The sequence below is a fragment of the Telmatherina bonti genome (assembly GCF_933228915.1).
Source record: "Telmatherina bonti genome assembly, chromosome: 21".
NCBI lineage: Eukaryota > Metazoa > Chordata > Actinopteri > Atheriniformes > Telmatherinidae > Telmatherina > Telmatherina bonti.
In genome coordinates this window covers 22689433-22761521 of record NC_136630.1, presented here as the reverse complement: position 1 = coordinate 22761521, position 72089 = coordinate 22689433, and the positions used below count along the sequence as shown (strand labels likewise).

The window sequence follows — 72089 nt, the reverse complement described above, 5'->3', positions numbered from 1 at the left end:
GGCGAACTGGTCAGCTGATATTTTTGCATATTCTATAAAAGGTTTCAAGGGACATGTGATCAGGGTTCAGACTGCAGACCGCCTGAGCTGACCCACTTCTGTCTGCAACAGGGAGAAAAATTCTGAACCCAGGTCTGCATTTTTACAAGTTATTTCTTAACCTGTAATAAATATATTCAAACTTAAAGACGCGTGTGTGGCTATAAATTTCCAAAGCAAAAGACATTGCTGAGAATTGACCAAAACGAAGGCAATTTCGCAACACAGTATGCATGTACACAATTTTGAAGAGGTTACATGTGTCAAGGTGGCAGTGAAGGTGTGGACCCAAATGCAGAGATAATGGAACAGGGATGCGGGTTTAAGACTGATTTTAATTTAAACAGAGGAACTCAGGGGACTAACCCACACAAAATGATCCAGCACCTGGGAACTGAAACCAGGAGTATATATACAGACAACATAATGAGACACAGGTGCAATGACTTAGCTGAGGACTAGGTGATCTAATGAACTGAAACAAAGGTTAAACAAAAAGCAAAACAAGTGAACTAAACAGGAAAACTACAAAATAAAACAGGAAACCAGGAACGAAGACACACAAAGAGTCCAAACCTTGACAATGTGTAGTAAAGCCATTGCTGAAGCTGTGGCCACTGGAGCCATTCACAGTTAAAAATATGGATATATGTGGAGAAGAATTTTGGCCACTGATGGACACCATCCATTCACAGCGGTGCTTGGTCATTTCTTCAAGTAATTTATTTGCCCATCTTAAAGGGGTACTATTGTGGTATTTGGAGTTTTCTGAGCTTTCTACAGTGTTACAGTGTTGAATCCTCATCAGACATGTGAATGACACTGTTTTTTATCACCTAAACGCATGTTTGAGTTTGAGTTCCAGCACTCTCTCCATTCGGTTTCCATGGCGACGAAAAATGCGTCGTTTTAGAGAGTTTTTTTTCTACTTGGAAATCCTTGTGACGTCCCGGGGGATATGGTTCGGTGATTGGTTACCTTCTCCTGGTTAACAAGGGCATGTACAAATACATCAGGCGGTGGAAAACGTGGGATAAAGTTATTTCCAACGATGGCTGGTGAGTTTCCCAAAGAGAGACATCCTGCTGCATTCGTTGCTGTGGGTTGCTGTTTTCCACTTCGTTTTCAGGGTCTGATTCAGGTTCCAACATGTAGGGCTGTATGCTATGTGTTGACATTGTATTTTGTTTTTTTATTGAGTTCATATTAGCCTAATCCTTCTGTTTATGAGATGTTACAATGACGGTGAAAGCAGGTGCGGTGCGCGCTCCCGATGTAGTGCAGTGGCGGGAGGCGGGGCTTAATGCGGAAGAGTCTCAATCCACTCGTTTTGCCCGCAAGCTGATCTGACAGCCTACGGAGAGGGTCGGTCTGAAGTAAATAAAGCGATTTGTGACAATAACGCGATCAATCCCAGCCCTTCTGGGCTCAGAAATAAAAATAAATGAGCCTGAAATGCACATAATAGTTCCACTTTAGCATATCGTCCAACTATGACAAAAATATCAGGACCTGAGAAATGTGTCTGAACCATCACCTGACCAATGTCTGGATCAGCTGAGTTCAGGTCTGCAGAGGGCCAAATGATACAAACCACTGATGGCCCTGCGAAATGATACACTTCAGATCATTTGCTTGTTTTTTTTTAACATGAATCTTTTTGGTTCTTGAGACAATGGTAAGGCAAGTTTATTTGTACAGCACCATTCAAAAACAGGGCAATTCAAAGTGCTTCACAGAGACACTTTAAGCTTTTTAATTGTTTCTCTACGGCTCCAACGACAATCACCTCAGTTTTGTTTTTAACTGAAGAAAGTTTATGCAAATCCAGTCATTAACCTCCTCAATGCATGTACCAAGATCCTGTACAGGACCTTGGTCTCGTACTGTAATATAAATCTCTACTATGTATTTTTCTATCCACTCCGCTTCTGCTGGTTGAAATATAACCTGCTGACTACAAATGTCTGGACACTGATCATCCGGCCAGGTGTTAACCACATCTTCGCTCCCTCCTTTCATCCTTCTGCTACCAATTTACACTCTGTTGGCGTCCATTACCGGCACCAGCATGGCTGAACATGCTGGCTTTGGGTTATTTGCTGCTGTCAACACTCTGGTTGCTCCTGTAAGTATTGCTTTTCATCTGAAAAGATGTAAGTTTGTAAAAGGTTTGTAAACAGGAGCTCCTTTTTTTTTTTTTTTTTTTTGCTTTTATCCAAAGAGTAACTTGGAGTTCAGAAAAACAGTCAAATCTTAGCAACAAAAAAGTAGACTAAATAAAAAACAGAGCGCTCTGGCTCTATCACTTTAACAACTGTGTACACACACACACACACACACACATGCAGGACTACATGGTCACAAAGGCAGGCTGGTGTGTTTGCACCAAAAACATTTGCACACACGTACGTAAAACGCAGGTGGTCGACCATGATAACAACCGGCGTAATAAAGAACAGGTGAAAGCTATAAGACACTTTCTACCACAAATATGGGACAAACTGAGAGGAAACAAGAATGCTTTAGCGATTAGGAATATCATGTAAACCACAATGATTTGCCAGATGAAGTAGCGTCTGGCCGACTTAATGACAGAAAGGTGAGGTCGCCATGGTGAACAGAGGGAAACGGGATGTAGGAGTTAAAAGAAAAAATGGCTTGTGCACCTGGAGCCAAGAATAAATGTTTTCCATGTTCTTCCAAATTATGAGTTGAAAGATTGGACTCAGATATTGGATAAGTCCGCTTGAGAACAGAAGGTTAAAACGTGTGTAGTCACAACGCCACAAGCATCTCAGGTTTTCACATTTCAAAGGAAAGACTTGCACACTTACACGAGCACATCGACAACATTAGTCTCCACGTAAATGATGTGGGAAGGATTTAGAGACTTGCCTGACCTAAAGAGCCTGGTTGATTTTTACCAAATGATGTGAATTCCCTGCTTGTGGGAAACTGCAGCTTCAGTGAGCAGAAGATGGTGTTCAGTGTTGTATTCTTGCCATCCCGACTCCCTTTGCTGCAGCATCTTTACAGACTATCATGACCTCCAGCTGTAAACGCAGATTCTGTTTCTGAACATCCAAACAGAGCGTCAGAAGTTGCTTCGTTGTGAGTTGAGCTGTTGAGTCGTCTGCATGTTTCCTCTCTGACTGGGTATGCTGGAGTTGTAGCATTTCAGCGGTGTGATATTTCCTGCTGTTGTGCATGAATGATTCAGGAGTACTCCGATTTTTCATCTACTGTGGTCCAATTTTGGTGAGTCTGTAGATGTGTTTCCAGTACATTTTTGTTTGCAAAATAAAAGAGATATTTGTAAGTTTTGACAAACATCAACTGCGATTTGCGGGTGTTTCCATTGAACAGTGTTTAAGAGATAAGCCTCTAGTCTCGCAAGATTTTACGAGAATTGCGGCTTGAGCAAAGTAGCAACATAACATTATTTTGGGGTTTTCTACTTGCTGCAGAAAATTTGCAGCAGCTTTTCGAAGCTTTTCTCCCTTACTTTAATTTCTAAACCTCTGAAATTCACTGTGCCGCACCGCGCCATCTTTACCGGAAATGAACTGGTCACGACCCCCCCCCCCACATCAAGTCCGGGGACACGTAAATGCGAAAAAAGTGTTTCTATGTCAAAACATCTGAAAAACCACATCATGAGAGCGTACAAAACCTAACCAAATATAAAACAATATATAAACCAAATTAAATAACTGTACAAATATAAAATAGTGAATAAACCAAAACAAAAACAACAAATAAACCAAAACCTTAGCTGTAATGTTGCTCCATTAGCGGTTTTTATCGTAATATCTAGTTTTTGCACAATTCTAGGTGTAATGGAAAAACGCAGTTTGTGTGAACTGTCGCCTCAGTTTAATGTTCTCAGCTGACAGGAGTGGAATCTGTTATGGTCTGTAGCCCATCTGCTTCAAGGCGAATGTGTTGTATGTTCAGACATGATCTGCATACTTGGGTTGGAACCAGTTTTAATTTGAGTTCCTGTTACCTTTCCATCGTCTCCAACCAGTCTGCCCATTCTCTTCTGACCTCTTGCATCAACAAGACGTTTAGGTCTAGACGACTGCTCCTCACAGGACATTTTCTCTTTTTGAGACCAGTTTCTGTCAACTCTAAAGATGGTTGTGTGTGAAAATCCCAGTAGATGTGTAACCATGTCACACTGAAAAATCCCTTTAAACACCTTACATTGCTCCAAACTAGTTTTCATCTGCATGCCATGCTATCAGGTCCTGGCTTTCAGGGAAAAAAATACACAAAAGGAACTATTTATAGTTTTTTAACAGATGTTTGTTGTTTTGTTTTTGTTTTTTATTTTAATTTTGCTACCATTTACCTAATATCCTCACAATTTCAGCTTTTCTTTGCTCCACAGTGCATCAAAACTGTCTTCCTGACTTTATTCCACCACAGAAGACCATTGTTTGTTCTTTTCTGATAGTTATAGAACTTTCTGTTTGCTCCTGATTGGCTGTTGAGCATTTAAGCTGATTGGTGGAAAGTTTGACAGGAAGTGACATCATCATCTCATTGTTAGGCCATTGATCCACCTCATGATAATTTTTTTTATTTAAAATGTGATAAACAATGGTGCTATCATGGATCACTCATTATGGTTTACTATATAGTCGAGGAATAAACACTACATTTTGTGGCTGGACTGAAAACTCAGAAGGGATATGAATAATGAGTTCACCTCAAAGAGTTACAAACGACTGTTCCTAAGAAGTAAGTAAGTAAAAAGTGTATAGTGTACATCAACACAGTTTGTCTTATTTGTGATCAGATTTTGGCACAGCGAAACGGAATACAATGTTAAAACTGTCTCTTTGGATCAGGTTTCTGTAGACATGATGTGACATCACTGCATTTGTTCTGATTAGCCATGAAGTCATACTTTGAATTGTGCACCAAAAGAGAAGCCAACTCTTCACGAATAGTAAGATGAGACAGAAACCAAGTCTCGACCAGCACACACACTCTTATTCCCATCCGCTCTATTAAAGCTGAGTTGGATATCCTTTAGTCTTCCTAATGGCTCCTGTGAGTATTCTCCAGTCTCAGTAACGGTGATGGAGGCTAAAAGAAATCTGGCCAATTTAGTCTGTCTTCAGATTTCTCCCTTTTGCTCATTTTTTTCTGTCTTTGCCTTCACTTTTCCTTCTATCCTTTCTTTCCTTTGTAGTTTTAATGTCTTTCTTTCAACCCTCATCTTGCCACTAAGTGCTGTTAAACTACATTTTGATGTTTTCATAAAGCAGAGATGTTTTTTCACCTGGAAGGAAGTAAAAAGAGAAAAAAAACAAAAAACAAAAGTGAAAGCAAAACATTTGAGTCAAGTATCTTTAAATATGCAGTTTCACCTGCAGTTTGATAAGACATTGGTCCATAAAATGACTGCAAAAGAAAAATCTGAATGTCTGTAGAATTTTTTCTGTCATTTATTCATAAAACTTGGGTTTAAGATGATCAAGAAGTACAAAGATTCTGTTCTCAAACTCTGTAAAGTTACTGATAGTTTTAAAAATGGTTTAATGATCAGATTTTCAAAATGTTTTGTATATGAAACCATCTATAATTAAGGTTCGGGAGAGTTTAAAGTATACATAAGCCATGAATTCAGCTGATGTAATGCCACATAAGCAGCTTTCATTTCTTACAAAAAGCCTCGTTTCTACCAACAGGTGCGGAGCGATCTACTGTACAGCAATAACATGTTTACCACAATGGCTTCGTGGTTGGACTGCTTGTCATCTGATGACTTATCTTTCTGGATACATTTCAAAGGCAATTAATTTTTCTGCTGCACTACTCTGGGAAATGTTTCCTTATTATTGTGCCTCCTATTCATGCAGCCTGTTTGCAAAACAGACTTTCTGTTATTTTTAGTTTCTGTAGTTTTAAGATCTGAACAGTAACTGACTTAGTTTATTGTAAACACTGGGGACAGATCTTTGGCTTTTGTCAATATATAGACAATATTTAAATGTTAAATGTTCAAAATAGATACATTTGTTTGGCTGACCAGCTGTATTAATATATTTGTTGCATGATGAGAACTAGAAATCGCTTTGTTTACTGTGGTTCTGACTAAACAAAACATTTTTTAATTTGTTTTAAACTTGAGAGCCCCACCAGGATGAGCCCTCCACAGTTTAGAGGCACCCTTTATTTTCTATAACCTCTACAGCAGTGACTCCCAAACTGGGAGACTTGCCCCTCTAGGAGGACCCAGAGGAATTGCGGGGAAAACAGATACAGAAAAAGCCTTTAAAGAAAACTGGCTGATGGAAAAACTTAAACAGAATTAAGTGATTCTTGAAACATGAACAGCGTGCGGTATAATCCATATAAGCAACATTCTTGAAACCTTTGAATTTTTGTGAATAAAAAGACTTTTTAGGTTTTGTGTTCAATAATCAGATTATTTTAAGGTCCATTAGAATGAGCAGCAAACTTTTTATTGTTGTTTTGGTTTTAGTCACAGTATAAATGTATTCATTTTGCTTTGTTTTTCCTAAAAATGGACTGTGATGCGTAAGATTTCAGGTGCAGAAAAACACACTGGATTCCAGTCAGAAGGGACCGCATCAATAGGAATCCTGCTGATCATGATGTGGATAAATTATAATGGCCAAATGTCCCATTTGGGCTTATAACCTAATAATATGGATTGACTCCAGTTGGACTACCACATCAGAAGTCTACTATATATTTGTTCTTCCATGATTGTTCAGCGTCTGACTGTGCATTTTTTGTTTTTACCAAGCGGTGAATTTATAAAGTGAAGGATAAATTAGATTTCGGTAACGTAAATCAAACAATCCAAGTGTCAGTAGGTCACACAACTCAACATTAAACAGGTTGCAGAGAACAAAACATTCATAATGTGTGCTAGGTAATTCTGTAAAATTATGATTAACATATTAAAAAGGTTTTTTTGGTTTTCTTTTTTTTTTTTTTTTTTTTTTTTTTTTGCATTTTCTGCCTTTTTTAAAATTTTATTTTGCAGAAATAAAAGTCCTGCAGACAGCACCACAGAGTGCCTTTAGTGACTTGGACATCAGCTGGCTGCAAATTTTGTCAGCTGATTATCCTTGCATTGTTTGTGTATAAAATCAAACAAACGATTGGTGAGCATGTCTGACTAACCAATAAAATATTTATACTATTCCTACTTTGGCTTTTTACTTAAGAAAGTAACTAATGTTTAAAATGAGTCAATAGACATATTGTTGATATTTTATAATTCTTTGTTTGCTGTTCTCAGTAATTACCATGTAATTAATCAAAGACTGGCGTTGCAAGTGCATGTAATATCGAACACAAAGGCATAGTCGAATATGCCAAAGATGATGTATCAGGTTGGTATGGGTGGGGAGTTCAATGAGTCATCTGATTGACAAGCTCTCTTAAGGGAAATGCTGCTTACTTCTGCTGAAAGGCAGAGTTTCATCAAAAATGAAAGTGTTTAATAGTGTCTGGTGCAGAAAGGCAAGATAACAAACAATTTATATACACAAATGTTTGATTTCTTAACATTAATCTGTTTGGTAATTTCATATTGTTTTGTTCATTGCTTTGTTTGGATTTCTTACAGAAATTTCTGTATAGTTCTTACAGGAAACCTTTTATTAAGAACTGACTAAAGCCCAGCCACCATAAAACATAAGCTGTGCACAAATGCATTGAACTCCTGAAATTTAAGTTAAACAGGTTTATATGGGCGTGCCAGTGTCATGTGACTCCCAGCTTTCTTCAACTAAGTCCTGCCGTCTGTTCCTGTTTGATAAAGAGATTCATCGAGGAGATATGTTAAAAACATCGATGCATGGTGGAAAACAAATTAACATTAGGTAAGAAATATTCTATTTCACTAAATATTTAATTTGTTTAAATTAATCTGTTTAGAAACTTTGTTACTTTACTTTACATAAATGTTACCAGTTTTTTTAGTGCTGTGATTGTAGTTTTCCTGCCAGCACTAGAAATACTCCGGTACAATAAAAACACTCCATTTGGCATGTTTAGATTATTCAGTACAGTACTTTTAATAGAAATTTAGTGTAAAACTCAATTCTTAGAGAATGACTGTGAAGTCATTGTGACTTATATTTCAGTCAGAAAAACACAGTATCTATGTAAACTCCTAAAAATTACTGTTGAACTTACGCTAAATAATCTTGTCAAACATTTTAATTATATTAAAGTTCTAAGTTCTAAAAAAAAAGATTCTGTCTTAATATCTGATATGCGCAAGTGTCCCTTCTCTGTGCAGACATGAAATACACCTACATATTTTGGTTATACTTCTTATTAAAGGTTATAATTACTGATGGACTTGTTCTCAAATTTCAGACTGACACTTCACAAATGCTCTGGATTGCAAATCCCTAAACATCTGGGACACTTTTGTCTTTAAAGGCCAATGGCTTTAACCTCCTGAAACTGATCAAAAACTGGTCAATTCTGCTTGAAGTGCAATGGCCAGAGAACGTCAAGCTAGGCTGCCTGCCTTAAATAACAGACTTCATGAAACTGCTAGATCATTCATCAAACATTTTAATCAAAATGATACAAGGATGAGAACTATTGTACGTGAGCTGAAGGATATATCTAGCAGAGTTGAAGAGATGGAGCGTGAATACATTCAAGGAAATCTCTTTGGGATTGGACTTGGAGGACTTGGTGTAGTAGTGGGTTTATGTGGAGCTGGAGCAGCGGCATTTGGGGATGTTGAAAAAAATGCTAAAATTTGCAGTGGGAAGTTCAGCAGTCCTCCTAACAAGTGCTTCAGCTGTTACAGGAACTGTAGCTACATTGGAAGCAAGTTCAAGGAAGTCAGAGGCCGAGAGGCAAATTCTGCGAACCATGCAACCGCTGGAGGATGAATTCAAGAACATTATTGAACAACAAAAGAATATATTGGAAGAAATGAACGAAGTGTTGAATGCACGGGAGGAAAGCTCACTTGGTTTACGCTCAACAGCTGCAGCACAAGCAAAAACAACCCTTTTAGAAATGAACAAGGTTCTGCATTTTGTACAACGAATGAATCGACTGACAGAGAGTGACAAGGCTTCATGTGTTATTCAGTTTGTAAAGCAGTGTGAGAAAACTGTTGATGAGCTTTCCAAACATAGGGGCAATCTCAGAGACTTTGAAGAGGGATAAAGCTGTGCTGAAAAAAGTCATTTTTCATAACTCAGGCTGGGTAGGCTCAAATTATAAAATGAACTGCATAATAATTGGTGTGATATTTTCAGTGGTGGAGTAAAATCTATGTTTAATTTAATCTAATAGAGACATCGGGATTGGGCCAACATACCTGAATAGAAAAATTATTGGTTTCATGGATAGTTTAAGTGAGATAACTCTTGTTTGAGCAGACAATTTGAACATCTTGTGGGATATGACAAACAGATTTAGGTCACCTGAGTTTACAGTCAGTCATGACTTTGCAGGATGCAGGAATGTGAGCTGCTAGCATCTGCGATAAGCTAGCTGGCTCTTTGGTTTTTGGCTGTGGATGGAAATCTGACGCCTAAACTTGCTGCCAAGTTCTGGAAGATATTTATTTCTGTCATGATGTGGTTTATGCTGTGCCTTAGTTTCGGGTTTCCCGTTTTATTTTGTATGGAGAGAAATTTGTGTCTTTATTATTCAATCAAAAAAGTTAGATTTGAGACCAAAAATAATTTTTGAGAGCAAAAAAAAAAAAAAAAAAAGGGAGGAATCAAATTTTTTTGTAGAGATAGAAACAGTTTAGGTTCCAATTAAAAAATATATATATTTGAGAAAACATACTTCTCCAACTTCAATCAAAACTAATGTTTTTAAATCAAAACTACAGTTTTCTTCAATCAATATTAATGTTTGTAAGTCAGAAATTACAACCACTGTGCATAAAAAATGTCCTTTTCTCTTTACAGTTACAAACATTTGGTCACAAGTTGTAAAGTTTTCTTTGCAAATCGGTTCTCTTTGCTTGCAACTTCTAAAGTTTTGGTTGCAAATTTAACTGCATTTGATGGGCGGGGCCTGCGTTGGTGACTGAGACCAGAGTTTCTATTGGTTGGCTTCACCTGGCTCCAGCGCCAGCTACACCTTCTGCATTTCACCCATTTCTCTCTTGATGTCCTGCTTGCAGGTAAAGTTGATAGCCTGTTGGCAGGGATGGTCTTTGCTATGGGCAAAGTGGGTGATCGCCCAGGGCGCGACCTTTTTGAGGGACACGCGAGCATCCTAAAAAAAATAAATAAATTAAAAAAATCAGCAGTTCTCCAGACTAATACCGTGCATTTCTACATCTAGTTAATAAGCGCTGCTATCATGTCAACTTGCTGCTGAGAGTCATGTAGGCATGTACAGGTTGTGTGTGTGTCAGAAGGAAAGGCAGGGGGGAGACGGGAGGGGGGATCAACTCGGAACTGCAGAGGTCTCACTCGCAGAGAAAATATTCCCATTACCCCCCCCCCCCACCCCCCATCCAAATATAAATATATTATATGTTTCATGATTGTATGATTGATGCTGATGATGGCAAGTTCAAAGAGACACTCCTGTGACGTATTGGACATATTTGACACATTTTCATGCAATGAATATAACATTATACACACGTGTTAATTTTATAAATGAAACATAAATATATTTATATTTGGATGTAGTAGTGTGTGTGGGACCTCCTCGGGAACCGAGTTCCCGAGGAGGTCCCAGGTCAGGACCCTCCTCCACCGTCCTCAGTGCCCGACAAGGAGGTCGCTCCTCCTCCATCATCCCCAGTGCCCGACAAGGAGGTCGCTCCTCCTCCACCGTCTCCAGTGCCCCACGAGGAGGTCGCTCCTCCTCCACCGTCTCCAGTGCCCCACGAGGAGGTCGCTCCTCCTCCACCGTCTCCAGTGCCCCACGAGGAGGTCGCTCCTCCTCCACCGTCTCCAGTCCCCCACGAGGAGGTCGCTCCTCCTCCACCGTCCCCAGTGCCCCACGAGGAGGTCGCTCCTCCTCCACCGTCTCCAGTGCCCCACGAGGAGGTCGCTCCTCCTCCACCGTCTCCAGTCCCCCATGAGGAGGTCGCTCCTCCTCCACCGTCTCCAGTCCCCCACGAGGAGGTCGCTCCTCCTCCACCGTCTCCAGTGCCCCACGAGGAGGTCGCTCCTCCTCCACCGTCTCCAGTGCCCCACGAGGAGGTCGCTCCTCCTCCACCGTCCCCAGCGTCAGCTCTTGTGTCCGAGGAGGTCGCTCCTTCTCCTCCGTCCCCAGTACCCAACGAGGAGGAACCAGAGCCAGGCCTGCCCCCATCATCCCGGCCGTCCCCCAGAGCCAAGTCAACCTTGTTCGTCTCTGCCTCCGGGCTGTTGTCCTGAGCTGGGCCCTTTGGACTCTTCCCCTGGCCCTGGCCCTGGACTTTGTTTTCCCCTTTAAAGAAATTTCTGTAAGTAAATAAAGATTTTTTTACATTTTTAATGGGAAGAAAGGGATATAGGTTATACACTCAGCAGACACATTATTAGGTGCACTTGCTTAATAACTGATTGGTAAAAATAGCACAGTGAAATATGGCACCAACTCAATGCATTCAGACATGTAGTCATGGTCAAGACCAAGGCCAGATTATCCAATGGGCATTATGGGCACGTGCCCAGGGGCCCACACCTATTGGGGACCCATGTAGGGCATATACCAGCAGTTTGGACATGAAACAAGTATATAAAAGCCAGATAGTTACACTACAGTGTCTAGTGTATTGCTACTGGTACCACTGGCTGAGAAATGTTAGAAATGTCGTGTCACAGTGTATCATTCACAATTTTTACAATGTTATGGTGTTGAACGGGCCCCTGTAACACTTTAGGCCCAGGGGCCTGTGCACTTTTAATTTGGCCCTGGTCAAGACAGTTTGCTAAAGTTCAAATTGAGCATCAGAGTGAGGAAGAAATGGGATCTAAGTGAATTTTGAATCTCCATCATGAAAGCAAGAATCCATCCTGCCTCGTATCAACAGCTCAGGCTGGTGTGATGGCGTGGAGAAGCTGATACACTGAGCTTCTTTCTCTCTCTCTTTATTTCTCTCTCTTAGCTATGGAATGTGGAACAAGAGACTCTCATCATGGATGTTCAGCAAGTGTCTGATGCTTCATGTCAATATGGAGTAAAGTAAGGCTGAAGACAAGGGGGTCGGGCAAGATACTAGAAGGTTGTACCTAATACCAGTGTGTGAAGAAATACTGGTCATTGATTCTATTTTCCTCAAGATAAAAATATTTGATTATATTTGTAATATTCAGACAAACAATTATAATCTATAAATAAGATGAGAAAATATTTTCGGAGTTACTTGTGAAAACATTCTGCACAGTACTGCACTCATATTATTGTCATATTTTTTGCATTTTTATCTTTTTTTAATGATTTTTTGTGTCCTCACATTTGTATCCTTGCATTGCACCTTTTCTTGCAGAATAAATCTTTGTGAGAGTGTTCAACCACCAATCAACAGTTTTGGGTGAGATGTACTTTGCAGAGCATTTTGTTTGAACATCATAATACAGAAAAGAAAGCAGACAAAAATCAGCAGATCTTCTACGTGTAAATGACACGATTAGTTCTGATCGTCCCTGTCTAATGATAGGATCAGGAAAATGGCCAAAATGGTAAAATGAACATTTCAGACACTGAAGAGGTCAGCTGACCCTGCTTCTTGCGGTCAGAACCCACAAGTACATTTTGTAAAAGAAAATCACGTTACATTGCGGCTGACTTCAACACCCTGCTCATGTGTTTCCACTTTCGCTGTGACTGTAAAGCTCTTCATTATTCATTCGAACGGAGCAGCAGTGGCCAGCACTTGGAGTAAATGCCTTCCATGTGTCTCTAATTACATCGGTAGAGGTATTTAACACAAGGTGAAGTCATTAACACATGGGCACAGTTGTCAGATGTGGAGCCAGGCAGCCCTGGGTGAAAAAGTAGATAACGAGACACAACATTAGCCATGCCTAAGCAAAGTTTTATGGATCAAGGTTAAACTAAAGTATTATAAATCCATTAGAAGAGGCGCTGAATGAGACAGATTATCTACTGTGACTTCATTCAAGACTCTGTTGGGTCGAAGAACCATTCAGACATGTATTAAAATACACACATCCTATATTAAAAGCATAATCACGTCACTACTAAATGCATGAAAAAGCCTGTTAAACAGCTAAGTGAACAATATTCATAGTCCATGTCAGGGATTCCCAATCCTGGTCTTCATGGACCGGCGTCCTGACCCTGTTGCAACACACCTGATTGAAATCTATGTGTATTTAACAGACGTGTGCAGAGCTTGTCTGAGTCTGAGTCAGGTGTGTTTAAGCAGGAACACTTGGAAAACCTGCAGGACGCCGATCCTTGAGGGTTGGGGATCCATGGTCCATGAAACCAGTTTGAAGAGACTGGTTTATTCTCATATGTAAGCCAACAGCTCCATCTGCTGTTCAACCCTGCAAACATCCAGTGAAACCAGGGAAAACACACCAGTCAGTCAAGTTATTGTCCAGTTCTAAGTAAAAGAATGTTTGATAGTTCAGAAAGGCTCCTTAGTGGGCTGGTTTCATGCTCATACACATGCCATCAGGTTACTTCAAACTGTTTTTTTGGCAGTTGTAAGTTGGAGGAAACCTTCAAACTCTTTCTTCCCAAGCAGTTCTGGTAGGGCTTATACTCTCCTGCTGGGGGGGCTGTTACTGCCGGGCAGTAGAAAAAACAAAGGTTTATTTATGTGTCAATCGTTAAAGTATCATCCAGGTGAATGTCAGGATGCAGGTTTTCCCAGCAGAATATTGGATTCAAACAACACAATCAGTGTTACACACTTTACCTGTGTGGTTTCTAACAAGGAAAACAGGAAAACAAAAAACACAATGGCTAATATTTGTATCGTTAGACAGAGTCCTTCCATAAAAGACATTTTGACTTTTTGATAAGCTGTTCATGTGATAAAGATGGGGACTCACATCTGGGAGACGTGTCCACATGCACAACAAATCACAAGAATAGCAGCACCAGTCAACATGTTTGCTGCTGAACACTGCTGTAACTTCATAAAACGGGACAAAGATAAAAGCTCTCATAAAATTCCAAGGCGATGGAGCCACCGCATCTTCCTTAAAACACATCTGGAGAGGTCAGTCACTGTAATATGACAGCTAAATGGTGTTTTAGCAACAAGCATTGTTCATTAGTTTCATCTATTTAGACTCCAGCTGCATTAAAAAAAAAAAAAAAAACACAAATATAAATAACGTTTTTAAGTGCACAACTGAATGCCTTCAAAATAAAGAATAAAAAATCAGACAACGCAGTTTCCATAAACTGTAGGTTTGCCATCATGATGTTAAGCTGGGACCAAACTGGGATCAGACCCACAGTAAACAACGTTTTTCATGGGCCTAAAAGTACATCTGTTGCTAATTTAGGAATGTCAGCAATATGCATTAGACCTGTTATTGTTTTAATTCAATTTGAAAAAGTTGTAAGTTCACATTTTCTGTAATTATCTCAGTTATTTCAAGCTCTTTAAAAAACAGCCTAGGTTTTCCTGATGCACTATTGCAGAATCACCTACTGTGGACTTGTTGAGTCACTGTCCAGCAGGTTTTTCATGTTTACCTGCAGGATTACAAAATTATCATGAGTCATTAAAAAGGTTGTACAGTTGTGTGTTGCTATGGAATTTTTTCCACACTACAAACCCTTGGGTAGGTTATGTTAAGAGCACTTTTACTGATCTGAATAGGTTGTGATGTTCTTCTACAGGTTTTCTGAATTCAGCAAAGCAACTGTCCAAAGAAGAGCGACAGAGCATTTGTCTGTTTAAGGTGAAAATCAGCTGTTACAAAATGCTGGTGCATGAAGGATGATTATGGATTTGTGTGGCAACCACAGACATTGGTAATGAGGCATGATGCTGCTACTCCACAACAAATAAAAACAGGAACGTCCAACTTTATCATGCATTTTGTTTATTGTTCTAACAAACTGTTCTTCATGTTAAAAAATTATATTCCGGTGTCTGAATAATACTTTCTTTACACATAAATCCCTGACAAAAAGCTAAATGTTTCCTAGTGTTTGAGAATAAGTCTCTGACTCAAACCAAGTTTCTCAGAATCTTCTTCAGCAGTGATTCTGTCGGAACGTCACGTCAGTCCATGAAAACTAAGCTGAAAAGCAAAGCTTTCACTTTACTGTGCTCCAGCTCTCATTTATGGTTTTGAGATTTGAGAAAGGAAGACATGAGCATATTCAGATTTACCTTAACTGTTTATGCCAATAAAATGATTTGCTTGTTTGTATCTTATTGTCTCATTTGTTTATCCATTTATTCATAATTTGCTGATCTACACTGGTTAAAATGCAAACATGTTTTAAACAGGTTTTAAACTGTAAGTTATTATTAGTACATGTACAAAAAGATAAATAATCTGCGTTTCTTGTATGAAACAGTCAGTAGCTAGCTAGTTAGCTTAGCTTAGCTTAGCATAGGAATGCTGGAAATATATAACAGAAGTCTTCCATCCTTACAAACATCAAATCTTACTTTTAAATGTGACAAAGATGTTTGAAGTTTAAAAAGCTGTGGTAAAAATAAAAAACATGTAATTTCGTGGTCTAAAAGTCTGGTCTGTAAGTGACTACTGCAGTTCACATAGTGACTTTCTGAATTTCATCTTTTTGCTCAGTTTTCATGGACTGAAGGTACCTAAAAGAATAAAAGAAGAAATCAAAGCCAAGTTACAAGCAGGACAGCCTTGATAAAACCCAGTCTGTCAGTTTCAGATGTTTGCTTTTCAACTGAAATATCCTTATAATATTCATGTTAACAGAGAACAGGACAGTTCAAGGTACTGTGACATGTTTTTGCTAGCTTATTTTGAACCTATAGCACACAAGCAGTAGCATCCATATCCAGTCCAGCCAACTGACTTTCCTTTGACTCATGGGGAGTTATTGAAACACATAATCATTCAGCCCAACCTGAAATCTCCAAATGTTCTGGGATGGAGAGGATCAAATCTCAGCAATAAAAACTTTTGAGGAGGTTTGTGATGTTCCAAATATCATTTTCACTGAGATGTTTCTGCTTGTTTCCCAGTGAATTTAATACACGGCTTTTATTTGGCTATATTATAAGGAATAACATTTGTTTTAGGTAAATGCAATGAACATTTTCAAGTTTGGCTTCTTGAAAAAGCTATGTAGAGCTCAGTTAGCTTCATATTTTATTGAACTAGCTGATGCTAACAGTTGTATCAATGCTCACATATCTGGGAGAACAAAAACATGGATGCAAGACACAGACACTTCCAGCTGAGGTTTAAACCAGGAGTTTTCTAGCCGTGAGGTTTCGATGGTAATGAATACACAAAACCATTTATAGAAATGCAGGTTGAATGTTGATGTAGGAGTAAAGTAGCTCAGTAAAATGCAGCAGTGATGTCCTGGATAAATATTCTCTTACATTATTTAGAAAAAAAACCCCACCTTATTCTTGTAGTTGTCCAACCAGCTTGGTGCTCCAGCTGTAACAAAACTGGTTAAAATGACCAAATCTGTTCCATTAGAAGTTTTTTATGAGACAACTCCGCGCATTACCGTGCTAAAGTTTTAACTGTAGATACACATGCAAAATGTGTTACTAGCTTCAGCATTGCTTGGTTAAGTTTACTGATCCCATGAAATCAGGGTGTCCAAAATAATGCCCCAACATTGTGTTTGTATGTGAATAAGAGTGAATGCAGAGCATCAGGGTGTACAGTCCGAAAATATCCATGGTGGGTGATAACTGGAAGCTTATATGGAAAGAAATGGGGTGGATCTATTGATAAAGTTTAAGATAAGCACGGAATAAATGCTGAATATTGATGTAATTAATGTCATATGACATTGCTGGTGTCATTAATCTCTATTCATATTCTTCTCTCTCTTCAGGTTTCCCTTGGAAAATGTTGTAGAACTTGTTGGCCTCTCTTTTTTTGTCCTCTCTACCTCCACTCCCTTCCATGTGCCGGATTATGCTGGAAGTTTCTGATTCCTGTTTTTTTCTTTTTTTGCCCAACACCTCATGTATTCTTAAGATGGGGGATTGAATCGAAGAAAAAATTCAGTGCAATCCATTGGTTTCCATTTGCTCGACTATTCTTTATGAACTGGCTTGTATGAACACAGAGATTATAAACTGGACTAATGTGGATTGTTTTAATTGGTATGAATTGGTTTGAAGTGATTATAAATTTCCTTAAGATGACTTTGTTTTTAATTGGTGCCGTACAAATAAAGGTAAATTATTGTTTAATATTGCAAACAGGATATATATACTTCAAATGTGTGCAAGAAATGTTTGTGGCTTTTCAGTGCAGTAACCCTGGGAAGATTTATTTTTTTTATTTATTCTTTTTTTTAAAGGTTTACATACATCGTGAGAATCAAGTTACACAATCCCAGTATAAATAAAAAAAAAGAGAGGATGTATCCTGAAAAGTAACTCCAGTTTGGGATTCATAGGCTAAACTTGCATTCTTTCTCCAGCCCACATCACAACCATAAACTCCAAGGTTATACCAGTGCAAGATGGCAACACCATTTCTGTGCTTGTTTTCAGGTCTGATGACGCTAAAGTCCTGCGAAAATCCACGTCACAGGGCTTCCCCTTTAAGTCTATCAAGAATCAGCACATGTTTGGTGTAAACATTCAAGGATGTTCCAGATGTTTAAACACATGAGCATGAGTACATCATGTGTGTCATATGAAAACACAAGACTCCTCCTGACCAAGCCTGGACCCGATCTGTCCACCACACCCGGACCTCAGAGTAACAGCATCCTCTCATTTCCTGAGTTTAGCATGAAATTTACATTTAAAGCAACTTTTCCATCTGGCATATTCCTTTAAGCATGTTTTCAGCATTTAAGTAGTTACTTGGTATTTTTAGATAACCTGTAACTTCTTTGTTTTTTAACAAAAGGAGCAAAGAACACGTTTGGCTTTATGAAAAGCAGAGAAAACAACTTTTGTCTCAGCAAATCCAATCATCACTCAACCTCCTTGTATCTCTTTGTTTGCACTATTTATGGGTATAATCTATCCTAGACCTTATCTAATACATGGGATCAGGAAAAAACCTTAAACATGAGTAATTGCCTCTAAATGAGGGGATCATCGTTCCCGTGGAAAGCAGCCATTGATCAGCGCGATGATCTTGAGAATTTGATCCCTTTTGTTGGAGCTGATTGATCACAGATCGTTTCGAAGACACCTTAACGACGGAATAAATACGTCACTGTGAGCTGGGTGTCAAATCTGAGTCATCTGTGCAAATAGTAAAGGGGGGGATCAGCCGCTTGCGCTCGCTGGAAATGTGCGCATTAACAGGTGGCTTTTGAAAACGCGCGTCGTGTGCGTCACGGCTTCGGGGTTCGTTTGCTTTCCAGCGACTGGTTTCTTACTGATAACAGACAAGTGGAACCAGAAACACATGATGTGGAGCAAAGGCGACAAAACATCATCATGGCATCGTTTTATTTGGTTCTAAATTCCGGATCCAGGACTGTAATAAATTCTGTTTAGTTTTGAAATAAAATGTGGGAATCGCCCTCTAAAGTGCTGAATACACACGGTGATACACACCGAGGAAGATGAGTCATTTATTTATTCTTATCTTTAATAGCGACTCTCGGGTCATTTTCACCTTTCTTTTGTTTTTCCTTGTCCATCATCAATCAGGCCCCAATCATCCCCTGGTGTTAGCTGAATACAGTGACAGCCAGTCATTAACAGCAGCAGGGTGGCCCTTTATCACCCATCGTCTCACAGGTGTGGAGCTCAGTCCAGTCTCCCCGTAAAATGGCTGCAGAAACCCCGCGCCGCCTCCTCCTCGCCCTCCAGCTGGCGTGCGTCACGCAGCTGGCCACCGCGCAGGGCGCAGGGACGGAGGGGAAGCAGGATGGTTTGGATGCGCTGTTCAGTCTGAGAGACTTAGCCCGAGCTCCGGAGGGAGCTCCCCGCAGGAAGGCGCCGCAGTTTATGTTGGACTTTTTCAAAGCAGTGTCAGACACAGAGGGGACCCCGAGAAGTCAGAAGGAGATTTTGGATGGAACAATTGTGCGCAGTTTTGAGGACAAAGGTAAAAAGGAACTTGTCTAACTCACCTTTACACCTGAGTCAAACACTTCAGAAAGATCTGTTGTTATTGATTGATTAGAATAAATAAGAATGAGCCGTTAAAATTTACAAATGAGTGGAAAAATGCCAAAAGTTGCGCACAGTGTTTAAAAGAAACCTCTTTATGTAAACGTTTTAATTCTTTAGTTTGTCGTTGTCTGCAGGTTCTACCAGGGAGAGCTTTCACTTCTTCAACTTGTCATCTTTTGGCAGAGAGGAGACGATGGTCAAAGCTGAGTTCCGCTGGTTCAGAAAAAAACTGAAGCTGCACCTCGGAAAGTTTCACGGTCCTCATGTCTACAAGGTAAGCTGCGTCTGGAATAAAACCTTTTTAATGTCTTGTCACGCTAAAAAAAAAAAAAAAGATACTCGAGTTTGGATCAGAGCTGTGAAGCTCTTCTGCAGAGATCAACAGATGTTGCAGAGTTTTTCTTGTGTTTTGGATAATTTACTACAAAAAGAAGCAGCTTTCCTGCTTCGGCGTCTGCAAACAGTCTTACAGGCCTTTAAGAGTTTATGTCAGTCTCAACAACCTTAGTTTTATCTGTCCAGGTAGATCTGTACGAGGTGATGAACAGCGGAATGAAACCATGGAGGGGAAACCTTGTCTCTTCCAGACTGGTACCATTCCACACACAGGGATGGGAAGTTTTCAACGTCACTCAAATGGTAACTTTGCCTCGGTTTTCATTCATTCATTCATTTTCATGAGTTAAGTTATGTATGGAAAAAAAACAGCTGACATTTTACTAAGTAAATATATATGTTTAAAATATGTAATAAATTAGGAATGAATCATGGCTTATTTATTTATTGATTTTTTTTGTTCTCGTATTTACCTATATTTGCAGTAATGTAATTCTAAAATGATATATTATCTTTATGTTTATCTTTATTAACATGAACCTGTGTATTTCTGGTTAGACATGCCTAACTTATTACCACATGGGGAAAATAAATAACCAAATAAATAAACAGATTTGATAAAATTCCAAAATTAACTACATATAGAAAGTAAGCATAAATAGTACTCTGGTGTGTCTTTACAGATACTCTTGTTTATGTATTTTTTATGTTTATGTATTTATTTCTACATGTGTGTGTGTATTTCTACAATTACCTTCTTATTCTTGTATTGATTTAAAGATTAAAAAAAATACATACAAAAATGTGTTTTTATTCATTATTTTCTAAATTTCAGTGTATTAATTTCAAAATAGGACTTTTCTTCAGTTCACTATGTTTTAATGTCTATGTAATGTCAATTTACACTGAAATTTTTGGTCGGACATTAAAAGGTTTGTTTCGGTTTGATTTGCCCAGGTGTTCGTATTAAACATGGATTAATCTAATTCTGCTTTGAATTTTAGGTATCCAAGTGGATCCAGAACAGTCAAGACAATAAGGGCATACTGGTGGTGACCACATTCTCTTATGATAACTGGATGGAATCAGTGGTGTCATCCTCCAAGCAGGCAGCAGAGCTGACAGACACAAATGCCTACCTGGTCATATTCTCAGATGATGGGAGGACTGGATCAAACCAGTCAAATCTGGGTAAGGTTGTAGAAAGTAGCGAATACATGATCTTCAAAGAATCCTTCCAGTGAAACAACCAATCCACAGTAGGACAACAATTACTCTTCAAAGTTTGAAAAAGGCAACATGTGGCTGCTGTTCTCTCGCTTCTGAGATACATTCAGACAAAAATGCTCACTTCCCAGTTGGCTTTGGGCAATACCATTCCAATGATCTTTACTACCAAGTTAAGTCGTGCCCCAAACTGATATGACCGCGTATTTCTCTCCTGCAGAACAAACCCAACCAGCAGCAGCACCTGAGCCCCAAGACCTGCTCAGCAGGAGGCGACGGGCATCCTCAGGTTTCTCACCCCGGGGCCGGTCCTGCCATCGGGTCCCCCTCTTTGTTGACTTTGACGAGATCGGCTGGTCCGGATGGATCATCTCTCCACGTGGATATAATGCCTACCACTGCAAAGGCTCCTGCCCCTTCCCACTGGGAGTGGGCCTAAGAGCCACCAACCACGCCACTGTGCGCTCCATCATGCACGCGCTCAAGCTCTCAGGTGATGAAGTGGGAGCGCCCTGCTGTGTGCCTGACAGACTCCAGTCTATCAGTTTGTTGTACTTTGATGATGAGGAGAATGTGGTTTTAAAGCAGTATGATGACATGCTGGCATTAAGCTGCGGCTGTCATTGACTCCTGCACTCTTAGAGACTGGGACGGGGCTGGGTGGTTGGGGAGGGGGGGGACTATGTGTTTTGTGAGTTTGTTTTAAGTATTGTTTATTTTGACAAATTTAAAAGCATTTCTTCCCGTATAAATTATTGCTGTTTTGCCTAATGTAGTCGATGAACTCCAAAATGTTCATCTTGATAAGAATATGAATTAAAAAGTGACCAAAATAATAAAGTTTTACCAATTTTAACTTCATAGTTGTTAAACCTATGTCACTTTATGCTGCTGGGGGAGCCGTGGGTTTGTCTCATAAAACATTAGGTTGATTACACGTCACCCAATCTGCAAAAGCTTTTCTTTAAGTAATTCATCTGTAGATTTTTACTATTTATTACTAATTGCTTGTTCTTTAAAGATGATTAAATAAAATAATAATGTAAAAGTTCAAGATGATGTTTAGAAGAAGACAACGGTATGGTAAGTGCATGTGTATGAAACTTCATAGTTTGAGTAGTTATCAAATAACAAGCTGTTCTGCAACAAGGTAACCAGGGACAAAAAGACCAAACAATACTTCCAGTGAAACAACCAATCCCCTGTAAGGTTGCTTCCACTGAGGAAGCAACACTGATTGACAATCAATTTCACATACTGTTGTGCAAATGGAATAGACAACAGGTGGAAATTATAGGCAATTGGCAAGACACACCCAAAAAAGGAGTGGTTCTGCAGGTGGTGACCACAGACCACTTCTCAGTTCCGATGCTTTCTGGCTGATGTTTTGGCCACTTTTGAATGCTGGCGGTGCTTTCACTTTAGTGGTAGCATGAGACGGAGTCTACAATCCACACAGGTGGCTTAGGTAGTGCAGCTCATCCAGGATGGAACATCAATGCGAGCTGTCGGGAGAAGGTTTGCTGTATCTGTCAGCGTAGTGTCCACAGCATGGAGGTGCTACCAGGACACAGGCCAGTACATCAGGAGACATGGAGGAAGCCGTGGGAGGGCAACAACCCAGCAACAGGATCGCTACCTCCTTCTTTGTGCTAGGAGGAACAGGAGGAACAGTGCCAGAGTCCTGCAAAATGAGCTCCAGCAGGCCACAAATGTGCATGTGTCTGCTCAGACAGTCAGAAACAGACTCCATGAGGGTGGTATTGAGGGCCCAACGTCCACAGGTGGGGGTTGTGCTTACCTTGCAGGACGTTTGGTATTTGCCAGAGGACACCAAGATTGGCAAATTCGTCACTGGCACCCTGTGCTTTTCACAGAAGAAAGCAGGTTCACACTGAGCACATGTGACAGATGTGACAGAGTCTGGAGACGCCGTGGAGAACGTTCCGCTGCCTGCAACATCCTCCAGCATGACCGGTTTGGCAATGGGTCAGTAATGGTGTGGGGTGGCATTTTTTTGGAGGGCTAGAGAGGTAGCCTGACTCCCATTAGGTACTGAGATGAGATCTTCGGACCCCTTGTGGGACCATATGCTGGTGCGGTTGGCCCTGGGTTCCTCCTAATGCAAGACAATGTTCCTTGTGGCTGGAGTGTGTCAGCAGTTCCTGCAACACACAGGCATTGATGTTAGGGACTGGTCCGCCCGTTCCCCAGACCTGAATCCAATTGAGCACCTGTGGGCCATCATGTCGCGCTTCATCCACCAACGCCAAGTTGCACTACAGACTGTCCAGGAGTTGGTGCTTTAGTCCAGTTCTGGGAGGAGATCCCTCGGGAGAACATCCGCTGCCTCATCAGGAGCACGCCCAGGCATTGTAGGGAGATCATATAGGCATGTGGAGGCCACACACACTACTTAGCCTCATTTTGACTTGTTTAAAGGACATTACATTATATATATATATATATATATATATATATATATATATATATATATATATATATATATATATATATATATATATATATATATATATATATATATATACGTATATATATATATGTATATACATTTGAAACTACAGATAACGGGAATGAGTTATATATTAAAGTAGCGAGTTGCAACCACAGATAAATGTGTGTCACTAAATATTTATATCCTGATCAACAACTGAATCCAAATATCAGAGACATGTTGTTTTTTTTCTTTTATTGGAATGGATCACAGACACATTACAGCCCTGCTTGATTCTAGATGAGAAAATGCCAATATAACAAACTTGCAACACCAGGTCTCCCTCATGTCCTTTGCTTATAAAAAACAAAACAAAAGAAACAAATAAAAATAAATCAGTGATTGTCATCATACAGGTTCAAGCTTTTTTACATTATGAATTAAAACTGTGATGTTTGAAACACATTCAGTAGGTGCAATTTTATCATGCAAAATATTTTAAAGAAATCAACTGCATGGACATGATCAGTTAGAATCGGTAAAACTGAAACCAACAATGCGTTTATTTTGTCCATGTTAACTTTATTAGATTCAAGTATATCTAATGACAAGTTACCTCTAAATGTATAGTTAAAATAAAAATTTGAAGACAACAATTTTTACAGGTCAGAAAGCAAAAACCACAATACCTGAAAAGCAGCGGAGATCCAATACCACTGTAAGTATATTACAAACTATTAGCATTTACAAAACAAAAAACCTAGAATTCAAGCAAATCCTCTCAGTTTACATTTAAGTACATTATGTACATGGATTGTCCATGTTCGTTTGTTTTCTTTCTCAAAAACTGCACATGTTCATACACAAACCCATCAACCCGTATTCATATGGCCACATTCATCAGTCGTCATTCATCCACAACTTCATCTCCTAAAGGCTTATAAACTCATTTGTCCTCACAAACCCTGCAGAGGCAGTATTTTTGAAAAACCACCACACTTTTGTGTCATCAGAGTTCAAAGTAAAGCAAAAACCAAAACTAAAGCTGAGAACTGTGAAAACACTTGAAGCACTTTGAGGGAAAAGAAATCCATCCTTTAACACTGTAACTTCAGTAAAAACTGAACATGCACTGGTGCGCTTTGCATTTCTAGGACTGTTTTGGGGGTGTTTTAGATGTATTTTCTTATTCCGTCCATAAAAGTCCAAATATATTTGAATATCATCACGAAATATTTGCACATGTGATTAATCATTTTCTGGTTAAATGCATTGCTAATGTGCTTTTTATTGCCTAATGTGGACTTGGTAGGTCATCTGGATGACGTAAAAGAAGGTGAAGTATGCTGAAAAAGGGTATACAACAAAAATAACTCCTGGAATGCAGCAAACACCACAATCAGATGAAAGAAAGGGCCCATCAGCTGGGTACGTTCAGCTCCTCTGTGCCCATGAACTCCCCTAACATGAGGTCACGGTGACCATAGGCAGGCTCTAAATATGGATGTCCCTCCTTACAATGCATCTGCCTCGCCCTTTCCAAATGTCGCTGCTCAAACTCATCTGGTTCCACACGAGCCTTCTGGATGGTAGTTTTCTTAGCCATGGGGGACAGTGGGACGGGGACAAAGCCATGGTAAACAACTAGCGGTGGAGTAAGAACTTCCATGGGGGGTGCCTGAGGAACAGCACCATCTGGTGGCTGGACTGGCAACTGCACGTAGCTTCCCGTATCTGGGTCAAAGAAGGTTTTTGTCTTGACTTTTACAGGCACATCAACGAAGAAGTACTGTCCAGAGTCTGGATCCTGGAGAAGCTTTCGTTGGGCCATAGGGAAGGACTGTGTAACAATAGTGTGCTCAATGCTAGACTGGCGAGAGAGCTGGCTGAGCTGGCTGGTCTGGCTTGTGTGGCTCGACTGGCGTGACAGAGATGAAGGGTGAGGTATTTCAGCGCTGTACGCATCAATACTGTGACTTCTCCTCAGTGGGTTGTCTCTGCTTGCCTTTTCCTTGGCTCTGCCTCTCTGCTGAAGCTCATCCATGATTGATTTCTCAATACGCTGAGCCCTTGGATCAAGCTTCTCAGGCATTGCCACATCAGCGCTCAGTCTGCGCTCTATTTTACCACTTAAATACCTGTCAATGCTCACCGATCGCTGGATCGTTCTGTCGGATGTGGGTCTTTCGCTGACGTGTGCTTTGTAGACAGGTATGTTGCTGATGACCCTATCACTACTGTAATGTCTCTGCTCTGGCTTTTCTCGAACGTGCTTGTCGCCACTGCGACCTTGTCTTTCTGATGCCACATTAGCTTGTACATCTCTGCTCTGATTATGTCTCTCCACTGATTCATGGCTCCGTCTCCGAGTCATGGGGCTCATTTCTGCTTGGTTGTGACGGTGGGTTGATGGTAGCTCACTCTTTGCATTGCTGTCATTACTGTGGTGACTGTCTTTGTGACGATGGGCATCTTCGGGGTTTCTTCTATGTTTTTTCTCAGCACTCCTGCCAGTTTTAGCACCGCTGCTGCTTTTCTGCTCTGATTTATCAGTCTTGTGTCTATCTGCTCTGTGTTTGCTGCTACTTTGCGATGACTTGTTGGGCAACTTCTGAGCCTCCTCCTTCTTTATCCTTCTATTTGTCAGCTTAATGGCTTTTTGAACTGCCTTTTCAGATTTGGGTAAGACTGCCGGTGGCTTGGGCAGGCCTGTTTGACTGTCATTACCACTACAGGTAGACCCTGATCGCTCACTTAGAACTTTTGTTGCTTCACTCTCAGCATTCAGTGCTGTATCATCAGTTGTGTCAGCTGTGCTGGTTAGTAAACTTTCTACACCTTCAGATGATGGAGTCACCCTAGAAATTTTGTCTTCTTCTTGTGGGACAGTGAGTAAATCTCCAGCTTGGGGATTCTTTAGGTTTTCGCACTGCAGATTTGAAGGTGAGAGGGGCGATTGGTTTGATACAATCTCTGGAGGTTTAAAGATTTCTTCCAGAGTTACAAAGTTATTGCTTGTGGAAATTTCCTCAGCCAGTGGGGGCTCAGGATTTTCCCCTCCTTTATGTACATCTTCCTCTACTTTCTCTGAACCATTCAGACCCCCTCTCGGTGACCAAGGTGGTAAAACTTTCCTCAGCTTATGGCTGAAAGTATTATCTTTGACTTTAAACAAGGCCGGGATTTCCAAAGTTGGCGATAAAGTATTAGTGGGTGACTTTGTTGTTGAATCACTGTCTTCATGAGTTGTTCTTTGACCTGTAGAAACATTATCTCTGTGTGCGCCATTTATGGACAGTAACTCTGGCTCTTTTTGAGGAGATTTCATTGGCTTCTTTAAACCGTCCGCCTCACTTTCATGATCACTCAAAGAGTAATATTCCATCTCTGCTCTGTTCGAATCCTTTCGGGAAGCAATCTGCCTTACTTCATCAATATCCTCTACCTCTCCAGTTAAGTTTTCCAACGAGTGGAAAATATTTGACTCGGTCTCAGTGTTTCTGTGCAATGCACTCTCCACAGAGAAGTAGGAAGATTTTGAGGACAAACTTGCGTGATCAGGTGGGCTCTGAGGGACGCTGTTACCATTTACCAATAGTAATGGTGATAGCATATTCCTGTGGATTTCACAGAGCGGTTCTGTTTCCACATTTATATCCTCACCCCTGACTGTACTAGGTTCTTCCTCTGCTTTAGGTCTCTTCGTCATATTGTCATCTGTTGTGGTTAAATGGTCTGGTTTTAAAGGAGCCTTTGACTTTGTCTTTAACATCTCCTGTGTCTTAGCCTTGCTGCTTTCAGTTGTGACATCTGTGGTGGGGCTCATAATTATCTGCAAGTTGTTTGATGTAGTTTTCTTTGCTCTAAGCTTTGGTGAAAAACAGAAAGTATTTTCAGGTTGTATGCTGTTTGGATCCAAAACAGGTTCGCTTGTAGTTGTATTCGTACTAGAAAATAATTTTAAATTTTCAAAATTGTTCTTACACTGCCTATCTTGCATTTCACTTTGATTTGGTAAAACTTCATCACTGTTTATATCTTGTATTCCTGAGTGTGTCCTTGTCTTGCATAATGGCTCCTCATATTTTTCAGAGTTCCTGTCTTTGGTAAAGACTATTTCGTTTTCGTTATCTTTCCCTTTATTAGAGCCTCCATCTCTCTTACTTCCACCTTTTTTGCTCCTGGGAGGAACAGGAGGAGTATCAAGTTTTTTGTTTTGACCTTCATTTTTCAAGCTCTCTCCACTCTCCTCAGACACCTGTCTTGCTATTTCTTTAAAATTAAGATACTTATCAGTTAATTGATCTCCTGCACATTTAGATTTTTCAGTGAGGAGTGTGCGCAGTTCATTGTTAATTTTGTCTGTGTCTGGTAATGCTATCCTACCACCGGATCTGTGGCCATCACCAGATTTAGGCTCAGTTTGTGATAAAATCTGTCTCACTTGTTTATGGTCTCTCAAATCCCCTAATCTCTCTTTTAGGTCTTTCTCTTTGAATGAAGAAGTGCTGCTATTTTGTTTCTCTTTAACGTCCATAACACAGTCTTTGGTAGCATTTTTACCTTGCTCTACCAATGTTTCAGAACTTTTGTCGCTGATAGTTTCTTCATATGTTGGATTTGTGTCCTGCTCTGGGAATTTATTCCTTCTCCTCTCCCGTTCTGAGATGATCTCTTCAAGCGCCATCTTGGCTTTGACATAATTGTCATTTATAAGTGCTTTGTTTACAACCACATTGCTGTCCAGCTTACTGAAAGGGTCCTGTTTGTTATGCTCCTTCTCTTTCTTTGCAAATATTTCTCTCTTCACCAAAGTGTTCCCCCTCATTGACAGCATGCCTTTCTTTATATTTCGAAGCTCTCTGGAGATCAAATCATTCTTAGCCTTTGCCTCTTCATCTATTTTAATAGCTTCCAGTTTTTTCTTTGCATTTTCAAGCGTGCGATCGCCAAGCCTTGCTCTCTCCAGCTCTTTTAACGCCTGCAAATCATTGACTATATGCTCGCTGTCTTGCACTTCTCCCAGTGACATACTCTTTTCATCTGTTTCCGTTCTCAAGTTTACATTCTCACTACCTTCCTCGTACTGCTCTACCAGTTCATCATTTGTTGCTGAGTACCTCTGATTTTTTATGTAATTGTTCAGCCTGGCTGAGAATACATGTTTGAGTTTGCCTTGTTTTTGGACATGTTCATTCTCTTTTGGGGATAAATCTCGGTCAGACTTAGGTGTTTGTTGTTTATCAAGTGAAAATTGAATATCGGATTTTGTAAAGTTTCTTTTTGGAACTGGTGGAGGCTCTTTGGTAACAGTACTTTTGCCAAGCAGAGTCGCATTATTATCTTCATGACTAGTTTGAGAGGAAATGTCGTTGCCCTCTGGTACTAAAACTTCTTCCTTGCCTCTATACATTTCTTTTAAAACTTTCTCATCCATTTCTTTCCGCCTTAGTTGTTCTGTGTCTGACATATTTTTACTGATGCTATCTGAGTGACTTGTTGATCGAGCTTTATTTTTGGCTGCATTAATTGCTTCCTTTGCTGCTCTGATTACATCTTTAGTGCTCATAGTTTGGCCACCTGACTCTTTCTCCCCAGAAGTTGGGTGAATTCCAAAGTCTTTTGCTGTTGTGTCTTTCTCCAGGCGTTTTGTTTTCTCTGGGACATTTGGGGGTAATTTCCCTTCTAATGGGAGCCCGTCTTTCTCCAGTGTGTCAGGTGAAAATGTGGGTGAATAATCTTTGATGACATTTAAAGCACCTGCTGAAAGGCCTGTGTTTGTTGGCAAAGCTTTAGGAGAGTGTATTTTGGCTTTTGTCTCAGTTGTTAGATTAGGGTGTGCAGGAGTGCTGGTGCTCTGAGGGACCTGAAGATATTTCATTTCACTCTCAACAGGACTGGATTTCTTGTACAAATTAAGAGAAGGGTAGTTTTGCTTTTGAGCCATGGGGCTTTTGTTTGTTTTTGAGCTTTTCAGCGGAGAAATGGAGTTTTCTTCTTCTTGACTGCTCCTACCTACAGCCTCGCGTTTAGTGTGAAGTAGATTTGTTAACAAATAATCATCCGACAGAGACTTGTTTCTATCGTGCTTTGAAAGATCAGCATTTAAGGGTCTGAGAGTTTCTGAAATGGGACCGCAAACTGCCAGTCCATCTTTTAAAATAGCAGGTGTGCTAAAGCCAGATGCATTGCCCTCAGAGCCTGCTTGTTTCACATTATCAGATTGTGGAGATTGTGCGTCACCTTCGGGCAGCTCCAAAGTTTTGAATTTAGGTGGGCTGTAACGGCTCTTCACCCTTTTCCTGTTGTCTTTTAGGTTAAAGAGGATGCTGGAGGCAAGCCATCTGTAACTCTCTCGCTTGATTGGAAGTTCAGGAGTCACTTTGGCTTCAGATGGGGGCCTACCAGGGAGATCGAGAGCCAAGGGCGAAAGGACAGTTTGGAGGATTTCTGACGTTTCTGTCGCTTGCCTGGAGGGAATGAGAGGAGTCATCAGCTGGCAAATGCTGAACGGAGTAGAAGCCAATGAGTTGGCTTCTTCAATTCCTTTCACCTCCACAGATTTAAAATCCCTTTTAACCAATAGTAGACTCTCAACAGCTGCTTTGGAGTTGTTTTCTTGATGTGCTGTCCCAGCCTGGCTGGCTGGAATAGCACTTTTCGCCCTTGACCTGTTGCGCCTCCAGGGGGCAGCAGGCCCATCCCCGCCATCTGAAGAGCATCTTTTCTCTGCAGAAGTGGCTGAGGGCTTTTGCCGAACCTTTGGAGGTGGAGGGGGAGGGATGGGTTTAGGAGCAGCAGGGGGAGAGGGTTCATCTGCCTTTTTGTGGCATGTCTGTGCTTCCTCTGTATGCAAAGTCTGTTTTCTATGGGCCTCAGTTAGTTCCTTGTAAAAAGGCATGTCGTACCATTTAGAAACATCATCTGCAGAGAGGAGAGCAGAGACAGTGTCCTCTTGGCTAAAGGGGTAATGGTTAAAGTCTCTCCATGTTTGGAAAGGACTGAACTCACTGTGGAGGAAAAAGTTTTTGATGTTAAGTTTTCTTAACTTGACTGTGGATTTTCCATTGTTTACTTTTGATTTTCCAGAGGGAAGACCAACATCTTTGCCTGTTTGGTTTGATAAATCATTGCCAGACTGATGCTGCAGATGGTCCTTAAAATGTTTATCAGAAAGACTGGTGTGATAACCAGTGGAGAATTCTGATAACTCCCTCTGGATGCTGCGAAGTGCAGACTTGTCCCACGATTCTCCGTTAGAATCAGTGACCCCTCCATTTTTGATCAACATCTCCTCACAGCTTTCCTCTGCAACGCTCAGTGCCTTGAGGAGTGATGACATGTTGGATATTTTCTTCTGGGCATCACTTTTGTCATGCTTGTGTTGCCCTGATTTTCTAGATTCCTTTTGGTGATTCTTTTTAAGAGGCTCCCCAGCCAAGGGTTTGTGGCAGCTAAAAGGTGAGTATCCATACAAGAAGTCGTCATTGTAGACTGCGTCGTCTCCAATGCAGAGGCTTCGGAAGGCTCTATCGGTGAGGGTGCTGACCTCTCGATCCGTCTCGTCCATGAACAGGTCGGTGAAGCCATTGGGGAAGCGATGGTGGAGCATGCTTCCCATCCGATGGCTAATGTGTCGCTTTTCCACACAGCTCATGATGTCAGCAGTTGTCTCCCTGTTGTGTCATCACTGGTTCTTACTTCTTTTGTTGCTGCAGATCCTTTGCTTTTGTTTCAGCTCAGGCCAGCATTAAGGAAGAGTTGAGATCCTACAAGGCAACCACCAAAACCAGCATTAGTGTTTAAACCATACTAATGAGTCACACAGCACAAGCAGTCATCACTTCAGAAATTCATGGAATAGTTACTTCATTGTCATGGTAACTATAAAGGGTTTTGAGTTCTTGAAGTTGTACTGATGACCTTTATGTATACAACATGTGGTGACTTGGGCTATGCTGTAACTATGCAGGGAGTAGACAAACACTTTAGACCATGTGCATGGTTATTTTAAGCCCTGTGTGCCTTAAGCACTAAACATAGAGTTGGAGACTCTAAAAACCTCCTATGAGTTTATGCGACATTGCTATGATTCATGAGTGTGCATATTCCACCAATCACAATCATATCCTTCACATGCAAACTCTTTTTCCCTAATGCAGTTAATTTAACTAACAAGCATACAGTCACCTGAAAAACTGTAGAATCATATTCTTAACAGTGAGTTTACAGCAGTGTGCAGGAAATGTAATCAATCTCGTGTCCGAGTCCACCTCAACAGCAGCTGTTCTACTGTAGCTTTAGCTACACTGGTGAGCTCTCAGAATAGCTCATTAACCCATTTCTATGACTTGACCTGAGAGCATAGCACTGACACGCAATTTAAACATTCAACTAGCCACGCAACCATCACTCACCTAATACTCTAATTAGAGGTTGATTCAGGCAAACATAAATATTAAATAAATCAGTGTGTTTGGCTGAAAACATGAAAGTCTTTTCAGTCACAATAAGCAAAGATGGCTAAAAGAAAGACACAGTAATAACACAAATGTTTGTCATATTAATCAGATTTTTTTGTTTTATTTTATTATTATTTGCTCTTAACCCATAAAACCAACAGAACTGAGTGACTTTACTGTATATTAAGCCAGACTTACTGAATACTTTGGCTTTCCAGTGCACTTCAGTCGCCAACAATCTTCCAGCTCTCATAACCTGAGATCAGTTAGCAACCACGGTACTTTCCCAGCATCTGCTTGTGTATTTATACCTAAGGAATGAGGTTGCACAGTTAACTACACTGTATAAAGACTCATCATTTAGAGTATAATACCGGTTTTTTTAACTGAAGGTGTGTAAATACAAATGAAAAAGATGTGGCAGCATCATCTTTTTATAACAGGAAAAATTCCAATATGGAAGCATGGCTTCTTCCTGCCATTTTGGAACTGAGAATTTAGACTAAAAATATTAGTTTTATGACAATTCATACTTAGTCTTTGAGACTATATTTCTGTGTAAACATTTATTAAATCACAATCCACTCTCACCTTCTTGATGGGTCTTTCATGCTGAGTGCTGCTATTTGACAAATCCCTCAGTGTAGAATCCCAGAAACCAGTGTGGCACCGCCTGCTGAGAATGCTCCAGTTAGAGGCCGTCAATCACAAACTTTTTCTGAGGTTTTCTGCTCGAGTTGAAGAAACAAAGAAAACTCACCAAAGTGAGTCAATCCCTTGGATCCATGCTGAGAAGCACTGGTGTGGCCGAACTCCTGAGCACCAGCTCAAAAGATACCAAAATAGACACACAAGTCGGTGTGGCCAAACTGAGCAGAAACACAGGACCTGGCTAGCTAGCTCACATTGGAATAACCAGTGGGTGTCGAGTGGCAGGGCAAGACAGGCCAGTGGGATGAAATGGACACTGTCATTGGTTATTTTTGTAACTAAGCAGTGCGCACTGATAGGCTGTAGCAGGAATCCTCTCTTTACTGTCTGGCACCTTTAAAAACATGACAGGGCCTTCTTGTTAGCGAAGTGGAGGCATTGATTAGCTTGGGCAATCCAGAGTGGGTGGCGGTGGTCTTACCTAGTTACATCACCAGCTAATATTTAGCAGCTAACTCATTTAGCCTCAGTCATGCAGAATACAAGCTCTCTGATGTAGCCCACTGCCTCAGATGAGTCAGGATTAGCATAACAGTCCCTGAAGGAGAGATAGGTAGCTGGATGCAGATGTCTGCTGACTGGCATGACTGTGGCAGGGCTGGGCTCATTCTTGTTGTTCAAGCTGTGTTTACAAGGCCGTGTTGAGAACATGTGTGAGGGGATGGTCTAGTTTTAGGACTGATGCAGCTGTTGTTGCTGTGAGATTATGCTGAAGTGGAAGGGGTGTTTTGTTTACGCTTTGTGAATCAGTTCATGTGATGGCTGACCCCATTAGCCTCCAGTGTTTGAATCAGTGTGGCAAAATGTAATCTTAAAAACCACTACCCGCCTGTTTCAGTTGGTTAAATTATAACCTGTTTGCTAGGTTTTAATAATTTTATGGAAATTTTTGCTGGCCAAAACAATGTTTGGAAGACATGGTCATTTATTTACCTTGAATCAGGTTGCCATATGTAAGCCACTTTATTTTTGGCTTGTTGTATTTCATAAGATAACAACCTGCACCTTTCACATCAAACCTTACACTTGTCAGTTTTCTACTCTAACAGGGGCAGTTCTTAATCATAGTGCTAAAGTAAGGCTGATTAAACACAATATAAAACATACATTCACTGGCGGTCAGAAATTCCTTCAACCTTCTTTTCATTGCATCAACAAGGTGCTGGAAATATTCCTGTGAGATGTTGCTCCATATTGATGTGATAGCATCACACAGTTGCTGAACATTTGTCGGCTGCACATTCATGATGAGAATAGCAGCCTAAACCACTGAAACAACACGAATCCATGTTGTTTCCACCATCCTGAACTTACCATCTTAATGTAGCAACTGAGATGGATTCATCAGACCAGGCAACATTTTTTTCCATCTTCTATTGTCCAGTTTTGGTGAGTCTGTGAAATGTAACATCAGTTTCCTGTTCTCAGCTGACAAGAGGCATCTTGGTGGTGTAGCCAGTCTGCTTCCAGGTTAGATATTTGGTGTCTTCAGAGATGGTATTCTGCATACCTTTGCTATAAACAGTTATTATTTGTGTTGCTTTTCCCTTTCTATCATCTCCAACCAGTCTGCCCATTCTAACCTGACCTCAACAAGACATTCTGGTCCAGACAGCAGCTGTTCACTGGATATTTTTTCTTTTTCAGACCATTCTGTAAACCTCAGAGACGCTTGTGTGTGAAAATCCTGCCAGATCAGCAACAACGCTGTGTTGAAACTCACATAAATCCATTTTAAACTTTCATTCTGGTGCCCATTTTAAACTTTAGCAAATCAAGTCTTTATGACTAAGTAAACTGAGTTGCTGCCATGCTATTGGCTGATCAGATATTTGTGCTAACAAGCAACTGAATGGATGTGGTTAATAAGTGGCTGCTGAGTGTTTGTCACAAGAGGAAACACATGAGACAATTTGAACAGATTAGAAGCAGTATTTTCTGTGGGAAAGAGTATATTTTGTAATGGATCCAAATGCTTTTCTGCAGAAGAATTAGTCTTACAGAAGTTATTCTTTGTTACTGTTCAAACAACATTGAGACAATTATTTTCCTTGTGATGTTAAATCTTCATCTGATCTGGAGTGGAAATGGATCAGCAGGTAGAGCTATTTGTCTACTAACCTGAAGGTCGATGATTTGACAGCGGTGCATTGGCAGGCTGCACAAGCCGGTGTTCTCTGAGGGCCGGTCCCAAGCCCAGATAAATGCAGGGGTTGCATCAGGAAGAACATCTGGCGTAAAACATGCGCCAACTAAAATGTGAGAATACGGCTTCCATACAGGATTGGTAGGTGGGAGCAGGTGATTCGCTGTGGTGACCCCTTAAGAGAGGGACAAAACCAAAATTGAAGGAGGAGGTTCAATCTTTATATGATGGTGCTGCAAAATTGAAGATCAACAGTCTGCTTGTTTAAATATTTGTATGTTTTTTTGTTTTTGCTTTTTTTACAGGAATGCTTTTGGACAACAGAGATAAAGTTGAAGTAAGTTTAAGTTCAAGTCTTTTTTATTGTCCCCAATGGGAAACAGACAGGTGCTCACAATTTCAAAACATCAAGCAATAAAATCCACTCACACACATCAAACACGATTGTCCATAAAATGAAAATAAAAAAGGAAACAACCAGGTGACCTGTAGATAATTTAAATGCTGAAGTTAAAAGACATAAAAGTACAACGTAGAAAAGCACTCGGAGAGCGCACACCTTTGCCAATGACTACAGTTTTCCCCATATTGTCCAAACAGTGACCTGGATCAAAATAAATAAGTTCTTCCTTTTTACATTTCCAACAACTCCTGAAAATTTCATGAAAATCCATCCATAACTGTTTCAGTTATCTCAAACACAAAGAAACAGACAAACAAACAGATAAACTCCGGTAAAAACATAACCTCCTAAGCGGAAGGACTAAAATCATGAGCATGGACAGAGCTGACAGAGAGGATAGAGGAAAGTTTACCGAGCTGAACAACAGGCAGCTAAGAAGTCGTGTTTCCCTGAACGGGGGAAACCAGTCTTTGTCTCTGACATTATGACTGACACCCACATGTGTTCTGGCTGCGAAATCGCTGGAGACCTTGACCTATTATAGCTTTTTGGCAGTTATTATCCGTCTAAAAAGCCTTGTGTATGTTGTGCTCACATCTGGCCCACACATCTTTTCAGACCCACAAGATTGGCAATAAAAGATCTGACAATGATCTGCACCAACCACTTATTTCTCATCAAGACACATGTGACACAATTCAGAAAACATGTTCACAGATTGTACATATAGCACTTCCTTTGCTGAGAATTTGAATTTTTTCTCTATAGCTGAGCATAATTTTATCATCCATAAACTGTCTGAATTAATAATTTTATCAGTGTGTACATTATTTATAGCTATATTACTGGAGAAATAATGAAGGAAATGACTCAGAAAAGTCACGACAGTCACGTAACCACTTCTGAAACCCTCAAATTCAGGAAATTGCTCATCTTTTGTTAGACTTGTTGCGTTTTAAGGAGACAGTAAACTGAGGCGACAAGCGAGATGAGGGCGGTTAAAGCATGCAGGCGCTTGTCGGCTGTTATCAGGGCTGCACTGATTACTGGTGAGTACAATAAGTGCATAATATGGTGAACTAAATACAATTATCTGCTCCTCAGCACTACACTGTTGTGTAGTGTTGTGTTGACAGAGGAAATAAAAAATTGTTAACGTATCTGGATGAATAAGAGCGAATAGAGAGTATTCTCCTGCAGCAGGCAGCAGCAACATGCAGGCTGGTGTAATAATTTAACAAAGACCATCTCGCCACTCTTTGTCAGTTTGTATTTATCAGGTAATGATAAAGTAAAAAAGATGTTAGTGTAAAATTAAAAACTCTAACTTAAACTTAAACTATTAAAATGTATTGTCTACATTAAACAGTTCATATTTATCAGCAAACACACAGCAGTGGAACAACAAAGAAATAATTAAAATAGCAAACTTTGTGATGTTGTTTAAGTGACATAATGGGGAATCTCATAAAGTGTTGGGTTTGAAATTCTGGTTTATTGTGTGACATTGGTGGTTTAACACAATCAGCCACCTTTTACGTCCAACAAGTGTTTTATGCAGCTTGTAACCGATCATGGCACAAAATCAACCAGCTAACTCCCGCTAACGTGCACTAGTTTAACTAGCTATCCCAAAATCAGAACTTTTCACTATCTTTAAATATTTACAACTTGATCATTTTAACAATAATATTTGTTGATTTGTATACAAATATACTAAGTATTATGACTGACTATTAAAAAAAGGACAAATTTAAACAACTAAATTGGCCAATTGACCATAATAAATTGATGATTATAAAGTTGAAGGTTGAGCTAATTGACCTGTTTACTAAGTAATAACCTATTTTCCTTTCACCTTTCTAGATATTAATCAAAAGTAGAACATCTGTGTTCATTCATACATATATATATATATATATATATATATATATATATATATATATATATATATATATATATATATATATATATATATATACATATATACATATATGTGTGTGTGTGTGTGTGTGTGTGTATATATATCATGTTGGCAAGCGAGAGGTAACTTTGCTGTTCTTTTATAATATGAATTCAACATAAACATTTTCTTGTAGTGAAGTTTTTTTTTTACCAGTTACGAATGCCAATTCCAGTTTGTAGGGTTACACTATGTAAAAAATAGGCATCTCTGCTGAGTTTTTGATGTACCTTGACTAGTCCAATGGGCCTCGGTAAACTGTCAGACTCACCATGCTCTGTTTGCTGGACATGACACATTATGTAAGAGGTCAGACTTTGGTCACTTGAAACTTTATCTAACTCACTTTGCCAGCACCCAGGATGTGTTGAGCAGATGTTGCCAAAGACATATACAGCACACACAGTCTATACATACAAATTATCTCTGGACCTGACAGGTTAACAGGTGTTTGTCCCTCAGAGGGGACTTGAACCTGTTGATTTCTGCTGAATTTGCAGAAACTTTGTGCCGACTTCTGGTTTCTAATTTATTATCTTATACAGTAATAACAGAGCAGGTGTCAGAACTGGCACAGCTATGCAACTAAGCTTAGATTGTAGGATATGCATGTATGCACTATTTCAGCAACACTCCTCTGCAGTCATACCTAACCTCGCACAGCACCACTCCACTTATTTTGGCCACTGGCAGAGCAGCTGGGACTGAGTGCTTGGCTCACAAGTGTCATAAATTTTTCTGATATTTTCCTCTGTCCTATCACCCTGCCATGTCCTCAGTTATATAAATGCACGCCTAAGAATTGATCGGAATAGGACTATCTATCTCCTCAGATTCCTTCTTGGTAATAAATTTGCTTTGCTGATTTTTTGGCAAACAACCTCAAATAGATAAACAAAGAGAATGTAGGTTTTATTATTAAGTTTACAGTAATTATCTACCAAATTTGAACATGTCAATTAATCAATACATAGACCTATTAATCAATCAATAGCCCCCAATGATCCTGGTAATGTTATAACTTATTGTTGGATTGAACTACCAAAATATGACTGTTAAGGAAAACAAACAAAAAACTACAATTGTTTTATCATTTATAATTTAATTATTGATAAAGATATCATTTCCTATAAAGACATTTTGTTATACTACAATGTCTTTATTATTATTATTATTATTATTATTATTATTATTATTATTATTATTATTATTATTATTATTATTATTATTATTATTTTATTATTATCATCATCATCATCATCATCATCATTGTTGTTATTATTATTATTATTATTATTATTATTATTATTATTATTATTATTTTATTATTATTAAAACCATAAGATGAATGGATGTAGTTACTTGAGTTTGACTTTGAGTAAAATGACATAATGGCTTCAATAACTTCAGTGGCCACAAGTTACTTCATAATTGTCAAGATCTATTGTCATCCAGCAGATGAAAATAGAAAATAAGTATGTAAAAGGTTCTGTATGTGTCTTCTGTCTCAGTGTACATGAGTGTGAGATTTAGAGCCCATTTAATCCGTGCACATGTGTGTTGGCACTGTGTGTTATTTGAGGCCACAGTCTGAGGGGCCAACCACTGCGCTTGTGACAGCATTACTAAGTGGGAACAATGCTCTCTGCTTTTCAGCAAGTCACTAAACCATTTCAAGAACTGTACTTAGCGATGTCCTTCACAAAAACCCAGAAACCACAAAAAGCAGGTAAACACCTGTTGTGATTATTTCTAAATGTCAGCAACTGATGACCACGTGTTTCCCAGAAATATGAACAGGATGTGTCATTCATTCATTCATTTTCCAAACCCACTTCATCCAAGTAAGGGTCGCGGGGGAGTAGGAGCCTATCCCAGCAGCCTTGGGACGAGAGGCAGGGTAGACCCTGGAGATATCGCAGGGTCAACATAAACAGACCAACAACCATTCATACTCACACTAACTGCTACAGGCAATTTAGACAGTGGGAGGAAGCCGGAGTTTCCGGGGAGAACCCACACATACATGGGGAGAACATGAGTCGAGGATCGAACCAGCGACCTTCTTGCTGTGACGCCACAATGCTGACCACTATCATTAATATTGATCATTAATATTTCCCAGTCAATCAGTTTGCAAATTCCATGTCCCTCCAAGCAAACTCTTTTATTAAATAGAAAAAAAAGAAAAAAACACCTCAAAAGTCCTTTTTGATTGCACAACATTTATCTATACATGTCAAATGAAAAGAGGGCCACTGCAGAGGGTTTTTATCTAAAAACCCTTTTATTATTATCTTTGACATCAGAAACCAGAAGAATTCTGTGAGATCTCCGATGCTGAAAGGATGCTAGAAAGGTTTCAGAAAGAAACCTAACAGCAAGACAGTGAAGAGAGGGATGATCAGATGAGATAAGCACAGGACCAAATCTTTAGGACCAAATGAAGACGGTTTAAGGAGTCCTGTCTGATGCTTCACACTCAAAAATAGAGGTACCAGCTTGTACCTAAAAAGGTACAAATGCTTGTCGCTGGGGGTGTACTCTTTTGAGAGACATTTCTGTACCCTTCAGTTCTGGTCTATTTTTGTACCTCATCAAGTTCAACCTCACCTTATCAAGTCATGTTTTTTTATGTTTTCACAGCATTAGGCCTGGTCCATGCAACTTAGCAATATTATCTTATCTTTAATCAACAAATAATCTTCAAAAACTCAAAATACTGACCAGCCAAACACTTAGTTTGCAGCATCTGACCTTCATTGTCTGGTGTAGTAAATGACTGTTAAGTAGTACTACTGTCATCACTCAACTCTGCTCTAGTTTGTAACATTACAGCCATTAACATTACATTTTTCAATGCTGCAGGCACCCTTATGGTCAAAATGGCACAAATTTGTACTTTATGTCAATTTAAACCCTTTTTCGTACTCTGAAGGTGTGCTTCTGGTCTCTTAAAGGCCAGTATTGTACTTTTGAGAGAACATTTCTTTAAAATGTACCTATAGGTACAGAAATGTCCTCATCTTGTACCTCTATTTTTGAGAGTGTTGAGTAAAGCCCAACAATAAAGCTGACAGTAGATAACGAGGTTAGGTTGTTTCAGCGTTGTGTTTCAAAGTGCTGCAGGTGCATAAATTTCTCTTGTAGGTATCGCGTGTTGTGCAAACTGTCGTGACGTTTGGTCTTATCTGATGGAAGCGACAAAAGACGCTGTGGTTAATGCGCTTCCTGTCTGTACAGTCTGCAACGTGGCCTGTTCATAAACAACTGAAAACAATGTGTTTCAGAGTATCTGCTGACGAACGTGAGCGGAGATGGATCAGAGGCTGGGGAAAATCTAGGTGGGTCAACAAAAACAGACATATTGAATGTAGTAGTTATCTGTATTGTGTGTAAAAAATTCAGTTTTTTTATATTATTAATTTTTAGAGCCAAATATTTTATGGAGTCCAGACATTCATTTTCTTAACTGCTTAGTCCTATTAAGGGTTGTTGGGAAGCTGGAGCCTATCCCAGTAGTCACTGGGCGAAAGGCAGGGTACACCCTGGATAGGTTGCCAGTCTATCACAGAGTACCTTCCCCCCACCGAGGGAAATGGGTCTGGTTATGCAGAATCAGAAAAATGAAGTCATGGCACATGCAGATCTGGTCGAGTCTGACCATTAAATACCTCCCAGTGCCATAAAATTTCTATCAGGTCCCTAAGTGTGTTTCATTGTCACATACAGTAACTAAAAGGGTGGAAACGGCCCTCTGAAGTTTTGTACAGCTCTGAAATACTCGTGTAATGTAGCACTCTAACACAAGGTATTTAACCACAGTGAATATAACTGGGAGGTTATCAAAATACTTGTATTTGTGTATAAATGTCCTTAGTTTTTCCCAGAATGAAGTTCATATATCTACAGTATGTGCTAAAGAAGTTTTTTGTCAAAGCAATGAGCAACTATATTAAAAACTGTGTTGCTGTTTCATCACTTTACTAAAAATACTTCACTAAAACAACTAGTATATTTTTTATTCTCATGAACGAGCCATTTATATCTGCTTGCTATGGGTCCAAATATGTGGCAGATGCCATATTTACACCACCATTTTACTACACTGTCTCTGAATGACAAAACAAACACAAAGTCTGTATGTGAAGTGAGAACCATCTGAACTGTAGTAAAAATAAAAATAAAAATAATGCAGCTTTGTTTTATAGGTGTCAGAGGACTGTTTGGGAAAGGTAGAGCCTTAAAGGGTGTAATGGAAAGACAGGAACCACACTGTTTTGAAGTGTTCATCTCTAGTGCAGTCATCACTGCATCTGCACTCGTAGATGAAAACGTCTTCATGAAGTTTGGCACCTGATGGCCACCGTCCCTTCCAAAAACTTTGTGGTATATGAAGTCATTTCTATGCCCATCTTTACCACTACATGTCAGTAATTCTTCAATACCCTTCAGCTGTAAAGCGCGTACACGCCATTTGTTGCATGTGGTTGGGTGTTTTTGAGGATTATAAGTACACTCTGGCTTCATAGTTAGGAACACCTCACCGGAGATTTTGGTCCTTACTGAATGATAGCATCACAGTCGGATAGCATGGTGGATGGATCTATACTTTCACCATGTTTATGCAAAATTGTAACCCAACCATCCCACTCTTTAAATCCGTCAACATTTTTCATCTCTGTAGTCCAGATTAGGTGATTCTGTACGACTTGTAGCCTCAGTCTGTTGGTTTAATCTGACAGGAATGGCATCAGGTGTGGCTTTTGATGCTTAGTTTGAACTTAAGCAAGTTTTCATGACCATATCAACATAGCTAAATACATCGAGTTGCTTTCATGTGATTGGCTGATTAATTATTTATGTTAGCAAGAAATAGCACAGGTGGACCTTATAAAGCGACTGGTGAGTTAAGAGCAGTTAACGCTTCTTTATTATTGTTTTCCAAGTTTTCCTCATTAGAAGGACTGCTTGAACATTAAATACCAATGATTCAGTTAACTTCACTGAATCGCTTTCGGTAATGATGCAGCGGTTCTGCAGAGTCGTGCAGAGTGATGTTTCACACAGTAACTTTCTGCTCTCAACGATTCCCAGATGTACAGGATTCAAACTGCAAACACCGCTGATGCAATTTGATGTGCAGAAAGGAGTGTGACTTAATGTCTCTGACCTGTTTCCTCTGCAGAGTAAACAAGTTGTGAAATCAGGCATCTTCCCTTTCCTCGTCTTTCATCGACACTAACACACGTCAGGCATGTCAGGAGGGATAAACATGAGCTGACTGTCCCCAAAATGATGTTTTAGTCTGTTGCAGGTGTTTCATTTCTTTGTGTTTGGTGTTGGTATGACATAACTCGGTTGTTTTCTTTCCAGACATGAAGTTTGTTTTGATCGGCAGTGGGATTGGCCTGTTCTTTGTGGCTGTGTTCCTCATCACAAAGTTCTGTATCATCAGGAAGCAAGTTTGTGAATACAATACAGGTGACACCTGACCTCTTATTGAAGCTTCATTTGCAATAGAATGAATGTTTTTAGAAAACTAACATTCAAAATGTCAAACTGTTCTTCTCTTTAGAGAGTAGCGTCAAGAGACCTTCAGAGGTAAGCTGCAATTAAAATGTCTGTAAATGATGATGTCTGCCATGGTTAGACTAAACATGGCTTATTTAATCAATCTGTTTTTTGTCTGTTTATTATAAATAACTTTAATGGCAAATGTGAAGATGTGTATCCAAGGTTTTATAGTCATGGAAGGAAAAAGGTTTATGTCAAAGGACACAGACTTGCTTAACCTTTATTTACTCTCAACCTCAGCCTAACTTGGTCCCTTTGAATCATCTCGGCCAATCAAAAGATCCCGTGCAGGAGGTGTTCGATGACAAGCAGTGTTAAAGGTCAGGCGAAGTGCAAAACTATCTGGGTGAGGGGTCACCTCTGTGGCACCATGTTTCCTTTTTTTTTGTCATTAAAAAAGATCAACACTGGACAATTATATGCTTTCTTCTTCCCCAATAATGTATATCAATATGGAGTTCATACGTATGTCTGCATAGGACGTGATGTAATGCTTTGGTAATTAAATGTGGAAAGTTCCTTGTTCAACAAATTGTATAAATAGAAATAAATGGAAATTTGAAGTCAGGTATGTGTAAGTATTTATTTTTTTCTGTCACTGGTTCCTTCAGTAAAACCAAATGTTCCACTGACACGCATTCCAGCTGGACCACAGCTCAGAGCAGTTCATTACTTGCCCACAAGGGGGCGGCATTTAGCTCAAGCAAAAACCTACCCACATCTGTCTCAGAACATGTTGAACAATTTCTGACCACAAGATATGGTCGACGTGACCTAGTTTCACTCATTACACTTTCATTTGTTTGTTTAAAGTGATTTGTGCAGCATTTTTGCAGGAAATTCTACAAATACGACCCCGTTTCTTTGAGGTTTTCTCTAATGAATGGCAGCTAAATTGTATAATCCGGCACTGTGTTCAGTTTATCCTTATGACTAGGGATGGAAAGATACATTTTCCAATTTGTTCATAAATCAAGAGTAAAGATTCAATGCAGGTTTAAGTATTTAGACAGGGCTGAAGAATAAAGGTCAGAGCAAATACTGTCAAACCTCTTGGGTGCATTCACACTGGTGATGTTTGGTCCATTTCAAACGAACCCTGGTCCACTTCCTCAGAGTAGGTTAGTTCGATAGAGTGCTCATCTAAAGATCAGAGAAGTGAAATTTGATTCACTTGAAAACCAGGAGCCTCGGTTTACTTACAAGTAGTACGCAATGAGTATCACTGTGCGGTGTGAAAGCTCATGGACCATCCAGTGAACCAAAGAGGACGTGAAGTAGGACAGATTCAAGTGACAACTGCATTAGGTTTGACAATCTACTGATAATGTTAAATATTTCTATTATTTTTATTTCATTACATTGTATAAATGATTCTGAAGTATTTTTTTTTACACTGTATGTCATCAATGTTTATTTGATGGTTGAGTTTTAAATATAGACTATATAAATTTCATACAGTTTTAACTCTGTATGGCTGCTATCTTGGCCAGGTCTCCCTTGTAAAGAGATTTTTTTTTTATCTCAATGGGACTTCCTTGTTAAATAAAGATAAATAAATACATTTTCAAATAAGCTTAATTTATTGAGTTTTGCAGATTAATTTTATGATAAGAGTTGCCAGTCGTACCTTTGTTGTACTTGTATAATAACAGTTGATTGAAAACCAAAGTACACACAGAAACCCAAGATTTTTTGTGTCAACATTTTGCTTCTTCATCGTGTAGTGGTGGTGAATGAGCCAATTTCAGGCCTGATCGATCAATGAGCCAGATTTTCCTCTTTCTTCTTGTTGGTTAGCTGTTATAGTTGAAAACTTTGCCCCCTAGTGGGCAGTGATTGTAACTATTGATACTGTCCAGGTAGTTTCCAATCAAATGAAAATGTGTTTTGTTTCAGAATTCCCTGCCTGCCCTGAACGTGTCCATGGAGTAATACAAACTTTCTTTTTGCACAACATACTTTACTTTCTGTGTGTTTGAATAAATCACTGCACACAGTTAAAGACTTAACATAGCTTTGTATTGACACATTTTCAGTGAAATCACCGTCCATCTTCCTTTAACTTGGTCCCACGTTCAGAGAAGAAAAAAAATGGTCTCATCCACTGGTGAAAATAGTGCTTATATGCATATTTTACATGCACTAGTGATTAAGATGCATTAAAAAAAAAAAAAAAAAAGAAAGTCGGTATAATGAAACACTCCATCTTATAATGGCAGCCTGAATTGTGTACAACTGTACAGACATTTATTAATTTGACGAGATGAAGTAAGATCCCTTGTGTCAGTTTTGTTATTCTAAAGGCTGCATGCAGACGACCACTGGGTGCAGCTCAGACTGTAGATCAATGTTTTGGTAATATTCTAACTTCTCACCATATGATCTTTATCATGTGCATTAGGAGTTTGAGCCCTTTGCCAGGTTTGTGAGACTTTTCCATCCTGGAGACGGATCAAGAAGAACCAGTGAAAATCTTATCAATATCCTGGTGACTCCATATGCAAACATGGAATAATGCCCAGCAGATGGAGTCACTTAGAAGCCTTACCATTTGCTTGAGTTACTGATATGTTTTCCATGAGAAATAGCTGATTGAACATACACTTTATTGAAAATGTATTGATAAACTTAACCTTTGAATTATAATAACATATGTGTCCACACAATACTAGTCCATATATAATTAGAATTAAAAAGTTTGTGATATGTCCAAATTTTTTCCTTTCCTTTTCTCCATCAGTCCATCCTCTTAATTGCTAGTTTCAGTAAGGGGTCGCGGGAAGCTGGAGCCTATCCCAGCGATCATTAGGCGAGAGGCTGGGTACACCCTGGACAGGTCACCAGTCCGTTACAGGGCAAACGCAGAGAGACAAACAACAACTCTCACACATACAATCACTTCTAACGGCATTTTAATGTGCCTTTCCTTTTCTATGGACTCAAATTATACACACGTAACATGTGAGTATAATGGATGGGATGCATGCATAACATGATAAGCAGTCGATATATGCAAAAAAAATAGCTGCCAAATATACATTACCAACTACTTTATCATGTCCACATTAATAGAACCAGTTTGAAACTCATTTTTCCTTCAGAACGTCTTAAATTCTTCGTAGAATAGATTAACAAGGTGTTGGAAACATTCCTCAGATGTTTTGCTACTTGATCTACTGGACTGAGATCTGGGGACTGTGGAGGCCGTTGGCACAGTGGAGTCATTGACACGCTAAAGGAAGCAGTTCGAGATGATGTGAGCTTTGTGACACGGTGCATCATCCTGCTGGATGTATCCATCAGAAGATTCTACACTGTGCTCATTAAGTAATGGACATAGTCAGCAACAATTCTCAGGCTGTGGCATTAAAATGATGCTCAGTTGGTGGGAAGGCGCCCAGATTGTGCTAAGAAAACCATTATTACACCGTTAGCCTCAAGTCAGATACAACTAATACACGCCAGGATGGATTAATGCTTTCAATTGTTTCCACCAAAACAATTTATTTTCTGATCATTCTTTTCTGATATCAATGACATTTTGGAGCAGACAACTGCTGGTCACCAGATATTTTCTCTCTTTCAGACTGTTCTCTGCAAATATCAGAGATAATGTTGAGCAAATCCCAGTCAATCAGCTGTTTCCCTACTGAAACCAGTACTGTCTGACACCAACAACCAGCTTACTTAAATCTCCTGTATTAATCTTTGATGCTCATGAGTTGCTGATGAGTTGCTGCCATGTGATTGGCTGTTCAGATACTTGTGTTAATGAGCAACTGAACCTGCCAATATAACTTCATACTTTCCAAAGCAGACGTAGATCAGTGTCACTACCATTTTAACCATAGATTTTATGCTTGTTAATGCATTTAAAGTGGTTTTCACTCATAAACTACAGCATTGAACAGATTGGTCAATATCTAAGGTACTCCAATTAAATGTCAAAATGATTTAGACGAACAAGGTTTATTGCCTTAAATACTGTCTACTGGCTTCAGTTTCACTCCGTCATCAAAATTGGAATTATGTCCAAACGCTTGATTTCATCTCATCTAGAATAAAACATGCTGATTTCTGCGGGTTTGACTTTGGCATCTTTCTTAGGCTTTGCAGTATGTGACAGTATATTCCACACCAAATCTTTCTCCATGTTTCAAAAGGTAAGACAGCACCACATCACAATCTCCTTCTCCAGATATTGTTCACGTGTTAAGCTGAGTTTCTATTGATAATCAACTCTGTGATTCAACCCAGGGTTGTCCTTTCTTGATCAGTGCGCCCTCACATAAAAGGGGTGGTGTTTGCAGCATCTGACCAATCACAGACATGGAGAAACCCTGCAAAGCAACTTACTTCACCATGGAGACGTAGACAATTGTTTATCAAATAGAAGAAAACTTGAACACATCATTCAGGCCAAAAGCAACACTGTTGCCAGCAGCAACACTGTTGCCAACAGCAACTAGCAGGAAGAAATGCTAGCAGAAAATTGCCATTATACAAAATTAATTCTTCAACAATATAAACAGACAACACTCTGTTTTACTTTATTATGACACAAACCTTCAGACGAAACACTTCGTCAGTTTCTTCCTTTCATTTATATTTTCTAATTCCTCAACATGACGGCACTAGTAGTTGTGTTTCATAAGTTCATGGTTCTGCAGTTGTGTGATCATTAACACCGTTATTTCAGATGCAGCTCTAGTGGAGATAAAGGACTCGCGAACAAGTCAAGAAAATGGACAAAAACAAATTTGAAAGTGAACAGTGACCAGGTTTTATGTCATAGGTTATTTTCCAAGATAGCTGATTAGTCAGGAAGTAGTGCTTTTACACACGTTGATCTCTTATTGAGAACATAACCTGGTCCAAAACAGGTTAGCGTTCAGCTGAAGTTGACGGGGTGATATACTCAAGTAGGAAGTAAACCAGCATTGTGTTGAAGAAAACCAGGGTGAACTCTGACGTTACCTCAATACTTAAAACAGACTTTGGCAGATGTAACAACACATTCATGACTTTTGCAAAGAGTTTCTCCTCCATTTTCCAGCACAGTCCTTTTCATTGTGATGCCACTGCATGTATTTCAAATATTAACACCAAATTGTCTGATATCTGCTATGAATGTTTAACCTCTGGACCACTGGTTTAATCAAAACATTGATAAAAGCCAAGTTGCATTGGTTACAATATGCATTATCAGCCTTCAGTACATATACTGAGGGTCTGACAGAAACAGGTCCATAGGAGGTTTTTTTCCAAGGTTTTTTTTTCTGAAACTTACATAAACTGGTTTTTAATCAACGCTTTAAAAAAAAGAAAACAAAAGGTAAATTATTGGATTTTTATTTAAATGTGCAATAACATATTTTAATAAGGGTTTAATAAGGTTAATTTTCTCACCATGTAATAATCAGGACTGGACATGGTTAAGAGAGCCGTACTGAGATCTACAGGCTGCCTGATCTGAAGGGTCCAACCAAGATTTTAGTAGTGAAAAGATTTGAAAATGAGAAGACTGGACTTTTTTCTTCTTCCTCTTTTGGCACATACTGTTGGAGAACTAAGCCGAGTTTGTGTGGAATTTATTTATGATTTTTTTTTTCACTTTCCAAGAAAACTGGAGAAGGAAAAAAAATGTTTTTCTGGTGTAAAATCCTTCAAGAAGGAACAGCAAGGCGAGGTGATAAAGAGCAGGGAAAAACCAAAACCGTGGTCCAAACCCTAACTAACTAAACCCTATCTGCTCTGAAGGTTACAGATCTCTGGTGAAGAAGGGGCGTCTTTGTAAAGAAAACATCCGTGGATGTCAAACTGTCGCCAGACTAGAAGCACTTAAGGCCCCTGCAGATAGTCTCCTTCATCAGTAAATCAAAAAGTGTCCCACATCTCCACAGCACTGCTTTGGGGTTTGGTAAAAAGCTGCAAAGTGTCCCAAAAAAAAAAAAAAACCCTGGGAGGAAGGACTGCTGTACAAAGATTCACTGTGGGATCTTGTTACATGAGAGCGAGATAGATGCAAACCCACGGAGACGTGATCACTCACGGCGACAACAGATCATGCCATGGAGGAAAGTTCGCAACCATTAATGAAAGATTAAATACAGTTTGTATAAAGCAGTTAAATGTAAGATTCCCACACACAGACTTCAACCCTCCTCCCACTCCTTTCCAACAATGTGTGTGTTCCAAAATAACAACCCTGACTGAGGTCTGCGCCTGCTGCCCTCCACAGCTGGAAGTGTGATTTGCTGGGCGTCAATCTCAACAACACGAGCCAACCCCGTCCGTCCTCCATCCTGCAAAGGAAATGACATTTTCCTCTTCCTCGCCAGGACCAGTGGTGGTGTGTGTGTGTTCTCGCACATGCTCACCTGACTGTTTCCATCTGCATGTGTGTAGGTATGCATGTGCGCGTGAGCCTGCCAAATGTGTTTTCTCTGTGTGAGAGGAGAATTGGGGGGGAGGGGCGGAGGGAGGTTCTGAGTGGAAACAGAGCTTCCAATGTTTTATGTTACACTCCTCATATCGGGGGGGGGGGGAGAAGAAGAGGAGGAGGAAACCTGGGGATATTTTTCTTCAGGCGCAGTTAGCTGCGTGTTTATGGAGGCTGCAGCCGTGGAAAATGAAGATCTCTCTGGTCTTCGCTCTCCTGACCCGAGCACTGTTTGGAGGTAGGAAAAGTTTGCTTTGCTTCATACCAATGTGAACGCGGAGCAGACAGAGAAATGTTTGCCAGAATTATACTAAGAAAGTTTGCAGAAGAACATCTACGAACCAGAGAGGATGTTGGGATGCTGGGGGAAGATTTGAAGAAAAGACAAGCAAATGATGGACTTTAGAAAGAGATTTCAGCTGAAACAAATGAGCTTTGCTGTGTTTGCAGAAAGTGTTTCTGAGAACCTAAAAGCTTGGGTTTGTTTGCACTGAGGAGATGAGATTCCAAAGTGAAAATTGTGGGATTTCCTGTGAATGTTTTTCAGTAAAGCAGTGGATGTAGTTTTAGCTCCTGATCAGAGATTCCCCGTCTCAGCAGCCAGATCTGCGCTCACAGCATCTGACTTTTATGCCTGCGTGTCACGAAAAGTGTGGATTGCAAAAGTTCCCTGATGTTGGAAAGCAGATGTGTTGTAGATATTGTCGTGCAGTTTGGTCTTTTCATCACTGCTGCTACCATGGATGCCATCAGAACTGGCTAAAGCAACTCTGCTGAAGCGTGAGAGGGAAGACAGCTGATGAGCAACAAATTCACAACCAGTCCTGGATGACATGAAAGGGAAGCATCTACAAACAGATAACGTTTATTCAATGTTGTTATTAAAATCAGTGGAATAGAAAAAAGGCAATTCTAGTAAAAGTTGTCCATCTTTCCAGACCTTGTGCTAGGCTGCTACTAGATATAAAAGCATCAGTACTTTTTGGCTTCTTTATTTTCCTTCCACAGGAAATGTGACCAATTTATGTGGTTTTGTTTGACTTTGCACTACATCTGTGTTATTAGTGGCACCACATGGTCTGTGGAAAATTAGCAAATGCAGATGGTCAAAAGTAGATAAAGTTCTTTGGGATGATCAGTTGATAGAAGACAAAGATGGAAAATTATGTAAAAATTACTTCTTAAAATGTGATATTTGTTTAAATTTATTAATTTTTTGTGCAGTTCAGTTAAAGTGATTCTAATGATTAGAAATGCACTCTAAAAATATCCTTTCTGGAGTTGTTAGGTTATTTAAAAGATCAAATATTATACATTTTTCCCAAATTATTTCATCTGGTTGTCAGAGGTCCTGCATCACTGTTAATATAGTTAGTTAGTAAAGTTAATATAGTTATATAAAGGCCAGATTCAGACTTGGTTCTTAATTTCACCATTCCAAAAGTGGTTCTAGTGAGCTCTACTGAGAACGGGCTGTTTCTGTTTTTAAATGCTTCTAGGTGATACTGGTCCACGCCCACTCCTACTCCACGCCCTCTCAGAGAGAGGATGCGACCTCCGGCTGCAGCCTGGAGAATGGGGCGGTCTATAGTTGGAAGTCAAATGGGCGTGGTTAGGTTTACTGTCAGGGTTAGGGTTAATCCAATCAAAATGTTGAGGGGGTGGGGTTGGACATCCAGCCCCGTCCAATGTCCAGCTCCGCCTCATTCTCCAGTCTGCAGCCAAGACTCTCTCGCTTTCGCTGGCTCCCACTCATAATTTAAGAAGGGAGGCTCAGCAAGTCAGGATCCGATCAATGCCAGTATGCACTACTGGGGGGATGGGTTATTTCCCTTTGTGAGGTCACAAGGGGAAAGCTCTTCGACTTGCCCATTTGAACACATATTTGGTATAAGGTAGAGCAAGCAAGCGAGAGACGTGATAGAATTTTTGGATAATATGGAACCTTTAAGTGATTGCAAATGTGAAAAATCTGATACACACAACTTTTTTTCCATAATATGATGTCTATGTATACATAAACTGGGAAATCTGCTTTACTTAGTTGTTTTAGATCTGTACACAGGCAAAAGTGTGAAAAACATCAGTGATGTCATCTCAACATGAGTAGAAGGCGTATCACGGCATGGGCAGATGCTTGCTGTGTGAAAGCAGACCCTCCTCGTAGAGTATTAAAACTATGGCAGCAGGCTGTAGTGCATTTTGCAGGCCTGCTAGATTCCTCATCAGGACAGCTAACACGAAGACCAGATGCTTTGAAAATACCAGGATGTTAAGAGTCTGTGAATGTACAAATGTATGAATGCGCTCCAAAGGAAAACCATTAACAGACTGCCCAATGCAAACCAATTTTGTGTGTGTTTTGGTTCTCACATTTCTACAATGCATGTAAACATATCAGATCCAATCATTTCAACGATTGGATTCCCACTTATGAGATACTTATGTATGTAAACATGGTCAATGAACAGTGTCGGCTCATAGCTATTACTGTCAAACACTTTTGAGACCACCACTCTTATTCAAGACAATCCTTGAGCATGAAGTGAAGAAAGAATGAGGAATTTCAAGTTATAAATACCTTTAACTTCACATTTAGCTCAGCCTTAGTTGTCTTAGACTATTCTAGATGTTATTAAATGGTTGTTTTGGTCGTGAAGAAATGAAAATTGAGTCTTCTGAGTGTCCAACTAAAAATTTACAGAACCTTGCGCCAGAAGTTGTGCGCCAGCCCTCACTTCTTTAAAAGTTGCTACTAAAACAGGAAATCTAACTTAAATACAGTTTGCATAGTTGTAATGAGCTGAGTCAATATTTGGTATGATGAACTTTATTTTTCAACACAGTATGAACTCTCTCAGACAAGTTTCTGGTCATAACTTTTAGGGTGCATTCACATCAGTATAGTCCGATAGACTCTGTCCGATTGGTGACTCGGCTCAGTTGTAGGGGGGTGGATCTATTCAGACCAAGATCATGATTACGCTGCACTTTGGTCAAACGAGCCAAACCTTTCCAATAATATTTTCTCATTCCCACCAAAGGTGGCGCTGCACTAATATCAAAAGAGAGAACAAGACCTGCGAGAAGAAGAAAACTGTTGCAAGTTAAACATGTAGCACAAAACTGTCACTGTTTTGGGTTTTTTATTTAGTCTTATGCAAGTATACTGCAGAAATACACTGTATCAATGGATGCAGTATGAACACAAGAGGAGGCAGAGGACTCTTAACACCATTGCTATGTATTTACCCATAATGCAATTCCACGTCAAATGCAGGAAGTGACTTTTTTTTGTAGTCCGCTTCCTGTATTTGGTTCACTTGAAATGGACCGAGACCTGGATTTGTAGGCAGTCAGAGTCCACTTCTTTAGTCCGAATCATAATTCGATGATGAATGAAATGAAAAATACTTTATTAATCCCAAAAGGGAAATTCAATTCCTGCATTGCTTCAATAATGTTTCAGTGGAATCTCTGAGGGGGATTAATCCCTCCATGAGACCTCTTGCTACTGACTGTCATTTTAGTTCTTCAGTCATTTGGCATTCATCAGCTTTTTTTTCTCTGTTTTGCCACCTTAATAGTAGCTATGTTTCCATTACGTCTACAATTACGCAAAACCAAAATGTCACATTAAACAATTGCTAATGGAAACACCTACATTAAAAAAAAGAAATATAACTAAAACTTTTTGATGCTCTCATGTAGTTCTTCTGACATTTTGATCTAGAAGTTTATCACAAAAGTGCCAGAGACACTTTTTTCGCATTTACGTGATGCATGGGGTCATGTGACCAGTTCATTTCCAGTGAAGATGGTGTAGTATGGGACCGACAGCCAAATTTATGTGTTATGATGTGATGTTTTCCATGTACCAGGTTCCTGTTTTATTTTGTAGTTTTTCTCTGTTTCCTGTGTAGCCTTTGTTCTTGTTGATTACCTGGTCTAGTTAGTTCATTCTTTACACCTGTGTCTTGTTTAGTTCTGTCAGTATTTCTAGCCCCCAGTTCAGTTGTGTTTTGTGAGTTCATGGTGTTTAGTTGCCCCTGTGATTCTTGTCTCCTGTGTTCCTACGGCAAGATAGATTCTGCTTGACTTTGCACCCCTGGACTACTCTGCGTTTGGGTCCACACCTCTCAGCACTCCCCACGACACAGAATTTTGCAATAAATTAGAAAAGGAATGAGGGAGAAAGGGTTTGAAAAGTCTCCACAGCCATAAGAAACCTTTTTTAAAAAACGCTATGTGGCTACTGACTGAGGGTTATGTGCTAAAAACTATAAAAAAATCTGCAAATTGTTGTGTATTGTTGTGTATTGAAACTTCACTAAAATGTCCTTTTTTTGTGAAAACCTGATGGAAACGTAGCTGCTGGCTCCTTGACAATCACACGTTCGTGGACACCATTTGATATGAAAACTAAATTTAAAAATCAACTAAATGATCAATTTAAGCGCTTGTTCCAACAAGTGATGGAGAAGAGTAAAGTTTCTTTACTGCATTGTTAGACTATATGAAATATTATCAATTATGTCCAGCAGCATGTGCAGAAGTCTTTTTTTTGGATATTTAGCAGAGTTAAACCAACACAGAACCAGCTTTCCTGATCACTTTATCCAGTCCATTGAGGTCTATGATTCTGCTTCTTCAGCAGATGGCTGCACAGCTGATTACACTATCCACAACAGACTGATAGAAGATATGCAACACCTTGGTGCAGACTTTAAATGATTTCAGCTTCCAGAAGAGTCAGCTTTACCTTGGTCCCTTAGTTCTGTTTTGCATTCACAGCTCAGTCTGTTGTCCAGCTGAACTCTGATGTGTCCATGTGTTTTGCTAATTCTTGTTCCCCCTAAAATCCTCAAACATCTATTTTATTTTGTTTATTTTCAAAATGAGGTGATTTTTTTTAATGTATAATGCCACATATTGATTGACCAGTTGCCCTACCCAGCTTCTTGTCCACCACTGAAAGACACCACATCTGCAGTCATCAGAGTATTTCTGTAGTTGACAAGACTCAGAGTTGTATTATAAGTCAGAGATGTATCATAAGTGGTCAGGTCTTGGCTGGAATATTTTTCCTTTTGAAAAAGTGGAACAAATGATGCATCTTTGAAAAAAGCCGCTTGCTTTGCAGTATTTAAAAACACAAATGAAAAAATAAATGGAAGCTTTCTGTGTTTTGTAGACAAGATTAATGTTTCAAAACTTTTTTTTTCCCCCTTCATTAGTCATAAGTTATTGTTAAATAGCACAACAAACAGTAAAGACGACTGAAAATAACTAAAAAAATGATTCACACATGACTGCGTTATGGATGAAATTGCTACATAGCAAAATGATGAAGATGAAAACGTGAGAAGAATAGAAAAAGTTGAATGTGATCAAGGTTATAACAGCGATGATTTGTTATACAAATATGATAAGACAATGGTGCTACAGCTTATTCATAAATACACATTCTGCATAGTAAGATGTGACTGTAATTTGTTTCTCCAGATGTATGCCTGGCCATCAATGCCACTATCACGCCCTACCCATTCACGGTTGCTCAAGAAGGTCAGAATATCACTCTCACCTGTGTCGTGTCGCAGCGACGCCGCAACGCAGCCTTGCCGGTGGTTAAATGGACCTTCCTACCGGCGGGTACAGATCAACCAGAGGATGAACTCCTCATCGCCCGTGTCAACATGAGGAAAGCTCGTTTCTATGGCAACTACACAAAGAGTTTCCTGTGGCCGAAGATGAAGCTGACAGTGGTCAAGCAAGGGAAGATCTTTGAGCTGGTGATCTTGAACGTGTCTGAAAGGGACCGGGGGCTCTACATGTGTCGGGTGCAGGAATTTAAAAGACACCAGGAACGTTGGAAGTCCTCATCGAACTGCACTGCAGCTACTGAGCTCAGAGGTGAGGGCTTGACTTTCTCGGCCATCTCCTGCTCTTTGAAACTTTGTGGTAACCCTTTTTTAAATTAGGTGTCAAGCAGTTTTTCAGCATTCACCTGACAAAATAATCCATGGCCACCCTCTTAGTTGCCTTTGTCCTGAAAACACCTGGAAAAAATGGGATGAGGACTTTTCTGTCCCCAGGTGTTCATTTAACATGAGAGAATTTCATAGTGTTGCAGAACTGGACCACATAAACTTAAGCTCTGACAACTGCTTGTCTCAGTGGAGCAGTTATGTGTCTCCAGTAGCTGCACTTTCTGACCACAATGGGATGATGTAATGCATATTGCTGCAGAAGCTGCTGAGTGGGTTTAGTGAGTTAAGTACTGTCCTGCTTTTGATCTGGGAAGGGAAATGTCACTGGTTAGGAACAAGTCTGGAGATAAAAGGATCTTGCATCGTGGCTTAAAGTTAATAAGTAATCTTGGAAAGAAAGTAAAGTATGTGAGGTTTTGTTGCCACCGCTGGCACAAGAACCCTTCACACAATGGAATTGATGACACATTCACTGCTACCAGATACTACACAGAAATCCTAAAACACCTTTAATAACTTTTTAGCACTCTGGTTTTGTTTCTGCAGTTTTGTTACACATCTTACTCATCTTGAATTCAGTCAGAGAAAGGCACGTTTTCCTAATGTAGCGTTTGTTGTTTCTAATAACATTTAAGTTGAAATTCGATGAAGACATTATGTGGGGCAAGAAATCTAAATAAATTTAGCATACAGAGATGAATGATTGTCATTTACTTAAAGTAAATCACTCTTGAAGCAGAGTTTTGCTGATTTGATCTGCTTTACACAGTAGCTAGCATTAGCTAAAGCACGAGTTAGCATCAGCTAAACTGTGAGTTTTTTCTAATTTTTCTAATTTATTATTGCAAACATTGTCTGAACTGAAAAGTGTGAACATGGAATAAGAAAAGCAATGTTTTGAGAAAGCCCTGATAAAAAAAACAAATAAATAAAACCTTTACTAGCATGGATCTCTCTACATTGAAAATGAAAAGTTTTCAGCTGAGCAGTTTCTTTGTAACCTTTGTAAAGCAAAAAAAAAAAAAAAACCACTGGCAAAATATGTTTACCTGCTCTAAAAAATCAGAAAAAGTAGCAAGTCGAGCTGATTTGTATATAGAGGCCATCTGCAAAGTTTGCTGAGCGTTGTGTCCAAAAACAAAATTAGACTTACTGTCTGGCGAAAGCTCACAGTACAGTTTTGATGCAACATGGATGTGGAATTAGCCAACAATAGCAGTGAGTCACTGAGAAAATTTGCAAAAGTTCTGTAGTATGTATTTTTAAAGCCAAGTAAGGAAAATAAATCTTGAATTTGGGTGAAATGCTGTGTGTTTAACTATTTAAAAATTGTAGTATATCTGACAGATACCATGAGGAGATTCAGGGAATCCCAAGACTCTACATGTGAAAGGGAAGTACAACTTCGTAGTATGAAATTTTAGGTATCGGAATGTTGTACAAATGTCTTAGTCATTACCAAGTCTTCCAATAATTTTATTTACATAACTACAGTCTCAGATGAATATCAAACAAGTTATTACTATGTTGTTACTCACCTAAAAGAAACTACAAAAAACGAAAGAGAGAGAGCATTGTTGGAAACAATTTATGTACCATGCAATTCAATAGCTTATGGACCGAGGCAGAACGTTGTAGTTAATGTGTTCTGTTAGACTATATTACTTTCTCATGTTGTTTACATATTTGGTGCAGCTTTCTTTAAAATTTTGCTTCAGTTGGTTGACATTTGTGGGCATTTGGGTATTAATAAAGCTGTTTTATATATTATGTATACAGAAGAGTTCATGGTAAACTCAATCGCTGCTAGGTCCTCAGCCTGTAAAAAGAGCCCAAATTATCAATCCTCCGTCACTGCTGAACAGTCGTGTGTCTATACGCTTTGCTTGGTTTTCAGTTAGCATTGTATTGTCTAACATGTTCGCTGTCATCTCGTCTGCTGAAAGAACGCTGTCCCAGAAGTCAGATGCAACCATACCATCGTAAGCAAGCGCAAATGCAGTAAATCAAATTGTGGTTCAGCTGAGGTTGTACCTACTTAACTTTAAGACCTGCGTTGCCTTATGTCAATCTTAGTCAATGTTTTTATCTTTAAATGCCTTAACATTGCACTGTACCCTCCCAAATAGTCTTTCCACATTTTCCATGGACATGTTCCTACAGGCTGCCACTTTCGGGGTCTCAAGCCCAACCAAGTATTGGTCAGATTAGACATGTACTCTCCACCAAGACCTGCTGACATTGGCCTAAACAAGGAGTTTCCCTTCCTGCAAGTAGACAAAGTTCACAGAGACTCGGTAGAATTGGGACAAGAGATAGTTGTTCTTAGGAGAGTAAACTAAAACGTTTGTCTGCAGTGACAGTCGAGTGGGCAGCTGCAGCCTGTCTGGTTTTGGTTGAGGAAGTGGGAAGTTATTTTCATCTAAGGAGCAAGTCCGGTATGGTTTCAGTGATAATAATAACAAAGCTTACTGCATCATTTTTTGGGATGAAAACTAAAATTAGGACATAAAGGCCAAAAATACATTATGACAGTAAAGTGGCAAGAAGCTAAATCTGATGATGAGCTTGTTAAATAAGATGTTTGGAGACGAACACTGTCTACAAGTAACTTTTGAACTCATTAAGGTAAACATGCCGCCATAATCTGGGTCAGTTGTAAAAAAATAAAACTATTGTAATTTTAAGCCTGCATGCTTGGTTGTGTGTCTTTATTTAGAGGTAACATAAATAGCAGGTGGTAGGTGTTTTGTTTCAGTTTTTTAAAGCATTTTTGATCTCATAAAGGTCTCATTAAATGTATACTGGGAGGAAAAACATTCTTATGTGCATTGTTTCAGACTTAAACCACATTACAAACCTCAAAACTTAAAGCAACAACATTTCAACTCACAGAAACACAAGCTAAACCCCATTCTACCTCATCAGAAGCTTTGAAGAACAAATAAACTGCACCAGATCTGTTTTACTGCTTCATAAACAAAGGAAACTTGCAAGTCTTTCTGCCCAGTGGAATACTGGGTTGTGAAATTCCTGCCCAGTATCTACGCTACACTTTGACAGAAATTACAAACATAAGGAGCTGGAACTACCTATGGACTGTTTGTTTAGGGTCCCAGCTGCAAATGAGACAACATAAAATTCACATGCAAACACACGTGTTTGGGTGTGTTTTTGCAAGATCAGACTAATATAATTCTTGGATGTTGAACATCAGGCGACCAGGTGTTTCTAACACCGACCTGCTTCACAAACCTTCATTAGTCCTTGTACTACTGCTGCTATAATAAACACTTTCAGAAGCGCTAGAGGTTGACACAGCCTTCCTTTGGCATAAGTACACCAAATTCTTATAACATATGTGGGCAAAACATACAGTACATGGATATAGCATGACTTTAAGTTGGAGAATTTGAAATCGACATGTCTCTTTTTTTTCCCCTTAAGAAACTAGAGGAACATGGTGTTTATAGTCCAATAGCTCTGTTTATGTCTATAAATGCAACATAGTCACTGAATAATTGTGCAAAAAAGATACTGACTAGTGAAAGAAAAGATGCAGGAAGTTAGAGGGTGGATTATTAAACGCTTTGTCAATGTGGCTGTGTACTACATTCATCTGCAGCCATTTACAATGCAGCAGATTAGAGGAGCGACTGAATTAGTCACAGAGGATCATTATTCAGTCCAGTCCATGAGTGTGCATTGATGTTTACAGGCTTTGGTTTGTTGGGACCAGAAATGAGCCACAAATCTAAAACTCTGTCTGTAACTGAATACAACTTTGTGCCTCTGACAGACAAAAAAGAGCTTGATGAATCCTTCCATGGTGGCCCTGTGCCTCTGTCTGCTATTTTTCCACAAGAGAATAAGAGACAGTTTCATGGCAAGCAGCAAAGCAGATTTATTAAATTTATAATTATTCTAGCATGTAGAGCTTCTGCACTGACAGCTCAATAGAGAACCTGAGGCAAAAACAACACGTGAATGTCAAAGATGTGATTGTGATTTACAGTGTTAATAATTCACTATAAGACAAATGGAGAAATATGTAACGCAGAGATGCTGAGATCGTCTTCACCGCTACATCTGCTGCTGTTTGCTACTTGTGTCTTTCTCCAACTTGCATTGGTGGGTTTATAATACCCCTGACAAAGGGTGGAAAAGTAAAAGGTAAGATACAGTAACATGATATCAAAGTAAAATTAGCCTTTCACAGAGTTGTAAAAAATTGTAGAAAAGAATCTAAATATAGTATAATTGCCTAAGTAACATTTTGGCCTGTTTTTAATACATTCTTAACTATTCTTCCAACGATGGCTATTCACTGCACAGTATTTCCTATAAAGCCTAAAAATATTACTTTTATGCTATTAAGCCAAATAAAAAATAAAAAAAAGTAATAACTTGCATACAATATGCAAGTTAAATGATCTTTTAAGCACATAAACATTTTTAAACATTTAATAAATCACTTAAAAAAAAAAAAAAGTTATTTACTCTTTTCAGATGTGTGATGTTAAAAACAGCTAATATATAGAAAACAATTGTGTTGGCTAAGCTACACGATGTTACTTAAAAATCAGATATGTCACAGTGATTTCTAAAATAACACAGTTAGCAATTCGTCACTTAAAATTCAGTTGTCAAGCCCCTAAAAGCGTATCTGGCTTAATCCAAATTGTAAACTTTGAAGTTCTTTGTCATTTAGAAAGCAATGATGATCTATAAACGTGCTTTTGTGGCTACTGTCCATTCTGTCTACCTAAAGCTAGCAACTAGCTTGTAGCTTTAGCTGAACATAACTGACAGAACTGCACTGTTCTGAATTTGTTGAATAAAATATTTATATAGACAACTCCTGAATAAAAATCTCACTCCAGCAGTTATTTAAAAATCCCCTAAGAATTCTTCTGTGTTAATCCAAACTCTATATTTTATTATGTAACTTTTTTTCCATATAAAACTATCAGGACCAATCACTATAACTAACAGCAGCCAACATCCTGTTAGCTTCTCTTGTAGCTTCAGCTAAAATGATTTCATACAGGATTGAATTGTTCTGAATTAAAAATCCCAGTTGCCATCCCAAAGACCTGCTAATAAATAATCCCATAAAATATATTGGTGTTCATAAAAATTTTGTGATACTCCACAAGTAGTTAGAATTGTCGCTTCATTTTAAATGTGAAACAAAATATAAGAATTTTGGAAAAATCTAATTGATTTACTTAATTTACTCAACATATCCTGTTATTGAAATAAGAACATTATGATTTCTAAATAAATATGGTCAGATAAATATGATGCATTACGATAAAATCTATAAATGCATTTACCATTATTTTATTTTTTTAAACAAACCTGAATGGTTTAAACAATTATTGAGCTGATCCTATATTTAACTTTAAAAAAATTCTCATTGACTGGAAGTGTAAAACTTTTTTTTTTTTATGCAGACTCAGGTAAAATTACAACTTGGTTTTAGTTATGAAATCCCTGATCTCACTCATCTTTATGTGTATGCAAAGAAATACTTTTACACTATAATGCATCAGTAATCTAATTTTACCATTAAAATAATTATTGTTTTCAAAGAGTATGAACTTTATATTTTATAGTTTATGGTTTCGCACATACAAATTTCAAATCAGGAGTTGGTGTCTTTTATGAAAAATTCAGTTTTAATACATGTTTTCCTTTACTAAACCCCAACGCTGCATTTAGCATACGGTTTTTTTCTTGGTTTTATACGTAGTTTTCTGAGAACAGGAGGCTTTTCAGTAAGCATTCATCTACTTTATAAGATGTTTGACACCCTCTGATTATTACTTAGATCATTCTTTAACAGCATTGGCTTTAAATCTAATTTCATTTTACATAAATACACATTGTGAACCATGTTTCATTTATTTTTTACCCATTGGTGGATGTTTGTTCTTTGAACATTGCATAAATTCCACTCAAAACCAGCAGAAACAAAAGTTTCCACTTCTATCTACCTTTAGAAATTGTAGTTTGTGGATTGTGGGAGGCATGCTTGCTGGCATAGCTGCTGGTTTGTCAGTCAGCCAGTCAGCATGTGGGAAAGACTCTGGTAGGCGTGGAGGCGAGCCTGCCCGTCGTCAGCTGCTGGTGGTTTGGGTATTTCAAGATGTCCCTGTGGGTGTCACTTCATGAGCTTCATGCTACCAATTCAACAAGAGTGCAGTAGTGTTAAGACTCCTGTGGTCAGATAGGGTGGAAAAATGAGTGTGTGGGGGGAGTGACATCTCACATTTAGCATGGGAAACATGTTTTTTGCACTGACACCACATAGCTGGGATTCTCAGTACATGGTATTAAACTCCACAATGGTACTCATGTTTGATTTTTGAAGAAATAAAATGGGGCTGTCAACCTAGAACCCATATAAAATACTGTAATATGCAATAAAAGTCAAAGAAGTTGCTTAACACTGCAAAAATACTTTCTATAGATCACGGGTCTCCAACTCTGTGAGCTACCATCCTGCAGGTTTTAGTGTTTCCCCAGTGTTACACTCTTGACCCTAATCAATGGCTCATTAACAGGCAGGTGCAAAAGATAAGTTTTTGGAGTCCCTTTTCATTTTAATCAAGTGTGTTGTACCAAGGAAAACACTATAACCTGAAGGATGGTAGCCCAGGAGGACCGGAATTGGAGACCACTGGTATGGCTCTATGTGGGTTGGATAAGGGTCAATATGAATGCCTTTTTATGTAAGCTTTAGAGACACTCATGGTTGTTGACCAATGCAGCATTTCCAAATTGATATAGCCTGTAGATGAGCATTTTCTACTAAAATGAAACCAACATTAAAAAAAAACAAACATATTAGCCAAGACTATTGGCTTTTTTTTTCACATTTTTCATTCTCTTGTCAAAACTAGATTCTTACAACAACGCCACTAGAATTAATGCATATAAAGCTCGGAACAACCACAATGACGTCATCGCCAGGGATCATCAGCAACTTCAAAATGCAAATGAAGTTTAAACTGCTCAAAAACAAGTTGTGATAAACAAATAACTTGAAGGTGCAACACAGGGGTGTACTGCTCTTGTCCTCGAGGCCAACAATCCTGCGGGTTTTCTGTGTATTCCTGCTTCAATACCCCTGACTCAAATTAAATGGATCTAACAGCCGGGGAACTTCAGCACAATGTGACTCATTCGAGTATAGTGTTTTGATGCAGGAATACATTAAAAACCTGCAGAGGACTGGCTTTGGTGGAACATTCTCATACCTCATGACTTTTACAAACACAAAAGAAATCTGCACCTCTGCTTGGTTGGATCTCAGATAAAAGTTTACAACATTGCCAGAGTTAATGAGATGTTTATCCTTTTCACTCAGCAAAGTTTAACGCAAAGTTCAAGCCATGTAGACAGTCAATCAGAGACATAATCAGTCAGGGAGTAGGCTAACTTAGCTCCCTGTCTTCCTACAGTCAGCTTTATTTAAGCTTCGAGCCGACATGTAATCAAGCAGCAGGGAAGCCACAGCGATGACTATGAACTTCACATGTTTCTCTTCTCTCCTTTTTCTTCTGTGTAGTGCATCTTCTACCGGCCACCAAGGCTAAAGAAAGTCTGTGGAGTTTGTTTGAAGGTATGTTGTGATATTTTTAGCATATTTTTGGTGTGTGCACATTTGTGGTGGACTTGACAAAAATAGTCTGACCCTAAGGATATAGTAGAGTGTCCTAAAATAGCTCAGCAGATCCCACCTTTTTTTTTTTTTTCCTGAGAGATTCTTGCAAACAATGAAACACATCTGGTTGCTGTGCTGTCCCTTTGGTGCTTGTGTAAACGTTTGTGTGTTTTAGATGTGTACCTGTGTGCAGTGTTGATCTGCTCAGTGGGCCTGCTGTGCATGTGCATGTTCACCGTGACGGTAACCTGCCAGTTCATACAGAGGAAGCAAAGGCTAAAAGGTCAGCAGAAACACAGGCTTTCTTATTGATGTCCTCTTCTGTATCAACCAGCACTTTAACCAAAATTTGTTTTATCTCTGCAGAAAATTATCACTTGGTCAAAAGCCCACAAAACAGGTACGATGTTTGGTGATAATCTTCTCAGCAGCTGCAATAAAAGCACTTGTTAGCACTGAATATCTCCTAATCTGCTTTCACTCCAGCTCAGGAGAGACAGTCACCAGTGTGGTCAGTGTCTCTCCTGCTCTACCAAAGAAGGAGAGGATGTACAGAAAGAAAAGAAGTAGACACAACCAGGAAGAGAAGCCGCCAGAGATACCAGCTAAAGGTAAACAAGTAATGGGATTTCAATTTCAAACAACTGATGTGAACAAGTAACCTAAACTCTATATATGAAACAATATCAACTATGAAACAAAATGATAAAATGACTGTTATTCCCTTTTATCACTCACAATTGTTTGAGCTCTCTGCTAGAAAAATATTGATTACATCACGGTATATCAATAGCTTACAATCATTGCTTGGATTGATCCACTAAGCCCTAATCTTGACTACAAACAGAATTGATTTTTCTTCATATGGAAGCATCTTGGATGAACCAATAAAGATTGGAAACAAGATGCGCAAATAAAAGAAAAAAAAACGCTCAGACTGTTATCAGCACCAAACCCAACAGCAAAGCTATGTTAAATGGAGTTTTATCAATGTCAACGCTCTTTTGCAGTTCTGTTACGGCAGTATTAATGCAGTAAAAGAAACATGATGCCTTCAAGACCACATCTTTTCGTGGGACAGCATAGCTGAGGAAGAGCTGGTCTAACTGCAGTCCCGACCGGTTCTCCTTAGTAAATGTTGGATCATTTTTTTATCAGAACTGTTCTGAACAGTTTAATCAGAAAGAATGAGACAAAATGACACGTTATCTCAGTGCCAAAACATATTTTAAGTGTCGTGAGGACTGGCGACATAAAATTTCCTCTTCTAATTTTCTTTTATCATTTTTGGCAATTTGTGTCAGAACTAGAATGCATCAATGGATGCAAAATAGCAAGTTAAACTAAGTTGACAGATGAAACATGTCATAAAAACACAACATATCTTTGGTTTGTACTGTCTGCTATGCAATAATTCCCACTGGAACTTTTTTCTCACACTTAAATTACAGCATAGTCCAGTTGTTCTCAGACTTTTTCTACCATGCCTCACTTTTAGAGGAACGCATTAGTTCCTCGGCTGCACTTTCCCAATCCTATGTGCCCACCCTTTCCAGTGTGAAAATCCAGTTTGAGAACCACTGACTTAGTCATTCATAAGCTAACGTTTTAGCTAAATAACTAAATAAATGGTTTCTGCTTTCAAAATATCAATCTGTGAGCAGCCTTAAATACCACCTGTTACTCTCCAAACAATCTTAAGAAACAATATGTGGGAATTTTCCAATGAAGTTGATGATTATAGTAAACAGAAATCTGAATTCAGTCATGTACACCTTGCAAACCATTGTGTTTCATCCATGCAGCTCCCATTGGAGATAAAACCCGCAAGCCCAAACTTTTAAAACCTCAGCCAAGGAAAGTAGTTTTGGTGAGTACATACATCTAAATATTCTCATGCACTGTCAACTTAACTGAATATTTGTGTACTTTTATGTCTAAATCTTAGAACCATTGCATGCAAGCCATGGGTCACAATCAACCCTGTTGCCCAAATGTAACATAATGGAACCAACATGGACAGAAAATAGTCAGTTTTTAAACTGAGGACTCCCATAAGGTGGCATCCCAGCCTGCTTGCATCTACCAAAGCCAGCGAATTATGCAGATCTTAAATCCCCAGCATCCTCTCCCCTGTAATTAGCTTAATGAGTTTTTCATAAACTTTTTCTCAAGCTTTCTTGTCTCACCACTGACTCCATCTCCTCAGTCATATTGTTTTCTTTTGCCTCCCTCCCCACATCTCTAGCCGAGGATAGTGGAGGAGAATCTGACATACGCGGAACTGGATCTGGTGAAGCCAATTCCAGAGACAAAGGCATCACGTAGTGGGACTGTGTACGCTCAGATACAGTTTGGAGAACAGCAGCTATGAGAGAAACACATAAACCACTAATAACTGTGCCTTATGTAAAGTTTTGTTTATTTATATTAAGCATCGTACTGTTTTGTATCCAAATGTTTTGTGAAGGAAAAATGTGTTCGTTGTCAGAAGTATTACACAATTGTACATGTGACTTTATATAAAGTATAACTGCATTTTATGAAACCAACATTCAAAAAGGAAACATTTTTATATTGGAGCTTTGTTCAGTTTTTGTACCCATGCTTGATTGGAAGGACCAGACACATGAGGTTTGAGGACCAGATTTTCCAGTCAGATCAGCAGCAGGAGCATCAGCAGACTCCATGAACACCATAGTCTTTCTACATACCCTGTTTATTCTGCCTATATCTTCCTCCTTCAGATCATCCTTTATCCATTCAGCCATTGTAAAAATCATCAAACTAATTTTGGTTGGCAGGATAATCTGCATTTTAAGTTTCTTCAATGTCAGCTTCAAAGGTTATTTTTATCAAATATCTTCTTTTATATCATGGTTGGACCGTGTCAACAGAGTTACTGCTGAAGTTAATTAAATTATGTATTAATGCTATTGGTGGCCTATTTGCCTCTGGCGAACAATGGCTATTGAGGCCAGTTGATATCTAGATAAGTTTTATCTACACAGACAATATCCTAACTCCTGGATAATGTTTCTACTCTTGAACTGTCGGAGCAACGTCTAGAATCATACTCCAGTCTGTTTCTCCTCCTCATAAATAAAAAATTAAATCCAATTACCTACTGTATATATACTGTATATACTGTATATACAAAACAAAAAAAAAGGGGAAAAAAAACATGGTAATTTAGAGTACAACACATGGTCACAATATTGTCAAAGAAAGTGATGCTCCAATCTGCACATGGAAGTGTCATCTAGAACTATCTAAAATTTCATACAAAATCATGGCTGATTTGACTGCAATCAATAAGCCTTTCTGAATGAATTCTCAGATGAGTCACCTCAGCTAGTTGTTCAACACCCTGTTTATCTGGCTGAGTCTTCATTAATACTGAAGCAGCTAAATCCACAACTCAGGAGTTCAATATGCTCATCAGAAATTCTGAGAAAGGTAGCAAATATGCTAACTACTAGCTAACATGAAGTAAGTTTAGAAAGTACTAAGTATTCATTCATTGTTGTTGTTTGAGAAGGGAGAAGTTTTTGTTTTGTTTTGTTTTTTTTATTGAAGAAAACACAACTATTTTCTCCTGTTTTAATTTTTCGGGAGGTTACCTAGCTAAACTCACCAATGCGCTACGTGTATTCCAGTTGTTTTCCTATCTTATTTTCTGTGGGCAGTTCGCTCATTACAGCCAGTAGTTCATTGTTGCCTGTTCACTTTTTTTCCTAAAATGTTTTGTGTCTTCCTGGTGCTATTTAAACTAAAAACTAAGTTGTTAATGAAAATCATGTTGCTAAGATGGGATTGTGAAATGTTACCTCAACATATATGATTTATCAACTGTTATCACCTCTATTAGCTGGTGCTCTCATGGTGCATGTCTTTACACTTGGCTAGTGATTTTCCACCTTTATTCAACATAGTTCTAATAAAACGAACTGTTTTAGAGGCGCCCATTTTTCCTAAGTGATAATGTGACGACAAGTCCATGATAATGGCGTCACTCTCTCACAATAACTAGACAACTGGAATGCACGATTAGTCTACAATGTAAGAGACATCCACCATTAGATGTCAACTGCTAAACTGATTCCTAAAATAAATACATACACAATTTTTGTTGACATTAGACAAAAAAAGACTTCCCTGTTTTCTTCTCTAGCGAATTTGATATATATATATATATTTTTAATCAAATAACTATCACAATGAATTCAAAGAGGATCAAACCCAAGTGAGCAGATATATAGGACTGTCAGTCTAAATTAAACTAGTTCATTAATCAAATAAATTAGTTCATATGAATTATATATTAGTTCACACTCACACACATAAATATAAATCAAATGCTAATAATGGATAGTTTGTGTCTAGCATTATGTACCTCACAACATCTGTTTTCAGTCTGGTATTTTATGTCAAGCTGACATTTAAAATGACCTCAGCGCCAAAGTTGATACTAAACCAGCAATTAGCCCCCGACCTCCCCAAGAGGAAAATGCGCTTGATGAAGGAAATCCTTTCATCTGGTGCCAGCATCAACTTAACAAGCTGTTAGCAACACATATGCTTAGACATACATACATACGAGGGTGGAGCAGCACAAAGGCTGAACACAGTCACAGGAAACAACACGTACTGTAGATGAAAAACCAGCAAACAGCTGTGACAGCTGATCCTGGAACGAGGACAGACTAAGACCTACGTTTGCTCTGTTTCACGTTAATGTCAATCAGAGTTCACTTCAAATCTTAAGCTGATTGAGAACCTGAGGCCATAATGGCTGTAATTCTGCATTGCTTTGCTACAGTCTCCTTACTCTTTCACTTTCCATGAATCTGAGTGTGAAAGCACTTTTTTTGTTGCCTTTAATGATGCTTTGGACTCAGGCATGGAAAAGAAAAGGAAAGTTGTTTTCTTTTTAACAGTCAAGTTGAAATCCAGACACAAAGACACTCGATATTTCCCGTTCCCCACCATTTTCACCATCTCACTTAATGTTATCCATACTGAAACCAAACTGATCTCACTTTTAGCTGATTGTTGACTGAGGGTCTTCTGAATTTCTCTGTGTTTTTTTTAAGTCATCAGTCATCAGCCAAACCAGGAATTGATCTTTTTATAGTATAATTGCAGCGACTCGGCTCAAATTTGAGTTGTATGACCACTATTTGTAACATAATTTAGGTGGGCAATCTGTTAGGACTTGTATGGTTAAAGAGAATGTCTCTAGTCATAAAAAATGCTTTTGTTGTTGACATTAAAGAAAAATAATAACGGCATCTGAACAACACAATACACGACTAAGGATTTTAGCCATCACTGCAAAATGTTGTTATATCCTCAGACATGTTTTGTTCCAATGTAAACCCATTTTAACTTCTGCATTCGTTATTAATTCCTTCTTTTCCACTGTTGTTCTCTTATGTTGGTTTCCTTTGCACAGTGTGTTTTATCCCAAAGTGGAATTAAATAAATGAGTGACCTTTTATTTGGTGGGTACAAGAGTCTTAAAAATGCCTTTAGACTGTGAAATGTAAAGTTTCTTCCAGACCAAATTGTCCTTACTGGGAATCCACTAACTGGAACCATGTGTGTGGATTGTGCCTCTGAGCTTTTCCCGTCTCATTTTTCCTTCTCCTGCCCTTCACTGACCTGGATTCACAGACATTCCAGTATTTTCTGCTCATGTTTGTGTTGTACATTTCAGCCGTGTATCAATAAGTGAAATAAATGTGGATTTAAACATTTTGTTTGAAATGTGTCATTGCCAAAGTATTGTTGACTGATTGATGATACTAGCTAACTCCAAAATATCAGATTTTTCTTAAATGATACCTAAACAGAATAAAGCATCTATAGTGTTTATGCTAAAATAAAAAATTAAAAAAAATTAAAAAACATTGTACCAGTTAATGGACTAAGGTGATCAGATTCCAGTTTTATTGATGTGATTCTCATCAATGTTGTTCTTCACTATAGAAGATGTCTAATATGTGTACAGTGTACAGCTGTGCCAATGAGGAACCAATCAAAGTACTAGATCCACCTCTTCTCTAACCTTTAATTCACTTTCTATCATGTTGTCATTCATGTTGGCGCTCAGGTAAACAAAGAATAAACAAAGAAACAGACAACATTCAAGAAGATAAACATTAAAAACCTAAACCTCGCTACAATCTGGAGCCCCGATGAGTCTCCAGTTGCATTTCTTATCCTGACTTATATATGTCTGAACTGATTTTCTAACTAAGTTTGCTCATTTGTGACGTGATTAATGGTAACTAGTAATCAGGGTTGTACAGTCTGTGTCCAGAAATGATAAAAGATGATGAAGATTAGGTTTAAGAGTTTTGCTAAACTGTGGTTTAGAATGATATTTGTCAGTAGCGACAATGAACTTCGGATTAGAGTTTAGTTGTTTGGCATTGTTTCATTGATTAAAGGGCTTCGTTTTTTCACAAATAAGCATTAGGTCTGTTTATTGTGCATATACAAGGCCTATGAGTGCAGCTGGATGAAAACTTATTCACCCTGATGACCTGAAACCTAACTAAATTAAAGAAAAAATGTTTTTGCCTCCAAATCCTGTCACTTGCATATTGAAAAAGAGGCAGATATGAGAGTGTTGCACCTGTTGTAGGTGTCACAACTCTTAAGGTGGCGAAAGAGTCGTAAAGAGAAATAGAGAAGTTTAAAATAAGACCTTTAAATTGGTAGGTTTGTTTACTCTGAGCCTCCAAATTATTTTAAAAAAGGAGAAGTGAGGAAGTTCACTGCGTGTGAGACACCGAAGGAACTCCAAAGGTCTTTTAAAAATGTCTCACCCGCAAAGCAAACACATGAAGCTGACAGAAAGAAACTGCTTAGCACATGACTTGGTTCAGTGGGAAGTTGCCCACTAGCAATAAAAGGACAATAAGAAAGGAAAATAAAGCTTTAAATTGTTGAAGTGGGTGGAACTGTTGGAAAAAAATGAAGACAAAGGCATGAGGAGGAAGGGAGGGTTTGAATGGAGAACGTAGGAGGTGACTGAAGCAGATAAACTCAGAGGTGTGAGCAACGTTATTGCCGGTTTTCTTGTCTGAGCACCAATTAGCTGCTCTTAAAGACACAAATGATGTCAGCAGAAAAACAGCCAAACAAAGTCTATTGTTAATGCAGCACTGATCTACCCTGTGCGCGCCATCATTTCCTTCCTTAAAAACACAATGCATAGCAAACAGTCAGTGTGCAGCCTACATATCCTGTGTGGTTACAGTAATGCATAGCTACGCTGGCCTCAAGGCAGAAAAACAAAATAATGACAGACTTCAGTAAGAAGACATCACAGGAAAGAGGAACTACAATATCCATCTGTTGTCCGGCAAAGTCGGTCCACAATGGCAGGGTCCTCGTTCGTAGCACCAACCAGCCACCAAACCTCAAACCCAAAACCGTCCAGCTGTTTTCTTTTCACAGGACGATGCTGGACTCCTGCTGAGGAACAAACTGCTGGCCTAAAACACACATTCAGCTGGTCTGGAATGAACAAGGTCACTCAGATTTCTCTTTCTTTCAAAGTCCAGCCAGTTCAAAACCACATGTCATGACTTTGGAGAGGTGCTGCTTATTTTCTAAGTTCATCATCTACAGCTTTGCAGGTCAGTCTGCTACTGCAACGGCTCTGACAGTGGGAAGAAAATCTCTCCCATGAGCCGCTAAGCCAAGCAGTAAACTAGTAAGAAGTCGCACCATTTAGATTTATTAGTCTGCAGCTGAGGGCGACAGCCATCTCTCAGTACTGTGACTCACTCTGCTGTTGTGCAGCGCTGCAGGTTTAGCAAGATAAATGGGAAACAGACGGTCAGACTCGGGTTGGACAGCTGGCCGCCTGCAGCCCTCTCTGGGGTCCCCCAAATGGTGACATCATACTAAAATGGATTTCAGGATTAGTGGTTAGCAGAAGAAATAAGAGCAAAGAGCTGCAAAGGATGAACAGTCAGAATGATGATCCCCCTGAGTTGTGAAGCTGGAACGTTTCGATCTATTTGGACTGAATTCTGAGCAAGTTATGTGTTTTGTGTTGGACTTTGTTTAAAGCCACCTTAATGACTAATGGATCAAATGACCACATCAGCTGCTGTACAGTTCTACTAACATAAGGAGGGAATATCATCAGTCTTAGTAGTTTGAAGGAGAATTGAACAGTTAGGAAATCAACCACAAATCTAATGTGATATGACACCTGAACAGCTGCTGTGTTTTCCAATGTGTCCAGACATCCCCTCTTCTCTTTCTCAAAGGTGTTGACATTTTGTCACATTTGTTTCTTAAGACTATGTCAAGAGTTAGCTGTAGCATCTTTCTGGGGTTAGATCAAATACTTCTGCATTGCAGCTTAACATGGAGATTAAAGGCCCATTTATGGTCTATGGTAAAGCCTGTCCCCTGTCTTCTGTGTCCTTTACATGTGTAATTTGGTCCATTTTCCGAGGGCTTACGCATGAATAGCCTGATGTAGCAAATGGAGTAGTACGACCAGAACCTGTGGGAGCAGAATTGAGTGGTATGGCTAACGTGCAACTAGTGATAGGAAGCTTTGTCATACTGAGAAAAATTTAGTTGTACCTCAACGCCCCAGTGTATAAGAATTACTCCCATCTAGGGGTTCGCTAGTTAAACGCAAACAACAAGCACCTCACTGTTTAAGCGCATTATTACCACTACTGAAGCTGCAGAGTCACAGATGTCAACATATGGCACAAGTTAGGGTGTCCCATCAGGTGATGAGGTACAGATCTATACTTATCTCTGTTTTGTTATTACTGCTAAGTTAAAAGCTGCCCTCCATGTATTTGGTACCAAGCTAATGCTAATAGCTAAAGTCATCGTGTGAAATTTTGTGATAGAGGGAGGATATATGTTGAGAAAATACATCAGAGAGAAGTGCATAGTCACCTGCTGGTATGATTTCTGTGAAGAGGAAGAGCAACTGAAAACTTCTGCAATGGAGCTTTTCCACTGTGTGCTAACTAACAAATTAGCATCTCTGCTGTTTTCAAGAGGTCCTGCCTGCAGACCTCCACTGTGAAGTCGCTTCCGGTGCAGCTCCACTGTTAGTACGCCTCCACTGTCAGGACGGTCAGAACAGGAAACAATTCAAAATAAAAGCGCAAATCTGTTTATGGTACTTCCGGTTGATACATTTCAAAATATAATCGCAAATGCGCTTTCGTCTAATCACTTGCCTCTCAAATGATTATTAAGTACATGAGAGCTGAAATTCCTTGTCTATTGTAAATATCGTTTTGTTTTAATTCATTTATATTGTAAACGTCAATTTCTTACTTCCATTTAGGATGTTAAGTTTTTGCCGGTGTGGGTTTGTTTGATTGCAACATAACT

The 72089-nt window shown here is 39.2% G+C and overlaps 3 protein-coding genes across 5 annotated transcripts; 2 read left to right on the top strand and 1 right to left on the bottom strand.

Annotated features, from left to right (window-relative positions):
- Nucleotides 1-18952: 18952 nt before the first annotated feature.
- LOC306771455 (bone morphogenetic protein 2) lies at nucleotides 18953-21490 on the top strand (the record flags this gene model as incomplete). The annotated part of the gene is made up of 5 exons (XM_079260621.1): nucleotides 18953-19232; nucleotides 19435-19574; nucleotides 19823-19939; nucleotides 20641-20827; nucleotides 21084-21490. The coding sequence occupies 5 exons, from the start codon at nucleotides 18953-18955 to the stop codon at nucleotides 21488-21490; spliced, it is 1131 nt and encodes a 376-aa protein (XP_079116747.1).
- A 2085-nt stretch (nucleotides 21491-23575) lies between these two features.
- On the bottom strand, nucleotides 23576-32642 carry LOC306771290 (uncharacterized protein). Of its 3 annotated transcripts, none has more exons than XM_079260434.1 (4): nucleotides 32541-32642; nucleotides 32372-32453; nucleotides 31979-32091; nucleotides 23576-31087 (listed from the first exon to the last, which is right to left on the bottom strand). In XM_079260434.1, exon 4 carries the CDS (start codon nucleotides 30973-30975, stop codon nucleotides 24739-24741), a length of 6237 nt encoding a protein of 2078 aa, XP_079116560.1. In that variant the 5' UTR covers nucleotides 30976-31087; nucleotides 31979-32091; nucleotides 32372-32453; nucleotides 32541-32642; the 3' UTR covers nucleotides 23576-24738. The 3 variants fall into 3 exon arrangements, with proteins under 3 accessions (XP_079116560.1, XP_079116561.1, XP_079116559.1); XM_079260435.1 differs by having other exon boundaries at nucleotides 32372-32456; nucleotides 32541-32598; XM_079260433.1 differs by having other exon boundaries at nucleotides 32372-32633.
- Nucleotides 32643-49100: 16458 nt separating this feature from the next.
- On the top strand, nucleotides 49101-68352 carry vstm4b (V-set and transmembrane domain containing 4b; the record flags this gene model as incomplete). Its single annotated transcript, XM_079260973.1, has 8 exons — nucleotides 49101-49263; nucleotides 54531-54938; nucleotides 62595-62648; nucleotides 62866-62973; nucleotides 63057-63090; nucleotides 63177-63301; nucleotides 64496-64560; nucleotides 64939-68352. The coding sequence occupies 8 exons, from the start codon at nucleotides 49101-49103 to the stop codon at nucleotides 65062-65064; spliced, it is 1083 nt and encodes a 360-aa protein (XP_079117099.1). The 3' UTR covers nucleotides 65065-68352.
- Nucleotides 68353-72089: the final 3737 nt, after the last annotated feature.

Bases quoted from the DNA above. Each gene is read 5' to 3' on its own strand.
- LOC306771290 (XM_079260434.1), bottom strand. From the start codon at position 30,975: ATGAGCTGTGTGGAAAAGCGACACATTAGCCATCGGATGGGAAGCATG.